Source organism: Camelus bactrianus, chromosome 14, assembly GCF_048773025.1.
Source record: "Camelus bactrianus isolate YW-2024 breed Bactrian camel chromosome 14, ASM4877302v1, whole genome shotgun sequence".
NCBI lineage: Eukaryota > Metazoa > Chordata > Mammalia > Artiodactyla > Camelidae > Camelus > Camelus bactrianus.
The window spans coordinates 71064764-71136852 of record NC_133552.1 but is presented as its reverse complement, the minus strand read 5'-3'; the positions used below and the strand labels follow the sequence as shown (position 1 = coordinate 71136852).

At 38.9% G+C, this 72089-nt stretch overlaps 2 long non-coding RNA genes and 1 pseudogene across 2 annotated transcripts; 2 read left to right on the top strand and 1 right to left on the bottom strand.

The window, feature by feature from the left end:
* The first annotated feature begins 3074 nt into the window (after nt 1–3074).
* On the top strand, nt 3075–30260 carry LOC141579827 (uncharacterized). The gene is made up of 7 exons (XR_012511839.1): nt 3075–3209; nt 4181–4305; nt 5021–5131; nt 14613–14708; nt 19578–19718; nt 22638–22811; nt 29615–30260. It is a non-coding gene; the product is annotated as an uncharacterized LOC141579827 (long non-coding RNA).
* Nucleotides 30261–35356: 5096 nt separating this feature from the next.
* LOC141579826 (uncharacterized) lies at nt 35357–40562 on the top strand. Its single transcript, XR_012511838.1, has 3 exons — nt 35357–35647; nt 38419–38519; nt 40474–40562. It is a non-coding gene; the product is annotated as an uncharacterized LOC141579826 (long non-coding RNA).
* An 8151-nt stretch (nt 40563–48713) lies between these two features.
* On the bottom strand, nt 48714–62195 carry LOC141579825 (guanylate-binding protein 6-like; annotated as a pseudogene).
* Nucleotides 62196–72089: the final 9894 nt, after the last annotated feature.

The window sequence follows — 72089 nt, the reverse complement described above, 5'->3', positions numbered from 1 at the left end:
CACTATTTTTTATCTGTAGTAGATTCAATTGTTGAGCCTGCAAATGTAGGCTTTTTTCTCTTAACAGAAATAAATATCCTCAGGGCCTTTCCTCTAGCTTCAGTGGGCTGAGTTCAAGAATAGTGAAGAACCCCTCATGTGAAATTTAAAGTGTGACAACTCTGAAGTATTCTGATGCATTATACAAAATTTTCCTAGTTGCATAGACCAAAGACAGATGTTTTGCTAAATGGCACTGAAGAAAATCCTGACCCAAGTGGCACTACTTGGTCCAAATGTTACTGACCAAAGAAAATGATACAACAATATTTATAGGCTCACCTTTAAGAAATGGTTGACATTAATACTGTACATATTTTACACATCAAATACATAGTCCAAGAGTTTATAAAAGAAATTCATGCATTATTACCTTTAAGAATATCAATGTACAACATACCCAGGCCCCCCAGTACTTGTGACATTTCAGGTGGACACAGTGTTACGTACAAAAACAATCAATTTATCTTCTGTGTTAAGTATATAATTTAAAGAAACTTCAGAGTTTACTGAGGAAAAACTTAGTCCACTGAAGATTGATAACAAGTGTCAATCTGTGGGATTTTTAAGTATTTCCTTTAAAAAAAAAAAAAACACCCAGAAAACATAACCTCTGTACAAAGAAAAATATAAAAATTCTGGAAGATCATGTCTGATCACACTACATAACTTAGAATGAAATGTCAGTGGTTTAAAGTTTTTCTGTCTTATTCCTTTGGCAGCCTTAATTTGTGAACTAATACTCGTATTTAGCTCAGCTGCTTTTATGGCACAAGAGCCCAGTTTTAAAATGGTGGCACTGATTTTCCTTATAACAGCACTATTTTCAGCAGCAATTATATTTTTAAAGGTTAACAATTTGTACAACAAATGTCTAACTATGCTTATTCCTACTTTATACTCAATAGTTATGATCTTTACAAAAAGTTAATATCTACATAGAGAACCATCTTTTACTTGCCCCTTCTCATCTCTGACTTGGTTGAGGAAGTACAGGCATTTCAGATTAGGTATTTATGTGTTTTAGATGGGATTCTTGGATTTATGTGAATATAAAAATAAGACAAAATAATTCTTTGGTACATTCCAGTGTCCCAGTAATTAGTTACATGATAAATAGTACCTACCTGCTGACCACCTATAAAAGATGAGACATTCTGAGGCACCCTAAAAACCTAGGTCTGTAACAGGTGAACAAGAAGGCCATTTTACTCAATTCTGATGCAGTCACCACTGACTGCTATTTAAGGTGTTTACTGGTAACCAGCAAGTTTAACTGAAGAGATGTCACTAAATTTAAACTGAAAATATATATTTAAAAGCAGCAATTTACATTGAGGGAAATATGGTTCTTGTGTGTTCTGTGTAAAGAGAGATTATGAATAAAGGGAATTGGCAACTGAGCACCCTAATTCAATTCCATGAATACAGGTTCCATGATAAGATATCTACTACATGCATTTTGCTTAGAGTAACTGCCTAAAACTCACCAGCTACATAGAGTTAAACTCTGTATTAAAGGACTATTGAGTTACAGGGGAATTGGCCATATCAGGTAGCTAGTGACATAGTACCAGTTGTGAAAATTGAGATAAACGAGTTGACAAATGGATTCATTGAATATGTTAATATTGTGAATGAGAAGACAATTCACCGGGATAATATACCCACAAGTATGTTGATCTGACAAAAACCACAGACTGACATCAAATGGATAAAAAAATACTGGGGAAAAAGTGAAAATGCCAACCAAAATAACAAGGTGTGTGGGCTGGGTGGGAGAGCACATTTAAGGCATCTAAAAAAAAATCCACATGGCTTTGGCTTATTAAAATATTTTACACTATCTTTTTTCTTTTTAAAGAAGATTTGAAAACACCTAAAAATCAAGCAGATTGTTAAAAAAAATCCCGCATGGCAAATTCAGTTTGTAAGCGTCCTTCAGATATTTGTCAAGGAAAATAAAGAAGCCTCTGCCCATGAGATTGCACATGGTGGAAGAGGTCCTTCCAACCCTGTCTATCTTATGCTGGATGGCAGCCCAGAGGTTCGCTGTGCAGCAGCTACAAACAAGGTGTTACTCTCTGGAAGGGAAGGGACTGTGGAATTTCCACTGGTTGGCGAGCAACCCAGCTTTAATTTTTCCAGATACTCTGCATGTACAGGCTTATGACACTGGAGAACTTGATGGCATCCTTTACTTTGAACCACTCTATCTCCCTTCCTGTATTAACAGAATCTTCCCAGTCTTCTAATATTTCAGTGACAGTAAGGACATAGACATATGTCCTGTGCTTTCTGTCTTGGTTCTCATATATGCCCAGGAGTCTGCCTGATTTTCCTTTGACTCCAGCCTCTTGGTAAGCCTCCCTCACGGCAGCACCGGCAGGCTCCTCCTGGGGCTCCAGTCCTCCTCCTGGGCCAGTCCACTGGTCCGGGACCGACACCTGCCCACCTGCAGCACCTCGTCCTCCTGCTAGCTCCGGAAGCACAGGGACGCCGCCCGCTTCTTGAAGCCCTCGCGGTCCTAGGTCCGAGGCCTAGGGGGGCTTGGACCTCATCCCAGAGGCGGGCTCTCGCTGCCGCGGCCCCTGCGGAGGCCGCCACCCCGCCGGGGCGCGGGGGGGAGGGCGAGTCGGGGCCCAGGGAGACGTGGCCGGTCAGTCCCAGAGCCCGCCGCCCGCTCGCCCCGGCTCCCGCCGCTGCCGCCGCCGCCCAGGGCGAAGCGGGGCGCGAGGCGCGGGCAGACGGCTGCAGGGGCTCCCGCCGGCCCAGCAGCAGCGCCGCGGCCGCGCGAGGCGTTTGGTGTCGGCTGCGGGCCGTCCCGCCAGGGCCCTCTGACGTGCTGCGTGTGCACAGGTGGCTGCGCGGTGCCCGTCAGTGTGCCGCCCATGGCGGGGTCTGTGTTCGGGGACGGGTGTGTTTGTGGCTGCAGTTGCGGCAGTTCGTCCCGGCCCTCCAGACCTCCCCAGCCCCACTCTCGGCCTCGTGGTCCTGGCACGCCCGCTGCTTCTGCCTCGGATGCTTCCTCTGGGCTCCGCCCCCAGCACGTCCACGTCACGCCTGCTGCCTTAGTCCTACAGAAATCCTGCGCTTTGGATTTGTGCCACCTTCTGTAAGTTGAAAGCTTCTGGACCAAGTGCGGCAGTGAGATGGAGTCAGAAGAGGAGGTGAGCAAAGTGATTTCTGTCCTGTACCTCTTTTTTTTTTTCCTACCTTTTCAAGCTATTATTTCAAGATGCCTTTCTGAGGGCAAGGGTTAAAATTCATTCCCTTAGCTTTGCTGTTATTCTTCATTTCTAATAAATTGGGAACTACAAATACTCTACTTTTAAAAATGGTTGTATATGTTTACTCATTTGTTTTGGAATAAATTTGATGAAGATGAGTTTATGGGAAAGCAAAGTGTGACCAGGGGTTAGGAATTTAAATGGAAAATTGAATCTTCATGAAGCTTTCCATATTTCATTAGATGTTAAATTCTACAGTGAAGTTTCATATGATTATTAACTATAAGTATATTCCTAAATATCGTGGTTAAACTGTTATTAAAATAATATATCATAAAGCCATTAATATTTTTACATAATACAGTTGTTTGATTATTGAATTTTTCTTGTCAGATATTAGTCAGCAACCTCAGTTTTTTCTTTTAGTGATTTTGTAACAAGAATAAAAATATATTTTAAATCTGTGTGACACAGTTTTATTAAAATGACTTGAGAGTCTATGAGCATTTTTCAGTTTATTTTCTTCTTTCACATTATATTTTTAATTTTGTGTCCTTCTACATTGTATTCTAAAATTTGGAACCGATTGATATGTGCTTTTCACTTCACTATCATGAGGGATGTTTTTTCAGATGAAACTGAAAAATTTAGTAATTCATCTTTTGTCAGTATTAAAAGCAGACCAGCTAGGCTCCTTTGTGCCGCACTAAAAATAATACCAGAACATAAGAAAGGTTTCTGTATTACTTTATGTGCTCTGTGATAGCGTCTTTTCTGTGAACACACTCAACTCCTAATAAGACCCTGGCATTGAAAATTTACTTGTACATACACAGGGGTTATATTATGCTTCCTTGATCCTTGAAATGAGTATGGATGCTGACAGAAATCTTTGTGCTGTTCTCCCGAAGGTATTGCCATCAGAGAGTCAGCAAAGGTGGTTGACCAAGCCCAAAGGAGGGTGCTGAGGGGAGTTGATGACCTGGACTTTTTCATAGGGGATGAAGCCATAGATAAACCCACGTATGCCACAAAGGTAAACTCCCCACCGGGATTTGCTTCTGTAAGTGTATCACCAAGAACAGAGCAGTAGGATGAATCATGGAAAATGGTAGATTTCATAGCAATTGTACTTGTGAGCTGTGTATTTTATTCTTGTGCTGGAAAAGAGGTTTTGTTGTTGTTGGTTTTGTATGGGGTATTTTTCAAAATTGAAGTATAGTTGATTTACAGTGTTGTGTTAGTTGAACAAGGTATTTTTCATGTGGGGAATCAAGTGAATTTACAAAACCCCGGAATGCAGGATTGACTCTGGGAATGCTGGGCTTCATGTGAGAGCAAGACCTGCTTCTGCGGAAAATTGCAGGTTGACTCACTAACCTGTCAGATGTAGAAGAGCTGTAGATTGATTAATTAAAAAGAAGCACTAAAATTGTTTAACTAGGTATTTGTTCTAAAAACCTCCAAACTCCAAATGGAATGGTATGGCAGATTAGCTGTACTTTTCCATCTGTTACTCCACTGTTAAGATGATACTTTGTACTTAGAGATGTGAAGTAGAATATAAATGATAATATAACTTAATATTTCTGGTAAAGTGTCTGTTATTTCTTTACATAAATTAACATTCACCCAGTGCAAAGGACCTGTTTTCTCTAATAACTCAGTCTCTTCTGGGCCAGTGCTTTTAAAACTGTTGCTTTTACTGACATGGACTGAAGCTTGACATAGTTTGTTTTCCCTTCCTTTAGTGGCCAATAAGACATGGAATAATTGAAGACTGAGATCTAATGGAGAGGTTCATGGAACAAGTTATTTTTAATTTTCCCTGAGCTGAACCTGAGGGCCATCACTTTTTGATGGTGAGTAACTGGGACTGAGAGAAGAGCCCTGTGGATTCTGGGTTGCTTAGATTTTAAACCCAGGATATTCTTCTCTGGGGAGTTTTTAATTCCCACTAAAGCTCTTTGTATGAGTTGGAGTGCTTTTTGGGCAAATAACAGAAGGTTCAACCAAAATGTCCAAAACCAAATAGGGCTTATTATCCCACAAAACAGGATGCCAGGGTCAATCCACTCAGGGCTGGTTACTTGAGCAGCTGAGAGATGGAGGTGAGAACCCAGCCTAATTCACCTGTTTGGCCTCTTGTGCTGGTTCCCCTCAGGCCCCAGGGTGGCTGCCCGAGTTCCTGTACTGACTCTTGGTGTATTTACTTTCAGAGTTTTAGAATTAAGACTCTCTTCCTCAGAAACCTTCCTAGCAGATTTGCCCTGTCTGTCCGCTCCCAGTGTGGGCCCTAGAGGGGAACAAAATTACTTTGGTACATTTTGATGAGTCAAGATTCTCTCCTGTTGCTGGTGAGGGGACCACATCTCATCACCTGGCCCCAAGAGGTAAGTACCTAAACCGGCCTCCAGCAGCAAGGAATGAGGAGGGAGGAATGGGTTTGGGTAGGAAACCACCTGTGTAGTTAGGTGTCCTCCTGAAATAACTGGATGGCTCTGACCTTTGCTTCTTACAGCAGAGGGAGCTGAGTCAAGGTGCTGTTTTGCCAAGGTTAAATCTCACTCTAACACTGAGCTGAGTTACGGGCCCTGATATTGTGGATGTAATTGATCTTGTTCAGATGAAATAAAACAATACAGAGAAATGAAGAGAAGTGTCTCTTGGTTGTGGAGCCTGTTTTCATTGTTTTATGTTCTTTTTAAGTTAAAATTAATTACATGTATAAAACACTTACTTTAAGGAGAGCAATTGCATGTATCATAAGCTGCACATTAAAACCTACATAATTTAGCTTTGCATTTTTCCATGCTAGTGCATTGTCAAATGGTCCCTGATCCAATTATATAATTCTTCCTAATGTTAAATATGGAATATTCTTTAGAATTATCTGGCTTAAAATATGTTAAGTACAAGGCTGTTATGGTAGTTAGTGGAATCTATATATTTTGTGTCTATTAAATCAAGTCCTTGAAAGTGCTCTAAGCTTTTTCCTGGCTGTATCTTCACAACTAGGAATTGCCACATCCAAGTACTGTGTTTTACAGGCCACTGTGTATTTTCTCTCCTGTGTATCTATGATGGTTTATGTAAAATACATGGAGCCAGGAAACTGACAGTATGTCTGAGTGGCTTTGTCTTTACAGCCAAAACAAATTACAGACTCCCACCTGCCATGCTTGGCATGTTCCCTTCTCTCATACGTCACATAACTACCTGTTGGTAGGACTCCAGGCATGGGCCTGGGGCCCAGCTTCCTCTCCCTGCCTGCCCCATCCCGCTCTGCTCAGAGGGAGTCTGAGTCTTAGGCCTGTGGAGCAAATGCAATCACCAGGACACAGCCCACTGGAAATTTTTCCTACCAGGAATTTTTCTGCTCTAGCTGGCATATACACCGCAGTACAATAAAACCAATTGCTGGGAACGAACTGGAGGTGTTTGGTATGAATATGGAAAAGCTTAAATCCTTTGCCAAAAATGAGTATCTGAAGTGAATGTTCAAAAATAATTGTTTATTACATTAAACATAAGAAAATATTGTGTTACATTTATTGTACTTTGAAGTTAGCAGGTGTGTTTGCTGCATGATGTGACAGAGGAAGTTATGAGAAGGGTGGTTTTATCTCAGGCTTATGTCCTTCCTCATCAGTTAATGGGATAATTGAAGGGGAGTGAAGCAGGTACAGGGATTTGTGGCCATGTCCAGAAATTCATTGAAGACATTTACTGAACCACTACATCAGCTAATGGCTTCTTGGTGTAAAAGAGTCTAAAAGTTTTAAATTAAAGTTCCCTCAGTAGCCTATGAAATTGTCCCTTCTGACTGCCATGACAGACATCTGCACATCCATGGTGGGAATGAGCTCAGTACGGCTCATGTTTTTCAAGAAGTTTCAGAGACTCAACTCATGTTGGTCACGTGGACCAAACAGATAGCAAATGGGAACCACACTCTTTTCTCTAATACTGAATTTCCCAGAGTTCAAGACAGAATCATATATTCTAAAGAACTGCAGTGCTCTTGAAGGGAAATTGAATTGTAACTGTAGAGGAGATTTGCAAACCTTTTTGAATATGAATCAGGAGAGAAAGAGCAAGCAGCAGTGCTGCCCAAGGATGCTGGGAACCAGGAGCTCTGCCATCCACTTGAGAGCAGGAAAGATGTGTGTCCCAGCTCAGGGATGGAGGATCACCCTTCCTTCATCCTTTTGTTCCAATCAAGTCCTCAGTAGCCTGTGTGCTGCCCACCCACATTGGCAAGGGCAGGTCTCCAAACTCAGTCTGCTGCATGCTAAGCTCTTCCAGAGACACCCTCTCAGACACAACCCAGAAAGAATGGTTTACCAGCTCTCGGGGTACCCCTTAGCCCAGTCAAGCTGAGACATAATATTCACCATGACATGTGGCTTGTCCTGGCTTACCGCAGTAACTCCCTTCCTGGTTCATGAGGGTGGCTCAGACCTGCTCTGTCCTGTACACTAGCACTGGCCGGTGTGGAGCTGGACATCCTTGGCACTGCTGAGTCTGTTACTGCTGGCCCGTGTTCTTCCCATTTTCAATATATTGTCATCTCCACTCCTACTTGCCCTTCCTTGAGGATTTATGTTTTTAAAAATATTTCTTTACTGCAGTTATGGAGAGGTTTGGGACTGGAGCAATATTAGTTGCATGTGTTCAGCTTGCTTTCTTTATCCAGAAATATGGATTGATTTTTATAGTACTGACTAATTATTCATTTTTGAATTAATATTTGATGATATTTTACCATTATTATGAATAAAATGCTTATGTAACTTGCATTCATGTGAAGTTTTAATCATATACTTCAGTATTTAAAAAATAAGAAAAACTTGATATCTCCAATTTAGATCTCGTTATGTATAAATAATGGTTTTTGGAAGGTTTTATTTAAATTAGTCCTCTAAAGGAACAATTACTGGTGGTAAACATAGGAGAAAAGGAGGATTGAGGAAAACATAGATTTATGATTATGGTTCTGAGAACCCAGAAGAATGTGTCTTTAATAATGCTGAATTTGATTCAGGAACCAGGAGAACCTAATTTTATTATAAACTTTCTCTTAATGGAAGTGTATAGATTTTAATGTTCTTCACAGATGGTGAATTGTTTGGCAGCAAGTACTAAAGTGTAAAAATCAGTGATTTAAGCAAGTTAAAGGTTTTATTTTTCTTAAAGTCATTTGTAGCAGGGAGGGCAGTGCTGGTAGGTCAGGTTTCTGGTGTCATTAGGGATCTGTGTGCTCTAGTATATTTAGCATATGGCTTCCATTCTAAGATTGCCTTAGATCACAAGTTAGCTGCTGCAGCTCCAGTCATCACCTCCATATTCCAGGAAAGAAGGGGTTAAGAGCAGAAGTGGGCCTACTACATGAGTCTACCTTCAACCTTGTAAGGAGCTTTCCCAGAAGACACATCCAATAACTTTTGCTTCTTATTGGCCAGAACTTACTTAGCCATCCCTGTACACCAGGAAGTCTGGGAAATGCTGTTTTCTGGGCCTGTGATTGATCAGTGGTCTGTCATTAAGGCAGAAGGCAGAATAGATACTGGGTAGGGAAATTGCAGTGCCTGCCATAATGATGTGACTACAGGTATGAAGACAGTGGCAGATCAAGAATTCAGCTGTCTTCACAACTGTGGTTGGATATGGAAAGTGTTTTCCACGTTACAGAGCCAACAGGCTAGGGAAAAGCCACACCAGGATGTGCTGTGGCTTCTGCCCTGGGGTGAAGTCTTTCTTCTGTTAGCTTCTCCGCCTGTGGAGAAATAAACCAGGAAGTTGTATTGGGAGTTTCTGTGGCCTTCGCACACAGGCTGTAACTCAGGGTTTCACAACTCTTGTAATGAAATTTTTTCTTATTATAGAACTATAAGTGCGATTTAGAAAATTTGGAAGATGCTTGTGGGGCTTTTCAACTCCTATCCCATTATCATAAATATTAACATTTAGTATAGATATACTTAATCTTTTCACTCATGTTTTTATATGATTTGCATTCAATATTGTGTCCTCCATCCCTCTCCCCCATTTTCTTGCACGGTTTTCATAATCCTCGCTTTAATGGTCATGCAATCATGTATCCAGTGGTTGTTTCCTGTCTGTTTAGCAGCCCCACTATTTTTAGATGTTTACTTTTGTTTCCAGTTTCTTGGTTTTGTAAGACATAACATAAAGTAATCTTTGCACATTTTTTCTATATTTAGAGAATTTTTATATTAAGAATATAAAAGTTATATATATATATAATTTGGAGGTCCAGATGTGTTAATAATTTTGAATCTCTGGTATACCATTTCACACTGAAATCTTCAATGTACAAGAAGCCACATTATTTGAACTCTTAGGATTGATTAATATCATTTTTGATTATTTGACTTTTTAATTTGCAGTTTGAATACCTTTGATCTTAAACAGTTTTTCATGTATTTGTTAGTTGTATTTTCTCCTTTGTGAATTGCCTATTCATGTCCTGGGTTTTGTACATATCAGTGTTTTATTGCTTTTATTGTTGCTATGATTTCTTTGAACTTTATTCTACTTAAATTTTTCTTTTGTGATAAAATGCACATACCATAAAATTTATCATTTTAACCATTTCTGAATGTACAGTTTGGTGAGTTGAGTACATTGACATTGTTGTGCAACCATCACCACCATCCATCTCAGGAACTTCTTCATCTTCCAAACTGAAACTCTGTCCACATTAAAGAATAACTCTCTTTCCCCCTCTCCCAGCCCTAGCCCCCACCATCCCCCCTCTGTCTCTATGACTGTAACTATTCTGGGTCCTCATATAAGTGGAAACATCCAGTATTAGTCCTTTCATGACTGGCTTATTTCACTTGGTATAAGGTCTTCAGGGTTCAGCCACATTGTAGCATGTGTCAGAATTTCCTTCCTTTTTTAGGGCTGAATAATATTCTGTTGTATGTATGGCCACAATCTGTTTATGGTGTGAACTCTTTCATATAACAGATAAGAATTTTTTGTCATAAGCAGATACTTTTTCTCACTTGATTTTTTGTAGGTTATGTTTTTGAACATCTATAATTGTAAATTTTTATGTAAGTAAACCTACTTTCCTTTGATGTTTATATATATTTTTCATTCATCTGGGATTTATTTGGAACATCACTTGACACTGAAATTAAACCCAGGAAGAATCCAGAGCCAGGGTTAATCTACTTCTTGTTGGAATGCCTTCTATAGGCTCACATTTTTTTTTAAACCAGGCAGGAAGGAAACATTGCATGACTATGCTCCCACTTTGCATACCTTTCTAGCCTTCCTCTCTTCATCCTATTCCCCCCTCTAATCAGTTTAAATGTTATGTTTATAAAATTAACTTATTAAGGTGCTTGGATTCCTCTTCAAGGTAAGAGAAGACTCTAGGTCTCTGGAATTAACACATTCAATTTCTTCTGGCCTGAGATATATTCTTGATATTACAGTTGATTGTTGATATATTCAGCACTTGCTAAAGGCCCAGCCCTCTCCCCACCAAGCATTTGCATGAATTAACTCACTTATTTAATCCCACAGACAATTGTGGGGTAGGTAGTTATTACGCCTGTTTTTCAGGTTGATAGGAGGTGCCATAAGGAGATATATTGTAACCTAAATATTGGAATCCACAGCTATTCTTCATGTGCTTTAAATGAAAGAAAACTAAAAAAAAAATCTGATATAGTAATCACTAACACAGTGCTAAATGTGTACTGGGAACATTAAGGTATTAACTAATTTGATCTCAGCCCCTTGAGGTAGGCACATTAAAATAAGTAATGTGTTGTTGAATAAAGTTTAGATCACTTACTTACAATCTGCTTTTGATGACTTTATTATTTCTTGTCTATGTCTTAAGATTGCTTTCTCTCTCCCATTCAGGGAGTGTATTGATTCTAATCAGAGTAATTAAAACTTACTTGGGGCATGATGTTTGAGCTTTGTATCAGACAGGAGTATAAACTAAAGCCCCCAGCTAGTTGATAGCCAGATTTGATTATTTGCTTGAAGAGTTAGCATACACACAGCACAGAATTCAAAAGGTGCAGTAGGATTTCCAGTGCAAGAGTGTCTCCTTCCCACTTCTGTGTTGCCTTCCAGATCCCCTTCCTGGAGGAAACCAACTTTACTGGTGCTTAACCAGCAATAATTTTGTGCAGGCACATGGATTATACATAAACTTGCTTCATAAAATGGTAACAAAATTGACATACTATGGTACATTTTGATTTTTACTTTAAAAATTTTAGAAATTATAATTTGAAATATATGAAATTTACCCACTAAACACAGTTTTAAATATATCATTTGGTAACATTACCTACATTGATATTGTGGTGTAACAGAACTCTAGAACTTTTCCATCTTGCAAGATCAAAACTTTGTGCCCATAAACAGCTCCTCATTTCTCTCCCTCATACACCTTGCTTTTTAAAAAAAATGTTGTAGATACAGAAGTATATTTAAGAATGTGTATGTATGGAGAGGCCTATTTTCATGTAGCAAATTTATAGTAGATATTGTTTTATATCTGCAGACACACTGCCCATCCTTTTTAATTGCTGCAAAGTGTTACATTTTATGGATGTGACCTAATCTGTGTAATCAGTTCCTTGTTATGTGCAGTTATGTTGTTTCTGATCTTGGAAGCTGTGACAACTGTGCACCTCTCTGAGGCACCTTGTTTTAGATGTCCCTTGGCTTGACAATGGAATTTGATTTTGTCTCATAGTCTTTGTTCAGAGACTTTCTCTTCAGTAGGTGAGTTTCTCACTGGTACATGCTGATGATTTTAGTGATAATAATGCACTTTCACTGAGTACGTTCCCCATGCCAGGTGCTGCCATGAGCACTTTGTTTAGACTCCTGTGAAGTCAGTGCTAATTATGCATGGAGAGAGGAAATCACTTTCCAAACTTGGTAAAATCGAGGGTGGGGTGTAGCTGGGCTGATTGGAGTTGGAGCTCTCCCGTTGCCCGTGCTGAAATGGCCTGGGCTGTGTGGCAGGTGTGTGTGGTCACAGCTGCTTTTCTGGTGCTGTGCTTTCTGGTTTTAGTGTGTTTTATTTATGTATGGATATTTTAAAACTCAGGCTTGGCTTTCTCTTTGGTTTCTATTGGGTGCATATTCGTTCTGATAATTGGTAAAACATATTTTAACATAACTGTACTTTTGTATAAGATATTTACCTGTATTTGTTTAGGGATGATTACTTCCAACTGTGCTTAGTGACCACGTTGGTACATGGCCACATTTCTTACCTCCTCCTCCTTTCTTCTATCACCTGCTTTTGATTGTTTATGTTAGTGTACTTACTCTGATATTTATGTTTGTGAATTTATGTTTAGTGGTGTCTCTGTTGCTCTACCAAGAAAACAATATCTTTTGATTCCATGACACAAGGGCATCAGGGTCTTTATATTTTCCTCCTTTCCATCTGTGCCTGTCAACTTGATACTACTCCTGTTGTTTTAATTTATAATATTTACATTCTGTTCTATAGCTATAGATTCTCCCAGAAAAGAAAAGCATTTATCCCTACATCTTAAATGGACTACTTGCTCACTGTAAGTCTTTGGCTGTACTTTATGCATTCTTATTATTTGGCTAAAGCTTATTGTCTGATGGTTAATTCATGAAGGGTTCATAGAAACCAAATTCTCTCAAGTTGTTGTATGTTTAAAGATATTTTGTTTTTGCAACAGACTTGATTGGCAGTGTGGCCAGATATAGAATTCTGGGGTCATATTTTCCTGCCAGAAAACTCTGTAAATGTGGCCCTGTGTGTCCCAGTGTCCTGCATGCAGCTGTGCCAATGGCCAAGACAGGCTGCCCTTTTCCTGCTTTAAGAGTATGTTGCTCTACTCAATAAGCCTAACAAAACACCATAGGCTGAGTGGCTTCAACAACAGACAGTTGTTTTCTCACAGCTCTGGGGGCTTTAGGTCTGAGATCAAGGTGCCATCATTGTTGGTTTATGGTGAGATCTCTCTTCCTGGCTTGTAGATGGCCTCCTTCTCACCAGGTCCTTGTGTGGCTCTTCCTCTGTGTGTGAGTGAGAGAGAGCTCCCTGATCCCTCTGCCTTATCCTGCAGAGATGTTAGTGCTGTCCTGTGACCTCACTGATCCTGGATTACCCCTCTAGGGGCTTCATCTCCAAACACAGTCACCTGAGTGTTGCAGCTTCAGCATAAGAGTTTTGGGACACACAGCTCAGTATATAACAAAGGGTAATGTGGATTTTTATTTATTTATTTTTTTGCCAAAAGGCCTAGATTTTTTTTCCTTTCTTTGTTTTTTATTTTCTCCTTTTCTCACTCTTTTTTTCCCTAGCTTAAATATGTGATGTAAATCCATATTTATTAACATGGAAAAATGTTCAACATATTGCTGAATGACAAAAAGGAGGTTTATTTATTTTTATCTTTATGTAATCCTGTTAATTTCCTCCTATTAGATAATAGTTATTATTTTAAATAGACATTTCAAAAAACTCGGATATCTATGTCATGATTTTCATCTGCTTTATTTTTATATTTTTCTGGGTACATGTTTTTTATCTGCCATTTGTTTTTTCCTATTTTTCTCTCTCCCCTCTCTTTTTCTATGAGTGTTTTTATTTGATGTTTGGCTAGTCTTCTTGTGTTCTTTCCTCATCTTTGAGTGAGGGGAGATCTTTCTGAACTGGCTGTGTGTTGGGTTTAGGCTGGGTGGTGGGCAGTGTCTGGCTGAAGCAGCTTCTGTCCCAGGCTTGTCTTTCTCACAGCAGATGGTGGAGGTGTAACTTCTCACCTTGCCGCCTGTGCTCTGAGGGGAGGGGCCTGGGGAGCGAGGCTCCTGCAGCTGTGCTGCTCAGACTACTCTGAATCCAAGCAAGGGCTCTCTGCTTTTGCTCTTCTCTGGAGAACTGGATATTGCCTGGTATCTGAAGTCACTGGTGTTCTCTTTCCATGTCCTCACTCATCTGGTCTCAGTGGGGCTGTTATTGCCCTTGGCAGCTCAGTGCACGTCTCTTCAGATTCACGGAGTTTGGGTGTTCTGTTATCTGAGGTGGAGTTTCTTTTTCTGTAGCTTGTTCTTGTTTTGGGGTGGATTAGTAAGAGCAGAAGTGTTTAGAGAGGCTTTGCTCTCTCAAAGATTTTAAACCTCACAGCCAAAATGTGTTTAATCAATCACTCTGGGTGTACTCTGTCTGTCAAATTAAGGAGTTGTACAGCATCTTAATGAACATGCTTTTAGATTAACTTATTGCCGTTCTGATGTAATTACATGAAATTTGGGTGAACACTAAATATAGTGAATATTTCCTTACAGACAGAACCTCCTCTGAATACACCAGAAAATAGAGAATATCTTGCAGAAATTATGTTCAAATTATTTAATGTACCAGGACTCTACTTTGCAGTTCAGGTAAGGACAAGTGACTTTCATGATTCCCAAGTGACCTTAGTTGTCTAATGTGGAAGAAATGGTGATTCTAGAGGCCTCTGTAAGATTGTGTGGTGTGGTTTCATTTCCCATGCACTCAAGTGCACATGAACTCATCCCATTCAGGTCCGAGCTCAAACACTGTACAGAGCAATTTCTGTGATTTATGTTTTTACTGCTGGTGTAGAGTTTGTCCAGCTTTTGTCTGTTTACATTCATTAAAATCTAAAGTATCTTCAGGAAGACAAGATCAAGATGTAGGTGTGGTTCTTTGGCTTATTTTTACTTCTGATCATAAAAAAGAAAATACACTATAGAATCTGTTAAAACAAAACAAAATGAAACAAAATAAATGTCTTTCAAGGGTTTCCCTTTGTGGATCTGAGCTCCTGTGGTTCCATGAGTTTGCAGAACTTCCCCTGAAGCTGCTTGTTCTTCATGGGGGGTTTTGTTGTTTTTAGGTGTAATGTATCTGCCTCTATATAAGGGAATTGACTGAAATTTGGGGGAATAAATGATAAAATTGTTTTCCAAAATGCTTCCTGCATATTCTATTCCCTTGTAGGAAAAAAGAGGAGGAGTTGCATAGATGATTAACTTGGAAGATTCCACATGCTGTGTCCTCTGTGTGGTGATTCTCAGTAGACAGTGATGTCTTAAAGACTCTGAAAATGCCTACATTAGAAAACTCTGTTTATTCCACCACTTCCAAATTTAACCAGAAATATTCCCCAACCCCTAAGCTGTTTCTGTTCCATGGACTAGGAGACACTTCAGGAAACACTGGCCCAGTGGTTCTCAAAGTGATCTATGCAGCAAGGTCTCCTCAAAAGTGTTTTTTCCAAAATACACATCCTCAGAATTTATATCAGACCACGGGTTTCCAGCCTCAAAATTTTAGATCGGGCAGTCCTCAGGGGAGTGGAGGGTACTGAGCTGTGTGTTGTGGGATGTCTAGCAGCATCTCTGGTCTTGACCCACCAGGGGAAGCACCACCACCAGCCTCCCCTCCCTCAAGTGTGACAGCGAGAAATGTCACCAGATATTGCCAGGTGCTCCTTGGGGGCAAAATTGCACCTGGTTGAGAACCACTATCCTGGTTCGGCCAGATGAGAATTTCTGGGTGCCAGGCCCAGTATTTTGTCTTTCTAAAGTCCCCACAAGTAGTCTTATTGCAATCCATCTGTGGACCCACACTGGGAACCAGTGGATTAGAAATTAAAACCTCCTGATTCCACAATAAAATTCCTTTCTCTCTGGCTTTTCTTTGCAAAGCTTTGATTTATCTTACTGAGAAGTTGACTCCTCCAGATTAAGTGCACAGAATTTACATGTTAGTTGTCCACTTTGGAATTTGGATTTGGGAGGAAGATGGAAGGTAGGGAAGGGAAAGGTCATTCAGACTCAGTAAGAAAGAAAGGGCCTATTGCTCCAACCTGAAGATATGCTTGTGGAACACTTGAGAAAGTCCCCATGCTGATGGTCTCTGTGGTATTTGTGAAGGCAGTGCTGGTCTTAGCTGTGTACTGGACATCATGACAAGTTGGTGAACACACATTAACAGGAATCATCATTGACAGCAAGGATGGGGTCACTCACGCTATCCCAATGGTCAGCAGGGCAGCGAGTTCTGCTCTGTCTGTGGGCCTAACCTGATTTGAGGTGAAGGAAGCAGTGAAAGAAAAAAAAACCTTCTGTTAATTAAAGCACCACTTTTGAAGACATACCTGTACTTAGCAAAGGTAACAAGAGCCTTTAAACACAGTTGTGTGAGAAAGTGGAAGATGCCTAGTGTCTGTGGCACTGGCAGTTGGAAATTTGCAGTAGCAGATTTGTGCAGTCTGGTGTCAGCAGTCGTCTGATGTCCCTGGCTCTGCTTGGCCCCAGTGTCACTTTGCCAGGAGGGTTTTCCTGACTTTCATTCTGAACTGTAATCTGGATATCAGTGGGTGCAGCACATGAACATTTGGAGGATGATTTTGTGTTCTGTGACAATCCTCTGGAGAGGATTTGTTTCTTGCTTTTTAAAAATTTTTTAAGAGCCAAGAAGGAGAGATTGTTCCCCTTGACTTGCAGGATGCTCTGCAATGTCACTTTTTGGTTTTAATTTTCAAAATATTACAGAAGTGATTTCTAATTCAGGCTTCAAGAGACTATATATATATATATATATATATATATATATATACATATACATATGCATATATATTTGGTACAATGGACTAGTTAAATGAATTATTTAAAGATTTTTTTTAATTAATTGAAGCTATCTGGAGGGGGTTACATTGGGAATTCAGACCTGCCTTTCCTCCTCCACGTCCCTTCTTGGAGGCAACCCCTGATACTAATGTTTGTTATTTTGTGTATTACAAGAATCTTTTGTGCAAATATAGGTTTGTGTGTGTATGTGCTATGCTCCTTTTAAAAATGCAATAAATGAATCACTATGCTATACACTGGAAACTAACAGAATTTTGTAAATCAACTAAGACAAATTTAAAAAATGCAAACTAGTTTTTTTTAAAAAAACAATTCATTTATTTCATTTAAAAAATAGTCACTGTTTTATTTCAGGACGTTGCAGAGATGATGTACTAATGCTGGTGCTTTAATACCTCAAAGTTCAGAAATCACTGCAGGGGGAGGCTGATGTGTCTACAGTCAGGAGGAAAAAGCCAAATCTTTCCCCTCTGTCATTGCACCCTGCCAGTGTCCCCTTTGCCCGGGGGTGAGGAGAGGCAGGAGGCCTGCAGAGCATGCTCTGTGCTCGCAGCCCCTTCATCCAGTCTCGGAACACTGCCCCCTCCTGGGTGTGAGGTGTTTAGGTGCCACTTGCTGTGTGGTCCTGCCTGGCTCCTCTCTGAGGTCACGTCCTCAGAGGTCAGTGCAGGCCAAGGTCAGGGTCTGTGCCTGTGGGTCTGCTTCCTGGCCTCCCCTGTGCATCTGAAACAAGTTTCACACTACGTGCAGGCCCACAGAGAAAGTTGTTGTTCAAATTTTTCTCTGTTTCTTAATGCAGTTTTTCCCCCTATTTATAAAAATTTCATTTACTGTACAAAATTTAGGTAAAATGGAGAAATGTAAAGAAGAAAATAGAATGACCCACAAACCTGCCCAGAGGACTGTGCCACACTTTTTTGGTATAGTCTACTGAGCTCTTTTTCTTAGACACACGATACACATTTTAAGCACAGTTGGGATACCCTCCATCTGATTTCATGTTCTAATTGTACAATGTGCTCCTGAGGTTGTATTTTGCATATTGACTTATCCCTGATGTATCTTTATGGTTAAATACTCTGTGGAAAGATATTTAGTAACTACCTGACAGCCCATCATGTGGGTGTAGCACAACTCACTTACTTGTTTTCCTACCATTGGCTGTGGGTTGTTTTAATATATTTAATCTGTGATGAAGCTGATACTCAACATGGGTTGAATTAATTTTAGAAAATGTTATATGTAATGTATTGAGTATAGAAATTGTGAATAGTTTCTGTTTGCGAGAGCTACTGTTCTTATGACTTTTTTATTTTAATAATGTGTACATATCTTTTATCTTGATCTTAAATATTTTACAATTGGCTTGGGCTCCTGAGAAAGGTTACACACTCTCTCACTTCTAGAAGTTGGGCACCTCAGAAGACATAAGAGGAATTCAGTCACCTGTTCTTGTAACTTCAGTGGTAACTGTGCTTGTACATAGTGGAACTGATCCATCTGTCAGATGGATGAGGATTTGCTCCAGCCTTCTGTCTCCATGAGTGTGTGACAAGCAACCAGTGCCATCAGGGAGCTCAGAGTGCCTCCTCTACCTGGTGCAGGTGGGGACATTGTCCACTCTGCACAGCTACTCCCACCAGCATGAGCTGGACCTTCCCAGCCTGTGGCCTGCATGTTGAGTGGCACCCCAGGGGGCTGGTGAGGACCTGGGACCACACAACAGCTCCTGGCCTTCTCCTGCTGGTGACGGCTGACAGCCTGGTCACTGGTCCGGGAGGGCAGCTGGGTGAGCGGATCCAAACTCCCCACATAGCATAGGGTTGAGGGGAACCTGCCAGACTGTTCCTTCCTACCAAGTGCAGCTCTTACTAGAGTGAGCAGATCGGTTATTGAGTCTTTAATGCATGCCTAAACCATGCTGTGTACTTGACCTGCTGCCTGTCACTGGGTCTCTTCTGTGCACCCACTCACCGCATATGATGGGTGAAGGTGCCAAGGTTGAAACATATGTGTTAACAGATGTGGCCATGGTTACTCTGCCCACAGATGTGGAACCAGGATCTGAGTCCAGGTTGTCACACCCTAAGTCCTGCATGCTAACCAGGTGGTTGATTTTTAAATGCAAGCCAATTTGTAGTTGGTTTAAAAATTAATAGTTAAACAGCAAAAAAAAAGTGACAATGAATATATATATGTTCATGTATAACTGAAAAATTGTGCTCTACACTGGAATTTGACAAAACATTGTAAAATGCCTATAACTCAATAAAAATGTTTATAAAATTAATAGTTAAAACTTTTTCCTTTTTGTTAGAGGAACAATAAAATGACCCATTATTCGGACAGACAGCAGCATTTTGGAAATTAACTGCCTTCTGTGGTTTTCTCTTCACATTTCTAATGGAAAGGCCACTTTGTTTGCTTACAGAGCATCTCAGGTTCTCCTAATGGAATTGCATGCATGGTCATTTTATTCCCCCTCCCCCAGTCCTGAGCTTTGCACAGAGCGGAGATTCAGTAAATGCTTGCATTGCCAGGGCAGGTGGGGGCAGGAGTCTAACTTACAGTCCAGGGAGGGCTTTCCTCCTGGAGTTACTCACATGGTGTTTTGCCTCTCTGTCTCCCCAGGTGGAAGGTTAGGTAATTGGAAGCTGCATCAAACACATCCCTATTGCAGGTAGAGATATGAATTTAATTCAACAGCTGCCAAGGGAGAGGGAGGTGGGAATCCCTCCTGAGCAACCACTGGAGACCGCAAAGGCCATTAAGGTAAAAACAGATGGGAAATGGGCCAGTTTGGTGGTGAGAGAGAAATAGTGTTTGCACACTTCCCCTTGTGGCCACCACCCCTGCTCCCACTGTGCCTTCCCTCCCTCCCCATGAATGTGGGTCTCCATCTGTTTACCACTTGAATTAAGGGGCTGAAAGCTTAGCCTCTTCTCTGAACATGGATGCTTGTGGAGTTCTCCAGCTGTAAATGAGAGCAGCTTGATAACTGGTATTGAGCATCCTGCCTAGTACGATGTCATTTAATTGGAGCCTGATTAGACAGAACCTTCAATTAGCCAATGTGTCTTGCACCTCTCCCTCCAGGCTTCATTTCCCGAGTAAGGAGCAGACAGCAGCAGCAGTGACTGTGAGGAATCCTGTGCAGTCAGCCAGAATTCAAACTCATTTCCAGCTCTTGCTGTGTGTGGTTCTGTACCCTGAGAATTACCATTCAGAGTGATGCTGTTCTAGGGTGAATCATTGAACAGAGTCCACCTGTGTTTTCTAGACTCTGTTACCATGCTGGAGGAGTTACAGGAAGCTCTAAAATTAAATCAGTAAGATTTGGAGGAAAATGGCTCATTGGTCCTTATTTAAAATGCCCACTTGACTGATCCATCGGTTTGGTCTTTGTGTCACTATGAAGGTAGCAGTTGACAGACCCCTTTCAAAGCAATTTTCTCTTCAGGTTGCAAAATCAGGACAAATTACTGTTTTGTTTTTGTTTTGTTTTAGTCAAAATGAAGAGATTCTTAGTAATACAAGGATAATTATTATATAAAGATCAAAGATTTTGTTTTTGGAGAAAAATTTAAGCATGGAAGTGACATGTGACCTTGAACACATAGTTTCTGAGCTGCAGGGGAGTTTAAGGGAGGTTAGCCTCCCCCCTTCCCTCCCACTTTTGCACCCAGTAACAAGATGGTTGAAGGAAAGCTAGTGCCTGGGGGGAGTCCCACATTTTGCATGACACTCTTGGTGGATGGAGAGGTATTTTTAGGACAGGGTGCACAGGTGCGAGTCAGGGCCCCTGTGAGTAGGGTGGCTGGGTGCCCGGGGGTGCCCAGGACTAGAGTTTCCAGGGATGGGTCACTTCACAGCTTGGGTGTGTGGTCCTGGGCAGCCCATGGGAGTCAATCCTTTCCCCCTGGGGGAAGGTTTACAGAAGTAGCATAAGACTTTCTTTTTATGTTAAAATATTTCCTAGAACTTCCCCTAGTCCTTTCCTTGTGTTTCTTCAAGGAAATAAATTTGGATAGTTGACCCAAGTTCCCTCACCTCCCCATTCCTGTTACCAATATATCTCACAGCCTCTGGCTCCTGACTGTCGGGGTGGCCATGCAGGTGAGCAGGGCCCTGAGTATGCTGACTGTGACAGAGGCTGCTCTCCTAGTCCTCATGGTGGGCTTTACCTTCCTCACTGGCTCTCTGGGGTCCATCTCTGACCCTGAACCAGGTTTGGCCCATTTGGGCAGTGACAATGTATCACTCAGCCATGAAGGTAGGCAGTGGAAGAGCTCCTTGTGTTCCCTGCAGGTCAGCCACCCCAACCCTGCTGTCAGTTAGTTCTTGCCCCACTTCCCTCTGTGGGAGTGGGTCAGAGTTACCCTGTGTCTTGTTGCCCCTGTGGGCAGGAGTGGGCCTGTGGATGCGTGGATTCTGTTGGTGGGGGCAGTGGTGGTCCAGGTCTTGGGGCTGACACACTGCACACCATCAACTCTGTGGAGGCACTTCCTGCCTTCAGTTAAGCCTCTGAGTTGCTGCGAGACATTGACCTGGTGTCTTAGGACAACTTACTGTTTCTGCCCTCAGCCTGGTAGATTTGAAGTTGTATGGACTGACCCACTCACTCAGTTATCAGTGAGCACAGGGGTGTGTAGCAAGACTGGCCCATCAGTCTTACAGTTGTGCAGAGTATACCAAGGATGGTATTAGGTTTCATTTCAGGGATTCTAAGAAATTTTGAACTTAGTATCATGAAAATGCCTTCAGAGGTCCTCCTGAGCACCAGCTTTGGGCCTGACAAAGTGCAGGCATTGAACAAAGCCCACCTGGCCCACAGGAAGCTGACTTTCAGAATCCGGTACCCAGGGGCCAACTGCTGTTCTTGTGAGGTTAGCTCTAAGGACAGATGATCAACCCAGAGACCCCCAGTCAGGCATCACCAGCTGAGGAAACACTTTGCACAGCACAGGCTGGGGCTGGCACTGAGTGGGTTCTCATGCCCCAATGTGTGGCAGATCCATCCTGTCAAAGTCGGGCTTTCCTTTGGTTCATGGTCCCAGCACCTTATAAAGTGCTGTGCCATTTACTTATTTATCACTGTCACTTGTTACTCTGACTCTCAGCTAGTGTATGGGCCAGTGGGCAGGGGTCTGTGTGTGTTTTATTCACTTGTGCATCCCACGTGCCTAGGCACTCACTAACTCTCTGTCATGTAGCCACTGAGTGTGCTGTGTCAGACCGCAGAGCAGGTTAACCACCTGCCAATCGGATGTGGTGACCACAGGGCCAGATCTGCTGCCTTCAGATCTGGGTTGGGCTGCGATGCGGGTCTGCTTGTCCCAGTGGGTGGCAGCGAGTGCCTGGGCAGGTGCCACGTGGGGGCATACAAGGAGTAAGAAGAGAGGAGATGGAGACTAGGGACTTGATAGGCACCGTCAGACATCATCTCAGATAGTAGGCAGCAACATGTGACACAGTGAGGCTGGGACTAATAGCAGAGCTGGAAAGAAAGCAGAGTACATGGCCAGAGCATAGCTGTTAGACATCACTGAGCCCAGTAAGTATCCCTTGGAGTTGTGGCCTTGGGCAGGACTGATGTCGGGGGTTTGTGGTGCTGGAGTTACTGGGTGTTTGCTGGAGGGCAGACTGGGTGGTCGCTAATGCCTGGTGACATCTCTGTGTGTGCATCTGCAGGAGAAGTACTGTCACATTTGTCCCAATATAGTCAAGAAGTTTGCCAAGTATGACGTGGATCAGCGGAAGTGGATCAAACAGCAAACAGGGAACAATGCCATAAGCCAGAAGAAAATCATTATCGATGTTGGCTAGGAAAGTTTCCCAGGCCCTGAAATTTTCTTTCACCCAGCGGTAAGACATTTGTTTTCTGAGTGTGCAGAGAATGACGTGTGTGGAGCAATGCTGTCACCTCGTGTGTGCAAGAGTGGCTACCCGTGGGGCTCCCGAGTGAGGTGGCCACCTTTCAGGGAGGACCTTGGGAGTGTAGGCTACAGCTTCAGTGGCTGCTCTGGCTCCTGCATGGTCCACGCACTTGACTGGGTGTTTCATCGTGCTTCTCTTTGGGTCTGGCTATCTGTTAAACAGTTAATGGTTGGTTAAACCAAGAGCAGTTAGGAAGAAGCTTTAAGAGCAATAGAAGAGAATGGATTTGAAATTCATCTCCTACTGATATGAAAACTAGTTTATCTCGAGGACTGATTGGAATTTGCCTCTGTATAAGAGTACGATAGCGTACATATAACCTTCCCATCACACATGACGATCCGTCCTCAGTCCAACATTTAACCCAGTACAGCTGGTCCTGCTGTGTTCCCTGCTGCAAGTTAGATAAAACTTCTGTCTGAGGACAGCCTTGGAAAGAAGAATTAAAGATATCATCAGTTTAGCAAGTAGTCACAAAGAATTATTACTGCGTTTGTAAAAGCAGTAACTAAGAGGCAATATTTTAAGGTTTAAGTAAAATGGACTTTATTTGTATTTTGGTATATTTTTCTGCCTCATTCAGTTTACATTTAATAGGTAAATACAAACCACTGCCTGTTCTTCGATGTGTATGACTGTTCAGGGAAATGGCACACAATGTATGTCTGACAGTACCTGATATCACGGCACTCATTCGCTCGTGATAGTCTTCAGTTAAAATACACATAAACCAGCAAAGTCCAGTGAACAGCTGCATGGCGCCTTCTTCTTCCCTAGAGCACATTGACACTTTTCATGATTTTTAAAGCATTTTTAAGAATTTTGTAATTGAATTACTTATACTTTAGCTTATTTCACTTATGGAATTGAATGTAAGATTTTTTAGTTAATAACATGGTTATTACCATATTGATTGTTTCACCTAGAAGCCACCACCATTCCCCATTCCCAGTCTTCTAGTTCAGATTTACAGTGTGAGTCACTGACTAGGTTTTTTCTTATAATCTGGCTAACTTTTTCATGACATTAGTGTCTATACATCACATGCTCATTATCTACAATATTTTTCATTACATGTCACATACACTGAGCACATGCTTTTTACAATCTCATATAAAGTTTGAGTCACTGTGTATTCTAAGGCAGGGCTGGTCTGTCTTTGTTACTGTTTGATTTATTTTCCCTCTCTAAACCCACACATTTCATTTCTTGAAGGGACATGTCACCATCACTCCATGCACAGAGTCACTTGGATTAATTTGACACATTCATTCCAATGTGATGGTTTAAAAGGCATAGTGAATTCTGTATTTGTTAAAGTTACATTTTAAAAAAGTTGTTGAGAGAAATGTGTATTGTTTCTTTTATATCTGTACAAAATTCTGTTCACCAACCCGGATTTTATGCAATCCATCTCAGATGTTGTTGACAAAGTAACACAGAACTGTCCCATTGATGTCCACCATCTGCTATATAAGGTATAAGCTGCTTGGGTAACATGCTTGGATTTCATTCTGAAATTAAAGGCCCAGCATTCTGAGAATAATAGACCCTTACCACCAGTCTGCAGATAGTCCTATTTGACTTCTGTTTTATAGGATTTGTTAAGGGCCAGATTCCTGTAAAATATTTTTCTTGGAGTGAGGGTGACTTAAATGCTTGGCAATATAACTCAGTTAGCCAGAAGTATTTGATTTAAATATTCTAGTATCTCTTATTCTTATCTGCCCAGCTGTATTTTTAAGTTGGACAATTTTAACCCTCCATGTTGACTGAAAGATCAAGGGGTTCCTTCCCCTCTTGCTTTCTGTGAGTTCACTGGTCTTGCTTCATGAGTATTTAGATTAGTGACAGATGTGTTGTTGTCAGAGAGAAGGAGGAATCTGAAATGAACAATCAGAAAATGCTCATGTAATGTTTCTCCAAAATTCTTTGAGTGCAGGTAATTTTGAAACTTGAAAGGAGAAAAAGGCAGTTCATGTAACTGTAGGATGAAGGAAGTGTTGCTGAAAGCCAGAGGGGAGGGGCAGAAAGTGGCAGTCAGCTGGCCCTGCTTCCCTGCCTGCTCACCTCTGTCTGCACATTCTGCTCTTCCCCCAAGACCACATCTCCCCTTCACAGATGCAGGGGCCTGCACCGTAGGGAGGAGAGGACCAGGCTCAGTAGGGAGGGCTTAATACAGCTTATTTCATCTGGACAGTAGAATACTATTCAGCCTTTAAAAAGAATGAGGTAAAGCAATGTAAATTCAAATGAAAAGATGTCTACAGTATAAATTGTCAAATGAAAAAGCAAGTTGTAAAGTTTACACATTGTATTATTTCATTTTATTTAAAATATACTTTATGTATATATATATATAAGAAAAGGTATTGTATGATATGTGTTAAACTCCTTAAAGGAAATAAAATATATCTGGGCAAGAGATGGATAACTCTTACTTTCTACTCTTTGTGTTTTAAAATTATTTGAAATTTTATGATTAATAAATGCTATTTTTATTATTGGAAAACATTTTCTATATAGACAAATTTGATGGGTAAAAGCAAATAATAATTTGGTTTTTATTGGTATATAACCTTAATTAAACACATCTCACTTCCAATAAATGTGCAAGGAAGGGAAAGCAAAGGCAGATGAGAGTATTAAGTTTAGTGCAGTATGTGGCTTGTTCTCCCTACTTCTTAAATCTCACATAACATCAGCTGTGTCTTCCTGTCCATGAAAGCAAGGAACAAGTGTGCACTATCTAGTCCTCATTTCATCATGGTGGAGATGGAACTTCTGCCAGCAGTAAGGATTGCTCATGCTGGGGTTGAGTTTTCTCATTTGATCATTTAGTTTGCTTTCAATAGATTTACAGGATTCTTGAAGTAGAGCTGGCCTTCTAGCCTGAGTACCTTATTTAACAGATGATGACACTGAGCCCTACAGATAGGAAAAGGAGGCAAAACTGGAGGGACCTGGGTCACATGGGGCAAACTGGTCTTCGACGTTTTTCTAATTGAGGTAGGGTTGATGTACAATATTATATAAGTTCCAGGTTGCAGTTTTTAAAGGTTATACTCCATTTATAGTTATTATAAGATATCAGCTATATTCCCTGTGCTGTATAACATATCCTTGTAGCTTGTTTATTGTATAAGTAGTAGTTTGTACCTCTTAATTCCCTATCCCAGTCTTGCCCTCCCCTCTTCCCTGTCTCCATGGAAACCCATTAGTTTGTTCTCCATACATGTGAGTCTGTTTGTTGTTGTTGTTGTTGTTGTTTTTGTTATGTTCACTAGTTTTCTTTTTCAGAGTTCATATATAAGTGATATTCTACAGTATTTGTTTTTTCTGTCTGACTTATTTCACTCAGCATAATACTCCCCAAGTCCTCTATATTGTTGCAGATGGCAACATTTCATTCTTTTTTATGGCTCAGTAATATTCCATTTTACATATACCACAACTTCTTTATCCAGTCATCTGTTGATGGACACTTAGTTTGCTTCCGTATCTTGGCAATTGTAAATAAGGTTACCATGAACATTGGGGTTCATATATATTTTTAGGTTAATGTTTTCATTTTCTTTGGATGTATACCCAGAAGTGGAATTGCTAGATCATATATTAGTTCTATTTTTAGTTTTTTGAGAAGCCACCGTCCTGTTTTCCATAGTGGTTGTAATAGTTTGCATTTCTATTGTTCCTTCTTTTCCTAGTTTGGGTGTATAAACTATACTGACTAAACCCAGAGTGAACTAGTTGCTCACAGTGTCTCTCAATGTGACTACACATTGAATCAAGTGGGAAGCTTTTCAAATCTGGATGCCTGGGCCAATTATATCAGAATCTCTGGGTGGGGGTGTGTGATTTTGGGGGACTCAGCTCCTGAGGAGACTGATGCGCATGGACAGCCAGGGCTGAAAACTGGCTTCAAGCAGCACATGCTGCCTGCAATGACTTGACCTCCTGGATAAATCACAGGCCTCCAGGACTCAGCTCTCACACACTAGTCTCTGTATAAACTATACACCAACAGTATATATGGGTTCAATTTTCTCCACATTGTTGCTGAATGTTTGTGGTTTTGTGGTCTTTTTGATGATAGCCATCCTGGTAGACACGAGGTAATATCTCACTGTGTTTTTAATTTGCATTTCTCTGATGATTAACAACACTGAATGTCTTTTCACTGCCTGTTTTCTTGGCTCAGTGGCAGGAACTATAGGTCGATTTTCTTTTGATGAAGCAAGTAGGAGGAGGCTTGCTTTAGGTCCTACTGACAACACCTGAGATCTTCTTGGTCACTGAGTGAACACCTTACTCAGGCTCATTGACAAGAAAAAGGTGGTGGAGAATATAAAATGTGGCTTTGAAAATTCAGACATTTTAGAAAACTAAAACTTTTTTTTTAAGAAGTAGTCATAATCTAATTTTTATTTCAGTCTGTTCTGTAGATAAGGGTGTTCACATGCTTCCTTTTTTTAATTTATTTTTTGTTCAGTTTCCAAGTTTTTTGGAGGTTGGGTCTGGGAATGGTTCTTCTTTTTCATTTTATTATAGCTCTCTATCTTTATGGGTTAAAGATTGTCAGTTATCTGTTGTAGACTTGAAGGGCTTTTTTTAAGTGGAAGATTTCCTATGTTGGCTGCGCACATTTCCATGATATTGCTGTGAGATCTGTTTTTGGTATGGTGTGGTGCCATGTCATTCTTGTGAGTGCATTGCCTGTTATTTCTATGATTGCCAATGTGGTTTTTGTTGTGGTGAACACAATCTACTTTTGTTGTTTAACAGAGCCTCATTTTGATTAGGTGTTTATCACAGATTGGAGAGTGGCTAGGTCTTCTCCTTTTATAGGAATTGAGACTTCCAAACCATTTCTGGGGTGCAGGCTGTGGTATGTGGTGTTGGAATGTTTCCAATACACACTCATAACAGTTCCTTTGTCCTTTCTATTGCCATGGGAATGTCCAAATTCTACACAGAAACACCAGTGGAAACAAATCTAAAGATGTCATGCACTAGGGCCTGCTGTAATGATCCTTCAGTCCCCCAGCTGGGTCCTCAGTGAAGTACCAGGTCAGTGCCATCCCTATTGTTACATTTGCATGTGGTAGACAAGGCTGATGGAAAGGCTTCAACTTCCACTTCTGTGCACCCAGATCTCTGCTCTTGGCTCTCTCTTCCTTGTGGCATGGGAACGCCAAGACAACCACAGAGCATATCCACACCCTCTGCCTTGGACCCAATAAAAATCACAGTTGTGCCTATGAAATATGCAGGTTCTTTGGCCATGGATTCTGATTTCAACCCGAACTTCCCCTGGGTCCCTCAGACCAAAATTATGATGGTTCTGATAGAGCCGTGCTTCTCTTCTATTGCAAAAATGCCAAATTTGGTCCTGGACCTGCAGAGATAGTGAATATGTCCATGAGATACCTAGATAATCCACACCATGTGCGTCAGCAATGTTGCTTTTTGAATTCAGGTCCCAGGCAGTTCTGTTCTGTAGACACTACCAATCACAGAAAACAACACACTCCAACCCCATGAGACTCAGTCTGTGCCATCAGCCTCAGCCCTCTCCCTCAGCTTCAGCAGACATTCCTAGCTCAGCATCAGCAGCTCAAGTCAAGGTCTGGGGATTGATTACAGGGATATTTTGTGCTGGTTTCTTTCAGTTCTGTCAGCCAGGCATCTGCTGTGCACTCCTCTCACCCTCATTGGATCTCCTTCAATCCCAACTGATCTCCCTGTGTGTGTCCCAGTAAAACAGTGTTTTCCCCTTTTTAGCTCCCTCACCAAAACTCAGGTCCTGCACTGATTTCCTTTTCTACTTTTCTTTTTCCTCCTTCCCAATTTTGTGAGGACCTTTTCTGTCTCTTGAAGTAAGAGACAGAAAAGGTGAAATTGATGTTCAACCAATGTCCAGCAGGTGTCCTGAGCCAAGAGATGGATGTACATGGATGAGAGTGAGCTAAGAATGCACTTGTAATCAAGAAAATATATCAAACACAAGAATGTTATATGGGGATTAAGTTTTATAGGAGAAGAGGAATGAAATGAGTTCTGCAAGGGAAACAACTATGTAAAATTCCTGGCTTTTCTAGAAGAGTTTGTTTATAATGTGTTTTTTTTTTTTTATATGGATGACACGGTAGATACAAAATCACTTTGGTATTTAATTTAGCTTCCATTGTGTACATTAAAAAGAGTGGTTTTTGTAAATCAATATTTATAATGTAAGAAGCACCATCTTTTATAATGATTTAAAGTCAAGATAAAATTTTTACATATTATCTTTTTAAATGGATGAGGAAAGGACACAGTGTTTCAAAATCCTTTAAGAGGGTAGTGGGTGAAAAAACATTCAGGCACTATGTTCTAAACTGCCTGGAAGCTGAGAACCTGTGCTGACCATTTAACATTTTGACCCAGTGAAATGATAAAGCCAGAGTCATTTCAGAAATGTCCAAAAGCTATTTCAAGCATCCCCTGCAATTGGCCACATCCAGAACTCTGAACACAGTAAATGTTCAGTTAACACTAGCTCATTGACAAAATATTTTGGCCATTCAACTGATATCTATTAACAGCATAAATACAATATCCCTTCTTCCTAACACTAACCTTCAAGGAGATCTTTCAATTTTTCAAATATCAGTCAAAAGTATGTTATTGAATGAAGCCCTCTACTAGATAATAAGTACACTGAATTTGGTTGTTTTGTTCTTTTCCAGATACTGATTAACATGCCAAGCATAATGCCTGGCCCAGGAAGCTCAGGAGATGAATCAAATAACTTGACCATGAAGGAGCACTGAGGAGGAGGCAGAGATGATCTCTGGCATGGGTATTATAATAGGCGTACTACAAGGCTCAGAGGCAGTGCAGAGGAAGAAATGAGGAGCTCTTGGAAGTGGTGGGGAGAGGGCAAGTGTTTGGAATGTTCTTTAAGAATAGGTACACTTGAACTGACTCTTAAAAGATGGGCAGGTGTTTGACAAGGCAATGTGAACACCACAGATAGAGGGGAGTGAAGCCACCTGGAATCCTTCCTCTCTGCACTGCAAACAGTTTGGGATGGTTGGTGCATATGGCACGTGACTGTGCACATTCTGTCCATGTTGTGTGCACTGATGATTTAGAAATGACAGAAGGGCAAGTGGTGAAGCTGGAGAGTTGCAGAAGCACACAGAGGAAGACTGCCTTACATGGTTCTTCAAGGTATTTGGACATGATCCTGTGGCAAAGCAAGTCATTACATGATTATTAAACTAAGCAGTATTGGTGTGGAATTTGCCTTCCACAACAATTATTTTCCTGCAGTGTGGATGACAAATTTGGGAGGTGGAAGAGGGGAAAGAATACAAACTGAACTGCTGGTTGGAAGAAAATTATCAGTGGTCCTGGAAAGACTCAAGGCAATCAAGAAGCTGTGAAGGAAGGGTGCTGAAGGGAGGGACCTTAAGGATATGGCCTCTGGACAAACTGATTACTATTGTTTAAGGAATAATTTAGTGGGGAGCAAAGCAAAGACAAGCACAAAATGTGTTCTAAGTCTTTTGGGGTTATGTAATTGGGTAAATGGTATTGATATTTGCAATATATCCATATATATATATGGAATCAAAAATTTAGTCACAAGTTTCTGGGAGAAAAATTATCTTCGGCACCCTAACACCAGGTCCTCAGTTTTTCTATGAGGCAGGAAGCACAGGTGATGTTATCCCTATTTTATGTCCAAAGGGGTAAACTTTTTGCCTACTATCACATGCAGCAGGTTGGGAAGTTTACTCTCTACCAGGCTTAAGAACAGGTAAACAAGGGAGACAAGAACCATGTTTTCACAGAACTTATATTCTTGTGTTTGTGTTGGGGGGAACAGAATATGAACAAGTCAGCAAGCAATGAACCCAGGTCTGAAGGACTATGATGGTAGCAGGCAGTGGTACTTTATCTAGATATTAGGGAAAGTATCCCTGAGGTCACACTGGAGCTGACCTTCCATTGAGAAGGAAGCAGTCATTCAGATTCTTAGGGGAAGAATGTTCTAGGCAGAGAACAGCAATTGAGAAGTCCCTGAGGTCGAAAGAAGTTTGCTGCACCCTGAGGGAGGAATTCCAATTACAGAGCAATTGAAGAGCTGGGGAAATTCCTAGCTCCAATGGCATTCCTGGGAAGGTGAAAGTGAAAGGCTTGTGACGCCTTAGGGTAAATACCTAGTACAAATACTCTTGGGGAGGGCTGGGAACCTGCCCACCGTGCACAACACTATGCCTCTAGAAACTGCATCATGACTCACAAATGCTTTTGGAAGACAAGCCCTTGCTCAGTTGCCTATTTTGGTACCTCATTTAACTAAAACTCATTTAGGTTTGCCTACAGAGATGAACTTAAAAATCTTTAGATGAATGGAATTCATCTTAAATTTATCAGCTCAGAACAAGAAACCACCTACAGTCCAATGGCAGGCAGCTCTTCCCCCGAGGCTCAGTCATGCCCTAACATGTTACATGGGAACAGAGCCTCCCAGCCAACTTCCAAACCCCTAAAAGAGACCAGAGAGGCAACATTTTCCCCAAAGGATGCCCCGTTAGCTCAGCTGGACAGGACAAGGAGAAATGGTCCCCCACTGCCAAGGTGCCAAGCTGGGTTCTTGTCTATGTGAACCTGGAATGCCTTGGAGAGATGGGACATTGGGGCTGCCTGCTGGCTCTGAGATGGGCCATCCCAAGCACAGTCCTGCCTGCTCTCTGGAACACATTGCTCACACCTCTCATCCTGTGGTCATCCTCCACTGCTACTTTGTGGGCTACCTATCCTTCTGCCAACAGTGTTTCTTATGCCACCCCATTCAGCCAAATGGCTTCAAATTCAAATTCTCACTACAGGTAATGCAGATCAACACTCTGACCCTCTCTGAAAAGATCCTACTTTACAGCCAATTTTCTCAGATATCTCTGCTTGGTGTATCAAAAAAAAATATGTGAATTTAATATTTATCAATATAGCATGAATAAATTATGAAATAATTAGATTATTCCTAAGTTATGTAGCCCCTTTCAGAGTATCACATTGAGAAGTTATATATCACGGGCACTTATTTTAAAGACAGCCCCAAACCATGAAATGCATTCTTTGGAGTGGTGCTGGAGACTGTGGCATGTTTTGGTCCATGCCAAGGGCAGGCTCACCTTGTGTCTGAGCTCATTTCAAACCATATGCTCTTAACATCTCTTTACTTCAACTGACTGGTCAATTTTTTGTTCCTAAAATCACCATTCAACCTTGGATCATAAGATGTTCGCACATACTTTCACAGCACCGGTATGTCTCCTTCCTAACAACTTTAATAATGGCAATTTTTCATTTATTTTCAGTGATTGATTCACCTGTCTCCCTCAGTAACTGCGACTTCCACAGCAGCAGGGACCATGTGCATTTCTGCTTACCAATATGTCCCCAGAAACTAGCATAGCTTCTGGGACACAGTAGGGGCTTAACAACTAGCCACTGGGGGAAAGATGCTATGGAATATACTCATTGGTGGAAATGTTTCTGCTTCTAAGAGTGGATCTGCCAAAAATCATTCAAATCAAGGCTAAATAAGGTTAAGGCTCAGCTATGCTTTTTTTTCTTTAAAAAAATACAAGAAAGACTTTGCTGCTATTTGGGTTTAAACTGATTTGGAGACAATTATCAAAAGGTTTGACTAACAATTTAACAACACTCATTTGGATATGTATGGCGATGACCAATTTTAAAACTTTTTTTTTTTAATGGAATAAGAGTTCATTTTCAAGAAGGTTCACCCAGATTAGGCCAAATTTAAAAAGATAAGAAAAACTACCACTTACTTTGTCAGGCGCTCTCTCTCTATTATTTTCATTTAATCCTCATATCTGAATCTTACCCCAGGTCACAGATGAAGAAATGGAGGGAGCAAGAGGCTGGGGTTAGACACTGACTAAGAGGCAGAGCCAGGATTCACATCTAGGTCTATTTGATTCCAAGAGCTATGTCTTAAATCTAAGCCAAACTTTAAGCTAAAAAATAAATGCTGACATTGAATAATAATGTATTTGTTGCTCCCTCTTATGAAAAGGTACAAGACTACAGCTTAGTACCATCAACTGGGGCAAGTATTTAAAATAGAATTTGGATGCCAATGATGGGGTATAAGGGAAATGAGAAAATTCACAAAAAAGGAATAAGGAGGGATATTAACTAACATTAACCGAAAGCTTGTTTTATGCTATATACTGTATTAGATGCTTTCATAGTAACATTTATTTTAATCCTAAGACTCCTGTGAGATGGGTAATAACAGTCAAGAAAAAAGTGGTATAGAATAACTGGTATTTGGCTACTCCGATGCTCCTTTCCCCCTTTCTTTCTAAGGATGTGAACCGCCCACATTTCAGCTGAGTATTGTCTGGAATAAGGACAACATTCCCCAGTCTCTATTCCAGGTTAGTGAGGTCACAATACTAAATTCTGGTCAATGAAATGTAACAGGAAGTGTATGACAGCCTCTGGGAAATTTCCTTAAGAGACCATAGATGCTTGCCTTCCTCTGTCTCCTTCCTTTCCTTCCTTCCTCCTTTCTACATTGCATGTGATGGATAAAGCTCCATCTAGGGCCATGAGATTGAGGGCCTCATCTGATGTTTAGCAAACCTAAAAGGTGGAACCAGCCTAAGCCTCAGGAGATTTGTGAAATCATAATACCAGTTCTGGATTGTCTCTCTAGAAATTTTTTTAATGTGAAAGAGAAACAAACATCACTTTGTTTATGACACTGTTCTTTGCAGTCTCTGTAACTGGCAGCTAATTTTAACTAATCCAGAAACTTATCCAAAGTGATCATGTAAAGTTCAAACCCAGGCCCACCAGTCTGCAAAATCCACACTCTTAGGCAGACGCCTGAAGAACTCCTGCTTATAATCTGCAAAAGATTGGTGGTGGGGTAAGAGTGTGTGTGTGTGTAAAACTGCTGACAAGAATTTGACAGAAGGAAAGAAGGAAAGTTTGAATATGCTTGCAATTCTGCATACCTAAGAGACAATCAAAGGGAATATGCTACTGGACAGTAAAGAATGTAGTCTCCATCAGAGGTGGACAGAGAAATATCTGTCACCTGCATGGATCTGGAAAGAGAAAGGAAAGAGAAGCTGTGTCTCTGAAAGATGCTGCTGTATTTTATTTCCCATCTATATTTTATAAATTTCCTATATATATTTATTATTCTGTTCATAGAAAATTCTAAAAGACTCAGTCACTATTTCCACAGCCAAATTTGTCAAAGTGTAAAATTGTGTTTAGAAGTCTCATCATAATTATTAAGCACTCATTCTGTGCCCATCAGTATGCTAGATATCAAGCACAATATCAAAAAAGCATCAATATTGGTTTCTGACCTCAAGCAGCTCAGAACTTAGGTGAACACATAGAAAACAACCAAGTACTACTTACATGAAGAGATGGATCAGTGCAGGTGATAATAATCAGAAAGAGACTCATGAAAGAGAAGTAAAATTTAGAAAGACCTAAATTCTATATGTTTGCCTTATCTGCCCCAAATATTGTCTTAAAATGACCAATCCACCCTCAGGGCTCAGTCAATCTCTTTCTGGTAACCTGAGAAAATCCAGAAGAAAAAGACATAGAAATACTCTGTTTTCTACAGCATCCCATTGGTTTGGGGCAATATCTAGTGGTAGGCTTCTCACATTCATATGATAAAGGAGATGACTGTGAGCAGCAATGTGGCTGGTTCCTCTGCCCAATGGCACAAGCAGAGTCACAAATAACAGAAATGAAAGGATCGCTACAAATTGTGTTATTGAACTGCATGACCTACATGGAGCAATCAACTCACTCCTAGGTTTGGCAGGGCCTTTCTGAGTTGATTCCCTGAAAAACAAAACAAAACAATAAAACCCAAACCAAACCAAAAATTAAAAAAAAAAATTTAAAAAAGAGAGACTCTGAGTATCATCATCTCTGCTCCATGTGGCTGCCTTGATAAGAGTTCAGATTTCTCTGTGTCATGAGAAAATTTTTATGATTAATGGAAGACAGAATATTATCCAGTATTAACAGTTATTTTCCAATTCTGTATTATAAAATTATTTCTGATAATGGAAAATTCTCTATTTCTTTAAATTAATTAAAACATTGAAAGTCTACAGTGTATAAAAGAAAGCACTGGAGTTCTGGAGAGGTGAGGCAGAATACGAAGGTAAACAGGAATCATTATTCCTTTTCTCAGAGGTATGTAATCTACAGGGGAAGCATGCAGCACCTGAAAGGGGAGGAGAGGTTGGTGGGCCACGCAGGGTTGAAGGAGGAGCATAGGAACATGGGTCTGGGAAAGTTTGGCTAGCTTTACAGTGCTCAATTGAAATGCTACTTTGCAATATTTTCTCAACACCAGGGTTCAAGTTTGTTAGTCCTACTGAGACATCAGGTCAGAAGAAAAGAACAAAAGTGAGAAGGCATTTACGGCTTTGCATTCTCAGAAAGTCATCCTGCTGGTTCAGCTGTGTATGATTGAGCATATTATCATTGATGAAGAATTTTTATTTATTTTTGATCAAAGACTTCACCATGTTTTCCTGACCTTTTCAATCTCCTGGTTGCAGAGTTTTAACGTGAGCTCTCCTCGGGCCTGGGAGAAATTCTGAGAATGACCCCTGAGAATGAGCTCAGTGGTGAGAAGTCCAAGGACAGGATGAGGTCGACATTGCAAGTGTTTTTGGAATAAGGTAGCTTGACTAGAAACTGTAATTGTGCAAGGCCAGCTGTGCACTTCTGTGTGAGCTGATCCCTTATCATGGTCCCAGTCTTAAATATTCACGACCAATTACTCTGTGTTCTCAGCCCACTGTGCTGATTGACCCTCTGCCTTAACTATATGACATCCCTTCCTTTTATGACAAGTGTTAGGAAGGTGATCTTCCAGGCTCTTCTTCAAGGGAAAAACACGATTTCCTGCAGCAGGATGCCCGCCATCTCCAGCTAATCTGTCTTCTTGGAAGATGTCCAAATATTTCTTTGAAAGTTTCCCATGCATCCCATTTAAAGAATATGTACTGTCATCTGGGTCCCATATTGGAATCTGCCACACAGGAGCCAGCCAGTTATTGACTATTGTCTCTTTCCCATCCATAAAATGAAGACTTCTAAGAAAATATTTGCAAGTGAAGCCAGGCTGAAAGCTTAGAATTAAAGCAGAGTTAGTGCTCCTTAGCTCCTGTGAAGTGATATAAAAAACGCCCTGATGGGTTCTGCTAGTGACTGAGACAGTGCTTGCTGGGATCCCTGTAAGAATTCAATCTGTGTTCCCTGGACCATGTTGAAATCTGGGCAAAAGTTTTCCTGATACTGTGAAAGCAGCTGGTTTCTGAGGTTCCTCATAGTCAACTTTTTCATTTATTTGATTTGAAGTAACCCAGGTCTAATACCAGCTAGACCTTGATTCCATGCCCCTCCCATCTTTTTTTCCTCAATGACTGTGTGAGTATGTATTTGTGCATATGTGTTTCTTGGCCTAATATTAGGCTATCTGTTAATTGTAATACACATTTAATACTGAACTTCAATTCTAACCTTAACTGATTCTCTAAGACTAGGACATAATATGTATGCACATGTATGTGTGTGTGTGTGTGTATGTATGTATATATACACACATATATATAGTTTGTTAAGAATTTTTAAGAATCAATATAAATTGTAAAAGAACAAGATTCAGAACATTTTAGAAATAGAGGAAAAGAGATATGAGTCAGAAAGTGTATGAGAATTGGTATCTTGGCTTCTGCTGGTGGCTCTTCTGTCAGTGAGATCTGGGGCAAGCCACTAACAGTCTAGGCAGGAGTTTCTGTTTTCTATGTGTTTAATGTAACTATCCTGGACTATATCAGAAAAGAAGATAGGAGTATTTCATGTTCCAGATATCTCAGACTTCGTTTCATCTTACCACTCATTTATCATCCAACAAATGTTTATTCTATGCCTACTGTGTGCAAAACACTGGACTGGTTTCTTAGGATACATTGGCCCATTTGATGGATGTGGCCTTTGCCCTCCTGGGGTCCACAAGTCTCCAAGCATTCCTCCAGGGACCGTTAGGCTGGACATGATAAATCAGTGGGGACTAACTAACCAAACCCCAGTGTGTCCCCACACCACAGTTCTCTTTGTCTTTGTCTCCTGAATCCTATGTATCCAAATGCAGGCACACCTTCCAATTATCCACTTATTCTACTAATTTATCTCTGCTAACTTCTTTATCTCCAATTCAGTCTCTCCACCAAATTGTTTTTGGAGGATATAAAAACAAATAAACATGTGCCCTCAAGAAACTTAGAGTTTTAAAAAAAATAGAGGCAAATATGTAGCTGGATATATAAGCAAATTCAGGGCTGATTAAAATCTCCTAGTACAGGATATTGACATGTTTCAGAGCCTATGACTCAAATATGCTTTATAATAGTTGAATGTAACCAGGTCACCTTATGAAAAAGAGCAGTATGATAATAACTCAGGCATCCTTTATCTCATTACAAAATTGAAGGGCAAAAGTAGTTGGATCTTACATTGGTAGATGAAAGAGTGGGCTAAAGTGGAGAGGACTTCCCAGATTTCTCAGAGAAATTGAGACCTAAAGGGCAAATTAAAAAAAAAAAAAAAAACTTAAGGCTTAAGGAAGCCTGTTGTTTTTGTGAGCAGAACAGCTTTTGGTGTCTGGTAAAGGCCTCTGTGTAACTGGGGGAGTTACAGACAGATTGATTACAAGTAAAAATGAGGGGGGAAGCATACTAAAGGATGAAACAAATATGTAAGTGGGTGTAAATTTTATAATTTTACCTTCATTTTTGAGTGAACTTGATTATCAAATAAAATGCCTGGATTTGCTTAATTTACTTAACCAATTCAATAATCAGATACAAAATTTGGTTCTTCAGGGTCCTCAAGGACACAAACACACAAAAAAAGATGTGTGCATTCTGACAAAACATAATCATAATGCAAATAATTTCTATTTATAAACTATTTTATAGTTCATGCATATCACTCAAACAGTGTATTACTGTCATTTCAAAATAACATGCTCTCTCCTCTGTAGTCCGCACACCTGAGAGTGACAGCATCTCTTAGCAGTCCCCAGTCTTGCTGAGTCATTCTGTTCATCCTCCTGTAGCTCAGGCATCATTCAGAGGCCCAACAGGTTGAGAATTGACAAGTGCTTAACTATGGATCCCTAACTTACTCTGGAGGAATGCTGTAAGACTGTGGACCTCAGGAGGGTAAAGGTCACATCCATCACATAGACTAGCTCATCCCCAGAACCCAGTGCATTGTTGTGCATATGGCAGGCACCCAATAAATATTTGTTAGTTAATAAATGAATGGGTGAAATGAAGTCTGAGGCTTCTGAAATGCACATCTTCTCTATCTTGTATAGTGCAGGGTCCTCTCAAGATTTAATCCCTAGCTCTGTCTACATTAACATGTTCTTATTTGATTGAAGAATCAACACACTTAAAGACTGGGATTTGGAAGTGAGAAGGAGTACATGGAAGTGATTCAGGAAGACAAGGAAATGAGACACAAGTGGCAACATTTGTCAAAGTAAGATAAAAGAATACTTATTACAAGATTACTTATTATATTTCTCATGTCTGTGCATGTCTTCATCTTCACCTTCTGGTAACATATACATCCATGTTGAATTGAGCCATTTTCCCCAAATCGAGGATCTTGTGACTTTGAAGTACCATAATATCTTGAGATTTCTTTGATAATTTTTGACCAATGGGTTCTAGAGATGCTGGAAACCCTGACAGTATAAAATAACAAGACAATGTAAAAACATGAGTCAGAAAATCATGACTGCCTTTAGACATAGCTACTTAAATATAGCATGGTGACTAAAAGTATGGATTCTGGAGCAAGACTACTTAGATCAAATCCTGACTTTGCCCTTGTGAGCTGTTTGATTTTTGTTGTTAATTAATTTCTCTGTGCCTTAGTTTTGTATTTCAAAAATGAGTTGTGGTGAGGATTAAATAAACAATACTGTTAGAGCAGTTCTAGGCGTATAGGAAGTGCCATATTAATCTTAGCTCTTGTCGTGATTGTGGGTAAGTCACTTATCCACTCTGGGTTTAACGTTTCCAGGTATAAAATGAGAGATTTTGACTAGATTTTCTCTAAGGCCCTCCTGAACCTACTGTTTGCAAATGCTTACAGTCCATGTGCTTTTCTACATATATGTATGTAGTTTGTGATAGGAAAGTGCATGATTAGTAAATGCTTTCCTTGATTGATGCAAGGAGATGTTATTAGGGGATTGAGACAGTCTTCTTCACTAGGCCAAATTCCTTGAGGGTAAGAGTGTATCTTTTCCTCCTCAGGATCCCAAGGCCTAATGTGGTGCCTGGGGACAGTGGGTGCTCTGTAAACTGTTAATGGATATGGAACAAATGCCTATGTCTTGTGTACCCAGATATATGGGAATGGGAAATGGTTGTAACTCCTTCCTAGGCCTTATCTCAATTAAAGCTACTTACACCGAATATTCAAAAAGCATTAGTGCTCTCTACTGGAGACATTCCTAGTACAGGAATTCAAGTTTGAGTTTTTGATGGCAAATTCTGATTTGAGTTCATAAGTCCTGGATTTGAGAAGTAGGGTATAGCAGATACACATAGTTTACTGTGTTGCAAGCACAGATTTGGTGTTATGGCACTGAGGATGGCATGATCAGCATTAAAATGCCAAGTCTCATTTCTTTGCCATGTATTTATGCGTTTTTTTTCCAGAGCAGCTTTATCTATATATTTGTACACATGTTGTGTTTGCTTTGATTCATTTTAAGTAAAAAAAAAAGAGAGAGAGAGAGAGAGACATAGCATTAATTGAAAAAGTAATGTTAAGAAAATGAAAAGACAACCCACAAAATGGTAGAAAATATTCACAAATAATATATCTGATAAGGGACTTGTATCCAGAGTTCATAAAAACAAAACTAAGCAAAACAATAGGATTTACATTTCTCATTTAAGTTATTATTTTCTCTACACCTCAAGTCTTTTTTTTTTGTCATTACTGTTTTCTTTTTCATTAATTGAATATTTTCTAATATTACTTTTTAACTTCTTTAATGATTTTCTTGCTATATATTTTTAGTTATTTACTTAGTGATTGCTTTAGGCCTTACCATATATGTCTTATCAAAAACAGTTTCACAATTACACCAGCAATTTCAGAGAATGTAGAAACAGCATTCCCATATAGCTCTACTCTCTTTTCTTTCTTACTGTGGTATTCTTGTCATAGGTATTATCTCTATGCATGTTATAAGCCCAACAATACATCATTATAATTATTATTCCTTTATGTAATTTTATGTCTTTTAAAGAAGCTGAGAGGAGAAAAGAGAACAAGTTTATACGTATAACTTTTTTCTTTTTTTTTAATTGAGTTATAGTCAGTTTCCAGTGTTGTGTCAGTTTCCAGTGTAGAACACAATTTTTATGTTATATGTATAATTTTTCTCATATTAGCCTTCTTTCCATTTCAGGTTCTATGCATTTGTTCCTTTGGATTCAAGTGAAACATCTGGAGTCAATTCTTAACCCAATGTTGGTTTGTTCTCACCAACCTCTTTGCTCTGCTATTGGAAAATATATTACATTTCTGTATGTTATATGCCCACAAATACAATTAAATGTATACTGCTTTATGATTTTTAAACAAGATAAGAAAGGATAAGAAATAGGCAATTATACTCCTTTATAATTGCATAATTACCTTTATCAGTGTTCTTTGTTTTGTGTGTGTGTGTATTCAAATTACTGTCTTGGGTCACTTGCTTTCAGCCTGAAGAACTAACTTTAGTATGTCTTGTAAGGTAGGTCTACTGGCAGCAGATTCCTTCAGATTTTGTTTTCCAAATGTCTTTTTATTTCATCTTCATTTTTAAATGATAATTTTGCTGGATATATGATTCTTGATTAAGAACTTTTAAAATTTGAGGGCTGAGAATAGATTATCCTATTGCCTTCAGCCCTCTATTGTTTCTGATGATAAGTCAACTGTTAATCTTATAGGAGTTTCCTTAAGCAAGATGTCATTTTCCTCTTGCTGCCTTCAAGATTTTCTTTGGCATTTTTACTATGTGTCTATTCATGGGTCTTTTTGAGTTTATCCTACTTGCAGTTTGTTGAACTTCCTGGATATGTAGATTTAAATTTTTTAGGAAATGGGAATTTTTTAGCCACTAATTTTTCAAATATTTTTCTGCTCCTTTCCTTCTCTTTTCTTCTGGTGCTGCCTTTAAATGTCTGTTGGTATACATTAGTGTCCCACATTTCTCTGAGACTTTGCTCATTTTTTCTTCATTCTTTTTTCACTCTGTTCTTGGATTGCATAATTTCTATTGATCTATTCTTAAGTACTTTTACTTTCTGCCCATTTAAGTGTATTATTGATTCCATCTAGTGAATTTTTAAATTTCAGTTATTGCTCCTTTCAGTTCCAAAATTCCCATTTGGTTATTTTTAATAATTTCTGTCTCTTTATTAATGTTCTCTATGTGATGTGACACTGTCATCATGCTTTACTTCTAAAATCATGGTTTTCTTTGTTTCTTTGAACATATTTATAATGTCTTCTTTTCTCACATCTGGTCTCTCCTGCAGGTGGCTTTATTGCCTGCTATTCTTCTGGTATCTAGGCCATAATTTCCTGCTTATTTTGCATGTCTCATATTTTTTGGAAAATGAACATTTTAGATATTGCAGCAACTTTGGGTACTGGCTTCATCTCTCCCCTCTTTCAGTGCTTGTCATTGTTGTTAGCTTGTTTACTTGTTTAAAGACTAACTGGATTATTTTAGTGTTGTCCATTCCCTTCTCTTCCTCCTCTATCCCCTAAACAGACACAGGGTAAAGCCTCTGATGTTTTTCCTCAGGGATTCATCCTTGGACATGCCCAGCCACTTTGGGATAACAAGGTTTTAGCAGGACTTAGGCAGTGTTTGTCTATTTACCTGACCACACTAACCTATGAAACTCCACTAACTGCTGGTTAAAAGCTCTATTGTTCATAACAATGCCCTGGAGAATAAATTATTTACACCCTAATCCAGTCAAATTCAGGCTGCTATGAAGGGACAGTTCCTGATGGTCAAAGTTTGAAATTTATTCAGACTCTAGTTCTTGCAGCTGGTTTCTTATTTTTCTCCAGCAACTAGTTGGCTTATCATTTAGCCTGTATCTTCAAGGATTTTATCAGTCTCCTCCCCATTGCCTCTCACCAACACTTCTACTGTTTTTGAAAGCACACTTAGATTTGAACTTCATATGCTGTTGCAAATAAAGTTGGCTCCTTTGGGGAGATAATTTGAACTCTCTGTTCTATGGTCTGCCTTTCCTCCCAGGGAAAATCTCTGAGCCACAACTCTGGTGCTGGAGTAAGGAACAATAGGTCAATTCTAAGTGACAGCCCAGTTTGAAGAAGTAAGTGCTCAGTGGATATATGGGCAAGAGCCCCAGGTGTCCTTGGCTTGTCTCCCTTGGCACAAGCCCCTGTCCTATGAGCTGAGTCAATAGCAATTGGGATCTCAATGTCCTACCATGCCCAAGGTAGAACCTTTGTCTCATGAGAGGAAATGTGGTGGAAGAATGGGGCCCCCACCTGTTGGCTGCAGTAGTACAGAACTTTGCCTCAGCAACAAGTATCTAGGGGCAGTATGAGAAATGCTAATGTCATGTCCTTCCCAGGAAGACAACCCTCCAACCAGGACCTGGGGGGAGTCAAAAACTTGTGTTCTTGGTTGTACAAGTCTGGGTGGAGTTCCCAGCTCAATGAGTGGAGAGGGGAAAAGTGCGGATCTTCAAATACTAAAGACTCATCATTTTATGGAGCTTTAGTAAATATTCTTGAGTAAATGTGTCCTCATTTGCTGTATATCTGTAGCGGCATTTCCATTTGTGTATGCTCATAAGGCCAACTATTTTTAAATGTGTTTTAAAAATAGTTTTCATCAGTTTTTTTGAGGAGTGATACTGAGTTGCACACCATCGTGCCAGAAGTGGAGCCAGGAAGGGGAAACTGATACAGTATAGATTAGCATTCTCTTTAACTGAAGGCTTGCTGTATCTTTGGTTGCTAGTGGAAGGCCTAAGATATATTTGTAGTATTAAAAATAAAAATTAAAAAATAATTTTCTAATGTTAGTATGTTAGAAGCAAAGCCTAAGATGGCAATTCCTGTAGATGATTTGTTGCTTGAATCCTCTGAGAAGAAATCTTTAGAGAAGTGGAGACATAGGTGGATGCAAGTTCCCAGGCATTTCTCAAGGGAGATCATGTAAGCATTTCTAGAAGCCAGCACTCAAAGCATCTTGGGATGGATACTCTGCTGTAAAGAGACTAAGAGAGTTCAATATCAGCTATCAAAATCAACCTCATAAAAATAATCATATTAAAGAGTATGTAGAGTAAAGAAACTCAGTGTAGAGTTTACTAACAGCTGCTCCAAGAACCCAAATCAACCACATAAACAAAATTGTAGCAACAGTAATAAAAACAATATAACAGCCACTCTTATTGGACACTTTCTACCTTTAAGGAAGTACACTTACTATCTCTAATCCTCATGATCACACAGTAAATTAGATATTATTCCTACATTTATGCAAGTGAAGAGATTAGACTTAACATATTTTAGGTCACTTAGCTTGGTTCTAGAGCTTAGTCTCAGATGCAAGCTCTCTGACTCCAAGGCCTGTCCTCTGTCCATTACTTACACAAAACTGTCCAAAAAGGGGTGAAGAAATGAGAAAAGAAAGAAAAACAAAGGGTAAAAATAGATAAGAGAATAAAGTGGTAAGGAAAAATGTATGAAAGTATAGTCATGCATGGGAGTGCCAGGGCAGGATCAACAGGTTCCCCTGTAGCTCTTCATTAGCACAAATACCCTCCAATTTGGTCTAAGCCTTCTGAGGCGAGCTTCATCAAGGCTCAACAATGCTGAACCCACAAATCCTTTCAATGTAGCCCTATTTCTACGTTGGGTTTTTGCTGAGAAGTCTGAGGAAAAACTCCCTTAAACTTTCCAGAAGCCCAATTGTTTGAGAGCATCTATGATACATACTGTATCTCCTCAGAGAGTCTTTTTCTGATTATGTCATACTCCAAGGATGCAACCATAATGATTCTGAGGTTTAAGGAAAAGAATCTTCAGTCATGTCCTTCATTTCATATTTGACCCCTCCATCTTTTTTCTTTTCTTTTCTGGCAACACCCTTGATTTGTTCTTTGCTTGGAAACCATTTATGAATTTAATTTTAGGATCATTTCCCTTCCTGGGAACTGCTGCTTTGTGTCTTCCTATTCCCCTTCCCAAAATTGAGTTTATGGTCTCCATAAGATTATATATCATGACAAAAGTATCTTACAAGTCTCCTTCAACTTTCACTGCATTTTGCAAATTTTGATGGGTTGTATTTTTATTTTTATTTCATTGAATACATTTTAAAATCCCTCTTGAGACTTATTTGACCTATGTATAACGTAGAAGTGTGTTGTTTACTATCCAGGTATTTTAGGACTTTCCAGCTATCTTTCCATTGTTGATTTCTAGTTTAATTTCACTCTAGTCTGAGACATACATTATAACATTTCTGTTCCTTTCAATTTTTAAGGTGTGTTTAATGATACATAATGAGGTCTATCTTGGTGAATGTTTTATGTTAGCTTGAGGAAAATATGTATTCTGATGTTTTTGGTATTCTATAAATGTTGATTACATCCTGTAGATTCCAAATAGAAAAATCAATCAATATAATATACCACATTAAGAGAGCAAAGAAAAAAAATGGTCATCCAATTGATTCACAAAAATCCTTTGATCAAATTTAATAATTTTTCTGTTAAAAAAATACTAAAAAATTAGGAATAGAAGAAAACTTCCTCAACATGATAAAAACCATGCATGAAAAATCCACAGCTACATCCTACTCAATGATGAAAGACTGAAATCTTCTCCCCTAAGATAACAAAAAAGACAGTAATGCCCATTTTTCCCTCCTCTATTTAACATAGTATTAGAGGTACTAGCCAGTGTAATAAAACAAGGGAAAGAAATAAAGAGATTTAAAATTGGAAATGAAGAAATAAATTCTCTCAACACACGACAAGATATTAAATATAGAAATATCAAAGATTTCACCAAAAAATAGAAAAAATGAACGAATTCAGCAAATTTGGAGGATACAAAATCAACAATTAAAAATCAGTTGCATTTCTATACACTAACATGACAATTCAAAAAATTAAGAAAGCAATCCCATTTAAAATAGGATCAAAGTGATTAATTAAAAATAAATTTAGCCTAGAAGAAGAAAGATTTGCATACTGAAAACATTGCCAAAAGACATTAAATAAGACATAAAGAAATAGACATCCATGTTCATAGGTGGGAAGTTTTAATATTGTTAAGCTGTCAGTACTACTCAACAGATTCTACAGATCTCATGCAATTCTTATCAACATTCCAATATTTTTTCCAGAAAATAAAAAGTTCTAAAATTCATAGGGAATTTCAAGAGATCCCAAATAAACAAATAAAAAATCTTGAAACAGAAGAACAAAGTGGGAGATATCATACTTCCTGATTTCAAAACTTAGTACAAACTATTGTAATCCAAATAGACATATAGACGAATACAGTAAATAAATCTTCTCATATGTGGTCAAATGATTTGGTAAAGGTGTCAAGACCATTCAGTGGGAAAAGCACAATATTTTCAACAAGTGATACTGAGGAAATTCGATATTCACATGCAAAAGGATTAAGTTATACCCTTACCTTCCTCCATATTCAAAAATTTACTCAAAATAGAACAAAGATCTAAATGTAAAAGCTAAACAAAATCTCTTAGAAGAAAACATAGGGGAAACTCTTCATTCTATTGGGTTTGGCAGTGATTTCTTGGATATACACCAAAGGTGTTTGTAGACAACAAATGAAAAAATAGATAAATTGGTTTTTACAAAAATTTAAAACTTTTGTGCATATCAAAGGACAATATCAAAAGAATAAAGGGTAACTCACAGGATGGGAGAAAATGTTTACAAATCATACATTTGATAAGAAATTAATATACAGAATATATAAAGAACCCTTTAACTCAGCAACAACAAAAACAAAAACAAAGAGCTCATTTCAAAAATAGTCAAGGACTTGAAGACACCTTCCCCAAATAACAAAGATAAATGGCCAATAAGTACCTGAAAATGTGCTCATCATCATTATTCATTAAGGAAATGAGATACATTTCACACACATTAATATGGTTGACATTTCTTTAGAAACAGAAAACAAATTTTGGTAAGGATGTAGAGAAATTGAGAATCCTGTACATCATTGGTAGGAACAAATTGAACAGCTAATGTAGGAAACAGTATAACTATTCCTCAGAAAATTAAACGTAAAATTACCATTTGATTCAACAGTTCAACTTCTAGTTATATATCTCAAAAGAACTGAAAGTAAGAACTCAAATATATAGTTGTACACCAATGTTTATAATAGCATTATTCAAAACAATACAAAAAAATGGAAACAATCTAGTTATCCAATAACATATGAATGGGTAAATAAATTGTAGTGTATTTGCTGGTCAGAATGGCTGTCATCAAAAGAACACAAGCAACAAATATTGGCAATGATGTGGAGAGAAGAAACCCTTGGTGGGCTCTTGGTGGGAAAGTAAATTCATGCAGCCACTGTGGAAAATAGTATGGAGATTTCTCCAAGAATCTCAAAATATAATTACTATATGACCCAGATTCCACCCCTGGGTATATAAAAGCAAAACCAAAACCAAAACCAAAAACACTAATTTGAAAAGATACATGCATGTCAATGTTCATAGCATCATTATGTACAATTGCCAAGGTATGGAAGCAACCTAAGTGTCCATGAACAGGTGAATGGATAAAGAAGATATGATATACACACACACAGAGATAGATAGATATAGATAGATATAGTATGTATAGATATTTATTGTATACTACACACACACACACACACACACACACACACACACACACAATGGAATACTACTCAGCCATAAAAAATGAAATTTTGCCATTAACAGCAACATGGATGGACTTGGATGGCATTATGCTAAGTGAAATAAGTCAGACAGAGAAAGACAAATACTATATGATATCACTTATATGTAGAATGTATAAAATACAACAAACTATTGAATATAACAAAAACAACAACAAAAAAAGAAGCAGGCTCACAGATATAGAGAACAAACCAGTGGTTACCAGTGGGAAGTGGGGCAGGCAATAAAGGTATGGAGGAGTGGGAGGAGTGGGAGTAACACACTATTGAGTATAAGACAGGCTACAAAGATGTACTGCACAACAAAGGGAACATAGCCAGTATTTTGTAATAACTGCAAATTAAGTGGAAATGTGGAAGTTCTATAATAATTAAAAATTAAAAAAATAAAATAGAGTGTAGTACATTCTTACCATGGAATGTTATTCAGCCTTAAAAAGAAGGATATTCTAACACATGTTACAGTCTAAATAAACCTGAGGACATTATGCTAACTGAAATAAGACAGTCACAAAAAGAAAAATACTATATGATGTCATTTTTATGAGGTATCCAGGGTAGTTAAATTCATAGAAACAGAAAGTTTACTCACATTTACCAGGAGCTTGGGGAGAGGGAAATGGAGACTTGTTTATTGAATACAGAGTTTCAGCTGAGCATGATGCAATGGGTTGGAGGTAGATAGTGATGATGATTGTAACATCTATGTGAATATACTTAATTCCACTATATTGTACACTTTAAATTGTTAAAATAGTAAATAGTTGTGCATATTTCATCAAAATAAAATAATTAGGTACTTTAAGTGGGAGGGAAATAGAACTTGATTGTCTGCATTTTCTATATTAATGGACAGTCAGCAGGGGCAGAGAGAGATTGGGGCCTTAGACCAAATATATCAGGGGAGGAATTCATTACTCATGTTTTATCAGGGACTGTTTCCTGGGCTAAGAGTGAGCACCATATTCAATGCAGCCTGGGACCACTGTCCACAAAATAGTGGTCAGGAAATAAGATCACATTATCTGAAGTAAAAGGAATTCCATCCAAATAACACTGTTGAGTGGCACAACCACACTTCCATGGAAAAAGAGACACAAGGAAGAATATTCCAGAGTTGTCATATCATTCCTAGTAGAGTCATAGAAACAGAATCCACTTTAGTTTGTTTAAACATAATAAATTTGTACAGGTGATAAAGGAATAGAGATCAAAGAACACAAAATTCTTCATCAAAACCTTTACTTTTTGGCCTATAGGTAATGAGTGATATTTATTACCCTTTGAAATAATAAACAAATGTCACACTTATTCATACATCCAACCATTAATCTATTTATTCATTGTTTCAATCACCATGCACTCTAGGTTTTACCTTACTTTAAAGTTACCATATTTGGTCCTTAGGGCTCTATAATACACAATTATATCTCCAGGCAAGATGCACTAAGTTGAAAACAAACTTAAAAAATGACTATTTGGTTGCTACTTAGATTCTTGATCACTACACATAAAATATTTATATATATACACACACACATACACATACATACACATACACATATCTATATACACACACACATCTATATACACACACATATATATATATACATGTATATAATTACAATATTTATTTCTGCCTAAATAACATTATGTAAGGCCCATACAGAGTGTAAGCTGCATGAGGACAAGATCTTTGCTTTTCTCTCTTTACATAATCCAGAACAATGGCAGGGAGGACATAAGAATTTAACAAACAATGTAAATAATTAGAACCAAGCATTCCTTAATGAGAATTAGAATAGATGTGTGAATAAATTGTTAACTACTTTTTAAAGCCTTTTTATTTTTCTAAGTGACCATTGTCAGTTTTATTATTTTTTATTGAAAGAAAATAGAAACAGTATTTCAAAGAGATATCTGCACTCATGTTTATTGCAGCATTAACCACAGTAGCCAAGAAATGAAAGCAACCTAAATGCCAACACATGAATGGATACAAAAGATGTGGCACATATACATATACACAAGGGAATATTATTCAGTCACAAGGAAGGAGGATATCCTGCCATTTGCAACATCAATGGACCTTGAGCACATTATGCTAAGTGAGATAGGTCAGAGAAAGACAAGTACAGTGTGATATCACTTGCATGTCGAATCTAAAAAAGACAAGGTTTCTCTTTGCTCTTCAATGCAGGGTGTGTCTAGTCCAAGGGATTAGAACATCTGCTTAAGTCAAGCTCTCAGTGGGAACAGATATACAGATATTTCTGTAGAATAGTTTACTTTTCCATTAAACCCCATGATACATTGGTCACATATTCATTACTATATGGTTTCTTCTTTAAAAGGCAAAGCCATTCATTCTTCCTTCTGAACACTTGAAGCCACGACTAGACGGAGTCATTTAAATTCTCCAGTGGAGATGAGTTAACATCCTCGCAGAGATACTGAGACTGTGGTGAATAAGGTCACATAGGGGGAAACTGTACCGAAAGATTTTCTTCTGCTCCTCTGGTCCTTAAGTCAAATTAGAGACCTTAATCTAATATCTAAAATCCAAACAATCTATTATCTCAGAGGTTTGGTGTGATCATGGAATTCTGGCAATTGAAAACAATCACACATGTGTCAGCTTTTTGTTTTTACAGAAGTTTCTTACTAAGTACCCTCTGTGCCTAAACATACACTATGAAGATGTAAAGAAAATACATATATATATATATATAAAATGGTGTCTGTCTTCAGACGAACTATACTTTTATTTGAAAACAAATACTAGACCAAGTTAGTTGCACCTGGGCCAAGACTGTGTTCATACAAGGATGTCATGTACCTCTAACAGGGAGACTGTGATGTCTTTTCAGGATCTGAGCATCACTCCTAGCTTGGATCCTGATTCTGAGAGTCCTTGAAGTGTTTGGGTATTCTCATTTCCCAGCATATGGATCCAAGTACATTTCCAGAGGTCCCCTAGGAGAGGCACTGTGAAAATCATTATCATTTATCCTCATCCCAGAGTTGCAAGGTCCTCTCTCCTGGGATCCTGCCCTCCCCTCCAGGTGATAGTTCCATCATCTGAAATTGGTTTAGACCAAGGGTACGGATTATAACCTTTTATCAATGTAACCTCTCAGCTTCCTATAAATATCCTTGATTCCAATGGTTTCCTCCCCATTCTTTTTTTCTCTACAGACACCTTGTTTTATTTGCCATCTTCAGAATTTTCTCTGGTCAGGTCTGCTGGCTGCCACTCCAACCAAATTATAGACTGAATGTTTGAATGTGTTCTCCAAAATCTATTTGAGGAATCCCCAACTACCAATGTCCCAATGTGCTTGGAAATGGGGTTTGGGAGGGATTAGATAATGAGTGTGGGGCCTTCATGAATCTAATTAGTGCCTGTATAACAAAGAATCATGAGATTCATTCTCTCTGTCTCTCTCTCTCTCTGTCTCTCTCTCTTCACCATGCTAGGACACAGTAAGAACCTTGTCATCTGTAAAGCTGTAAGAGGACCCTTACCAAGAAAATAACAATGCTGGCACAGTGCTTTTGGACTTACAGCCTCCAGGACTGGGAGAAATAAATGTTTGTTTTGTAAGCCACACAGTCTATGGTAATTTGTTATAGCAGCCTGAGCTAAGACAAACCACAATGCTCATTACTCTTATTGTATGTACTTGAATTCTGATGTTTAAATGCCAACACCTGGCCTCTGTGTGTCTGGGTTTTTCATTCCCCATTACTATCAAGGCATCCACTTCTGCAGTGGTGCATCACCCCTTCTGTACTTGTCTACAGCAGAGACGCCACCACTGAACTTAAGGATGTTGGGAATTCCTCTCACCAGTGAATATTCTTAGTGTTTAGTAATTTGTTTCTAAACACTGTAAAAGTGTAATTGAAACCTATGAAGCAAAGGTTACTGTTGTTGAGATTTCAAGGGGTAACAGGAAAGTTCATACCTTATTTTTGAAGCAAATATAAGGGATTAAAAACCAAGGCCAAAGCAAAAACAAGATTAGGATGCAAACGTTATTTTCTAGTATTCTGATCTTAGTCTTAGACCCCTCATTAAGCAGGCTAATGTCATTTCTGGAAGCAAAGAGCAATTCCATTTATTCACATTCCATTTACTATTTTAATTATTAGTATTTTAGTTTGTTTTCTTTGTTATTTGAGAAATAACACAAGCTAACTTTGCAAAATTGAAAATATAGTGTATATAATGAAAAGCATGTGTCCTTTCCATCCCTGATGCCAAGCTGCCCTCTCCAGGAAGAACCAATGATACCAATTTCTAATGAATCTTCCAGAAATGTACTATACATACATGTGTATGAGTGCCCAAAATAATTGCCTTTTTTTTTTATGGTGAACACATTATACAAACTGTTTTGTGCCTCATTTTTTCACTCTACATTCTATCTTCCAGATTGTTCTATATTTATACGAATAGAGCTCCACTATCTATTTACTAGCAACCTAGTATTCTAGTATAAATGCATGCAAAATATATATTACCAAATTACATAAATGAGCATTAAGTTGTTTCCAATCTTTTGCCATTAGAAGTGAAGCCTCAGTGAAACTCTTGTATATATGTACATACACATATATATGATTTTGCACACATATATATTTCCTAAAACTGAACACACTATATCAAAGTGTCCATGCATTTATTCTATCTAATGTGGGCCAGGCATCAGTATTCTCTAGAAATCACTTTTTATATTTAAAGCATTGCTGGATGAAAGTGAAATGCATGCACATCAGAAATAGGCCAGAGAACATACATGTATATTATATTATATATCTGATTTCTTTACAAGGAGAGCTACTTCTTTTTAAATAGTGAGCTCACTACTTTCATAACATTACCAAGAATGTTAGCTGGGGCAGGCAATAACGAAGCGATCCTTTTGCCAAGGTTGTCCAAGGCTTGTACAAGCAAGGAACTATCATCATTTTTAGTATCAACAATTCTCTCTCCCAAATCATTTATCTCTGTACTCATCTCCTCACATTTCTTTCTAAATCCTTCAGTACACAGATCTTCTTGGACCTAAAAAAAAAAAAATAAAAATGAGGAAGGAAGTAAAACTTTTTAAATCCCCCATTTTTTCAAGGATTACATTTTGTCAAACTTTAAAACTTTGTCAGACTATCTTTGTTTTATTCCTAAAATTGTTCTCTCTTAATCATGAAAGGAGACTCTTGTAACAAGGAATATTTCCTGGTTTGGACCTAAATATTAAGAGGAAGTGTAGTTTACAGCCTTAATAATATTCATATACCTTAGGGTTTTGCCAGGAGGCTAAGCCTGGCATGAGGACAGATGTAATATTTTCCAGTCAAAAAATGCAAATGAGAGGTAGCCTTGGTCTGACTGCACTAATTCTCAGTCCCACTCAGGATGACACTGTCACCCATATTATAAAAATCTGTTATAAACACATGGCCCCTAAATTATAGAAATCTCTTATAAATCATGTTCAGATGAACAATGAGAGAAATCCCTCCAAGCCACATGATAGCTTGGGGATCTGTCCACACCTGGAGGCAATGCAGCAAGTGTGAAATCTATTATTTCTATGTGTTTTTAAGTCTGGACATTTCTGGTAGTTTTATGTCAGCACAGATCTACCTCAGGGCCTTGGGCTGAGCAGGTCTCCTGGTAAAAGGTAGTGATCTTGGTAGAGCGTACTAGTTGTTGTTCATATTAAACACACATAGTTGGAATATCTGTTCAATCAAGCCCTGTGAGATCATTTTAAAATTCTCTAAATGGCTATTCAACCCTATTTATATTCTCTGAGGGCTTGGAGTAGAGGGGGGAATACTCATCCTGAACTCTCCAAAGTCTACTTACAGAGCCGAATTTAAAGGTTTTGGAAGGATTCAAAGGCTTCAGGGTTTTAATAAATCACAAGCAGTAGATGCACTTGTGATCTTTGCATGACCATGCTGTAACCTTCACCCATCCCTTCCTTGGGTACCAGGGCAAAGCTATCAAGCTCTACTACTGCCACAGCCTGATTCACCTTCAGCTGATGCTCCAATATCTTGTTTGGCTCTCTCAGCAGGTTTTCTCTTTCTCTCACCAGCTTCTCCATCATCTGGACTATGTGTTTCTGGAGACTTCTCTTCTGAGCCTCCACCTGCTGCTGCTGCTCCTGCAGTTTCTGATTCAGCAGCTCCTGTTCCTTCTCAGCTGTCTCCTTCCAAGTCCACTCTTCTGCCCCAGGAAGGTATTAGAGAGGGAAAAAAATAGGCAAGAATTGACCTCCACCCTCCTGAGCTCAGAGGCCAAACCAAATTGAAGAGAGAGGTAGGAAATCTCTGAAGTCCTCCCCCCACACCCCATGTCCACACCATCGAGAGCACACTTCAGAATGTGAGAGAAAATGCTCTGCCTGTCTGGCATCCAATCACAGTTTCCTTTGCTGTTTCCAAATGCAGCAGGGTTGTTCCACAGAAAGGAAGGTAGCTCCGGTATTGGGAAGGTTTTGCTCTCACACCTGTCAGAGGGCACTGCAAGAACATACGCATCCCACTGTGAGCCCAGCCCTACCCCGTACCTGCTATGGCCTTCTACCCATCAGTGAGGGCTTTATCTGCCTGCAGGATTTCTCTAGTGCCACCTGGGACTGCAGAAACCTCTGGAGGAACTCATTTGCCTGAGGAACCAAGGAGGAGCACAGAAATTAGATTTCCAATAGGGAAATTAGTGCTGCAAAGACAACTAAGTCCATGTAAATTTTGCTTCAAGTTTAAAGTTCCACAGTGGTTCCTTACAATGAGTCCAAGCTCCTTAGAGTGACCTGTCTCTCTCCAGTCTCTTGCCCAGTGCTACTTCCTTCGCCCCACTCTAGAATCCTGCCAGTCAGAATCATGTTCAGTTCTACAAACCCCAAATCTCTGGTGCTTTTACATATCTGCTTTACCAGTGTGAAATAGCGCCTCTAAATTGTGCTGCTGTTCTCCTCTGCCACTAGCTGGTTATAACTTTAGACAACTTATTTTAACCTGCCTATGCTTCTCAGTTCAGATCTTTAAAATGTTGATAATGTAGATGCTTCTTAATGCTATTTGAAAGATTAAGTTAAAGAGTCTAGGGAAAGAGCTTAACATTTTGGCTATAGGAAACAACAGTTCAATATATATTAGTTGCATTTTTATTGTTGTTTTTTATTATTTTATTATTATTAATTATTATTATTATTATTATTATTATTATTATTATTATTATTAATTATTATTATATTTGTTTCTAACACCTAAGTAGCTCTTTCCTGAGTGTTATAACTTGTCTATGTAGTTGACTTCCTGTCTCACTTGTGATCATCCTTGTGTACAAAGGCTGACTTGTAAATTATCAGTGCTCAACACTTCAAATATGTTATTGAGTAAAAAAAAATGAATAATTTCTGTTCTGTCTCTTGTGGATTTAAGAAATCTGTACTCATGGTTGGGAGTTGACATTTGTACTCTCTTCAGGAATAAATAGCATGCAGTGAACCTTAAAAGCCACAGCTGTTTGAATGGCCCCATACTCTCTCTTTAAGCATGCATGGAGCTGCACTCTCAGATTTTCAGGAGACCCCTTTGACTATTCTGTAGGTTCCTCATGTTTCCCTTATTCCTCACCTTCACTCCTTTCATGGGCACTTGGTGATATTCCTTTTCAATAATTTCCTTTGCTTTCCTGTAGAGTTCATGACCTCCAGGAACAGAGAAAGTTCCTGCTGAGATACTTTTTATTAGTGTCTTTGAAAGCTGATCAAGTTTAGTCTGGCAGTATTTGATTGATGTCTCTTCATTCTGCATCAAGAAATCCTCTTTCTTATTCTTTATGATTTCCTAGAGGGAAGAAAGTTAGAGGGCTGTCACCAGAAGCAAGGAACAGAGGAAGTAAATTTCCAAAGGATCTGGTAAAAGAATTGGTCTAACTGTGTTCCTCATGAGAAAAGTATTCTGTTGGAGGACATGTAATAAAACAGCAGTCACAAGATTTGATTTATTCACAGCTCTGAAAACTCTGGAAGACCATGGGGAAGTTCCCTAACCTCCTTTGGGTATTTCATCTGAGCTGTTGGAGTTGCATTACCTAATCTCTGTGGTTCCTTGAAGCTGCCACATTCAGTGATTCTCTCTGTCTTCAATGATAGATACAACAAGGAGCAACCTAAGCTGAAAGTGGCCAGAGATGTGGATCTGAAAAGAGAAATTTTGGTTCCCAGCCATAGGAGTGTGTTCACAGAAAAAGAAGCCAGCTAAAGAATGTCTTGGGTGTTCTGGACAGGCTTGGAATCCACAGAAGTATTTATTTCAAGAGGATATCCATTCTGATTTTTCATTGAAGGTCAAAGAGAGTTCCAGATAAACTGCCTGAGTTCTGGCAGTCAAAAAAGAAGGAAATGTAGTCCTTTGAAACTCTGTCCCTCATGAGAACATGGACTACTTTATCCTTGAGTGAGAGATGAGCCATGGGACCGGTAACAACATTTCTAGGTTTCGTTCTTCAAGGGGAGGCGACATACGGTAAATACTAAAACAGATTACAACAAGATTCCTCTGTAACTCCTGCTTGTCTTCCTTGAAGGAGTGCTCCATGAAGACTGCAGGGGCTTCCCTCTCACAGGCAGCGTGCGCCTCCAGCAGCTCCTGCAGCATGTCTGTGGGGAAGCTCACTCGCTGGGCCATCTGCTCGCTGTAGTGGTTGTCTGCCTTCTGAATGGCAGCTGAGTTCTCCAGCTGGGCCAGAGTTGTCACTGCATTCTCCAAGCGAGGTACTGCTCCGCTATTGATATTATCCACGTAGGTCACAACCAGAGTCCTCAGCCCTGAAGAAGCCAGGAAATTTAGGGGCTAAATATCAAGTTATCAGTCAATGGCTCCAGGATTCTGAGACTATGCTTCTAGGGTCATATACACATGCACACACACAAACACACACACGCACCCCTACCTCCTTCTACTATTATCACCTTCATTTTTTTACTGACTCTTCATTTTTATGGTTTTCCAGGCCACAGGACTAAAAAAGTTAATATCTACTTCTATCTAACATACTAGGGGCTACCTGGAAAATACAGTTCCCCATTTTAAAAATTGAAAGCAATATAGATTACATAGATAGACAGATGAGGCAAAGTGTACCATGTTTAATTTATTCCTAATTCTGAGGCTTTGAATGGATTTTCAGTGATTTATGGGCTAATATTTATTTTTGGACCACTCTAAATTCTCAAAATATCTTTTGAATTCTCCTTGTGAAGAACACTTGTATAGGACTTCCTTTGAAAACATGCAGTATTCTGTCTTTACACCAAGAGAGTGATTATATTCTAAGTGGAGGATGTTTTCAGATAAGTGGGAGCCACAGATATCATTCACAAAAGTTGCAATTTGGGGAAGGAATTTGTAAAGCCCCCAAAGTGAGATAATTATAAAGTATACAGATTTCTTCATGGAGTATAAATGTCTGTAAAATCAGAATTCTTTATAGAATCAAACAAAAATACTAGAAAGCACATTATATAAAATATTCAACACATAGCAGTCCCCATGGAAATGGGAAAAAGAGACTCACCTTTCCCAGTGACCATGATTCCTTCTGTGAGGGTCTTGGTCCTTGCATCAGTGAAGATGTAAGAACAGAAATTTTTTGTTTGCTCCTGGAATTTAGGATCCAGTTGGTCTTGAGATACCATCCCAATATTGGCTAGAATTTTTTTTTCCTATGTTGGCCAGTCAAAGACAAAACACTTCCATCTTAGAAATAAATGCCTGATGCAGTCTCTGGGTAGATTGGATGTTTGGGCTTTGGGATTCTTCCCTGAGGGACAGAAAAACAGGGATTAGAGTGTGTAGAGTCTTGAGGCGAGGGGGTTACAGGTGTTCATGGCAGGGATTTGTGTGTCTTTGCCATTTCTACACACAGAACTCTTTTAACATAGACATTCAATACTTCTTTGCACATCAGACTTATACCAATGATATAACTGCAGAGAAATTTAGGGAGACATCTGATCCAGTAAAGGAAACCTATGGCTGGTCTCTCCAGACATGCACATAGTAGAGTGGTTGTCTATGATGTGTTTGATTAACTAGCAGCTAAAAAGATGAAAGGTCACATGAAACTTTCTGCTCAACTCAACCTCATGTAGGAATTGAGCTTTGGAACCAAAAAGGAGAGCTACAAACAAGGGATCATGGACAGTAATTGGAATATTAGGAATGACATCCTCATTATTTAAGGAAAACTGTTTTGATGCTAAAAATAATTGATGCAGTGTTATCTATTTTTTAGTAAAAACCTCTGAAGTATAAATGTACCTGAAATGTAATTTTAAGGTATCACCACTAATCTATAAACTCTTTGAGGTAAATGATTATATCTGGTCCTCTCCTGCCAGCCAATTTCTTAATAGCTGTTTTGAGAAATCATAAATAGAAACATGAATGTAAGAATGAATAAATTGGGATTGATATTTCTCTCAAGGATTCAATAGACACACATCCTTGGAAATGTAACCCATGAAAATAATTTTTTACCTTGTAATTAATTCATGGTTAAACATGTGGGAATTCGGAGAAAGCTATGATGTGGAAGGTAAAATGAATGTTCTAATAATTGTCAGTATTATTGAAAAGGCATAGATTGTAAAGACAGTCACTTCTTCAGGTTCATTTAGAACATATAATCATTTTGTAGATGATATAATTATACAGGATTAGAAAGTTTTATATCCCTCTTTGAAAAGAATAATATGTGAAATCTATATTTTGTTCATTAGATAAGCTTTTCACTGCAGTTTCATGTCTAACAATTAGCTGATTAGTTGTTTTCTTCAACAGAGACAAATTGAAGGAATAGGAAACACAGTGTCCAGTCTTTAGAATGTTTCAGCACCCATTTAAATCTGGATGCTAAATTTAAAGATGTATAAAAAACATATTGGTTTTGAGTAATTTCACTTTACACTTTACTTTTCTTGAGTAAACTTCAACTGTAGCCCCTAGATCTTTGCAACCCACTTTCCAGCCACCATTTCCACAGGCTTTGATTTAGTCTCAAATACAAATGCAATCACAGAGATGAGGGATATTGTTTAGTAGATCCCACACTCTATTGGACTGTACACTGCCCAGGCCATACTCTGATACCTGGAATCAGCTTCAGGGCATTCTCCAAGTACTCATCTTCTGTGATAGGCTGACCACATAACTGCAGCTCCAGGGTGAAATCCCATACAGTCCAGATAAAGTCTGGAAAGAAATTCACAAATTCTGTGGAATCTTCTACTCTATCAGGTGTTTGAGAGGACTTTGCCCTGATGTTTTGCAAGCTCTGTCACATAACTAAGATTTGATTAGGGAAAAGAAACTCACTACCAACAATTCCCACATTTCTCTAGTATAAAAATATTATAAACACACTCTTTTGCCATGGGTCCCCTCTGCTCCACCCAAGAAAACTAAATGACAGGAAAGGAGAGACCGACTCTATCCTCATTCCCATGAATTCAGTGAAACATGGTGGTTCAGGACCTGGAAGGATACTGCAGATGCTCCAGGGCCTGGTGGTTGATGGTGCTCATGCTGTTCTAGACAAAGCTACTGCACAGAATCACGGCCAGGGCAAAGATCCATGAATCCTTCTTAGACTCATCCTAGAAAGCATATTAGAACAAGAGAGTTAGAAGTTTACCCCTACATTAGAAATTCATCTGTACACTTCTTCAATCATGGTTTCATTTATTATTTCAGCTAACATACTCACCATGCAAAGAAATTGCTTGAAGACAGATGTAAATGCAGATATCAACTTTGACAATTACAGAGACACTTCTTGTGTTTGCAAATTTTTCATATATAAAAGGATTCTAATGTTCACAGTGCTTTCTTTTTCCTCAATTGGATAAAGTAAAATAACATATACAGAAAAACTAATACAGTACCTGTTGTGTAATTAGGAATTCAGTGATGAGTGTGGGCACTTATTCATTCTGCATATATTTATTAATCAGAGTCCATATAAAATATACCATAGTTGGCATAACTGGGTATTTAAATTATATCCAATCAATAAATACTTGCAGGAAGCTACTAAATATCCCCCACTGTTCTTAGATTTTAAAAAAGCAATGCTAAAATTGAAAATTTTCTTTCAACATGATTATTTCAAAGCAGTGGACAAACATCCATAACAGTAAGTGCAAAAATGATAGAAGTATCTGTAAAAGGCTTACTCTCAGTAATGTATATAAGCAGTGAAACCTATAGCTATAACACTGAACTAAAATTTAGAAGTCTATCAAGGAAGAACAGAGCTATGAAATTTGGAGAAAGAATATGTGATCTGAAAGCTTCCTCAAAGTCTTGAGCTGAATATTAAAGAACTGGTAAATGTGGAACTGAAGAAATGAAGGTGAACCCTTTAGACAGGAAAACCCAGAGAAACAAAATTAGAGATGGGAGAAGACAGGGATCTTGTAGTTAGAACAGAGTCATTTGAGGGCAGAGGGCAAGTGGAGAAGTTAAGGTGAGATTTCATGCAGCCTAATCAAGGGCCTTAAAGCCCAGGCTAAGTTGTATAAATCATAGCATTGTCTAAATGATGGCATAAACTGGAAATAGTTTTTTTATTATTATTATAAATGGCATGTAAAGTTGCTCCCAGTGTAAATGCAAAAACTGTGGTTTATGTTGAGAAGATTCTAAATGGGAGTTTGGGGGGATAAGAGTCTATTCATTACTTTCTTCCCCCAAAACCCAGCTTTTAAAAATAATCAATTAGGATAAGAAGAATTAGCAGTTATGACAAACAATTATTTCAACAGCAAGATTATATCATTGTTTGATATATGGCTTTAAAAATAAGCACAGACTTTCTAACTCCTGTTGAGAAAAAAGAGAGAGCTATAAAAATGTAGGTACTATTTCCAAATAAGTCTCAAAAGGGGGAAAGGAGGGATAGTTCATTTCACCCATTAGCAGAAAGCTAAAACACCAAAATCCATTTTAAATGTTTCTTGTAGGACAAAAACTTACTTTTATAGAACTTGCACATTCAGAGGTGTCTCACAGATTTCCAGAACACTCTGTGAGTAGTTGATGAACTTCATCATAGGAAATGTAAACCCGTCTCTTAAATCCAACCCTCAAATACACTCTTCACCTTGTAGCTGAGATGGTGAATCAGAAATATTTCCTCACTCACAGATTGATACTTCTCCTCTTTCTTAATTATGCTTAACTGTAAGTTCTCAAAACCAGTCAGGTGCTGCCTGGATTGCCTTTCAAAACTGAAGGACTTATTCCCCCAGCTGTTGGGAGTGCTGGTGGAAGACAGTATTCAGGTGTCAGCCCTCTTAATTAGAAAGGCTGCTGGAGCAGCTCTTCAAAAATGTATCAGCGCCCCAGTCCCAAAATCAGGATAACTCAAAAAAGCCATTCCAGCCATGGAGCTCCCATGAAATTCCCAGAAATTGGGGATTGCAATGCAATGTAATTTCTTCTTCTCTCCAGCCTGCTTCTTTCCCAATTACATGGTATTAAATCTGACTGCAGATAATGTCTTGTCAATTGAACTAAAGACTCTTTTAGGGCAGGACATTTATTTGGTCACTGATATCTACAATGCTAAGTCCAAAGGCCTGGAACTCAGCCGTTCAATAATGACTTACTAAATGTAATCAAGTCTTCCACACAGTGCCAAGAAATAAAAGAATTTATCTAAGACACCATGATAACTTACCTAGAAGTGAGATTCAAACAAATCATAGTTTGCCTTATTTACTATAATTGATTTCTAGATTTTACAGATTAAAGAAGTAAAATTTCTAGGACCATGGAGAGATAAGGGGAAAATCCAGAATAAAAAGTATTTAACTGTGAATTTCTGCTTTACCATTCGCACATCCCCCAGGCTCTAATTGTGCAGAAGGACCACCAGAGTATGATTGGGCTTGCGTCGGTGAGGCACACACCACATCCAGATGCCCTTGGTTTCAGACTGCACTGTAGAGCCTAGAGGAAAGCCTGTGAGGAGAGGGGAGAAAGCAGCATTCAGTTAGAGCAGATAATCTAAACCACCAAGGGGCTACAGAGTCAGATCTATTGGAATGTCAGTATCCCAGCATACGAGTTGGTGCTTTCTCCATTTCCTCAAGAATGTCCTACTTTGTGTGTCATCTGTTTCAAGGAGGAAGGAATATTAATTGTGATAAAGATACCAAGCAAGGGCTCAACATAGAGGCAAAGGGGAATCCATGAATCAGACAAAATGGAAGTCACTGATAATCATAACAAGAGTATCTTGAAAGAATGGTGAGGTTCAAAGCCAGAGAGAAATGGACTGAAGACAGACATGGGAAGAGAAAAAGGTGGGAAAAAAATCAAGATTATATTTTTTGTCAGACAAATTTTTCAAAAGTGGGGAGAGGTGTTAGCCACAGTAGTATATGACATACAGGAAATATTTTTAAGATTATAGACATTTGAACACATTTATATGTTGATGAGAATAGTCCATAAAAAAGCAAAATGTGTTTCAAGAGTGAGTAGACACAATTGTAAGAGTCCAGTGCTTAAGCATGTAAAATAAGGTAGGATTGTGAGAATTGGTAGGAGAAATTTTGCTTTACAGGAATAAAACATACAATATGATAATGAATTACAGTAAGACAGTGGTTTAGCAGTGAGAAATAGGAGTGGAAATTTGATTTGTTAAGAGAAGTTTGGTTCTCCCTACACATGATCAGGACAAAAATTAAGAAGCTGAGGTATTAGCTAGAATCAAGCAATTGGTCCTTGACCCAGTACAACACTCACCATGATTCTGACCTGCAAGATGGTTCATCAAGTAGGATTTGCCTGTATGATACGGTCCTACAATGGCCACCACCAGCACTGGTAAAGAAATCTCACCAAGAATCTGCAGAGATTTTTGGTTCACTGAAAGCTCCTTGACACTTTCCAGCAGACAAATGGGGTCCATCATTTTGGGTCTGGATGCCATGGCAACCTGCCAACCTAGAAGAGCTTCTTAGTGGAAATCAGATTATAAAGTCATTCTCTAAATCAGACTTATACAAAGCATGTATCAACTTAGGGTAAGGTAAGTAAGAGTTCTGTGCTTTCCATGAGACAAAATGTAACCTAGAATTAGCATACTGCAGAGGTTTTCCCCCATCATTCCCTCAAGTCTCTCATGATATTGGTAGTGAAATAATATAATATCACTCTCCAAAGTGTTATTTCAAAATAATAATATAATTAAAGTTATTGTTATGATGCACTGAAGGCCTACAATATACCAAGACCTTTGATAATAACTTACATATCCAGCTAAACTGATATTCACAAGAGACTGAAAGTTAGAAATTAATATAACTACTTTGGAAATGAGGTAAATGGTTCTCACAAAGGCTGAGTGAATGTCATTGAGAAAGGATTGAAAATCTACATACTTGAGCAAAATGACAGACTAGCAAACTCTAAGCTCTTGTTTCCCCAAGGAGATATAAACAACAACCAAAATACTGGCTAGAATAACCTTACAGTAGTTCCATAAAACAGTCAAAGGTCCAAAGCAACCAACCAAATACCAAATCAAGAAACAGCCTCATTCAAAATGGTAGGAAATTCTGTGTTTTTTCTGTTGCCCTCGGTCCCCATTGTGGTAAGGTCTTTAAGGAAGTGGCAAATCATTTCCCAATTCCCTCCCCTGATTCAGAGAGAGGGAATTTTATAATGTTCTAACCTGTCAGGGCTGCCTCTTCAGGTCTCTGTTTCACCTCACATGAAACTCGGGGAAGGGTGGCAGAGGGGTAGGTGGTGGTAAAACTTGGATATCAGGTGGAAAGAAGCAGCAGGTATTTCTCAAGGAAAAATGTGGAGAGACAGCTCCACAGATGCCTAGAGCAAGAGGTAACCAGTGAATATATAAAATAGACTATCTAAGGCATCAATTGAGTTTCCAATTCCCTTTTTCAAAATAAACAGAGCAGAGCAGACTGCATTTACAATGTTCTGACATCTCATGGGCTGCCTGAAGGACTGTTATGTTTTCCCTTATTTGGATCTTAGGCAGGGAGAAGCAGTGGGCATTGCTTGGGAAAGCTGCAGGGAGAATGACCTGCAGACACCTATGACAAGATATTATGGGTGTGTAATATTGAGATGTATAATAAGAAATACAAATTTGATCATTGTCCTTATTCCTGGTATATAGCTCTTAAAACCCTATGTGATGAGAGAGATGAAATTATTTTTCTTGTAACTTTTGGTCTTTTGTCCTCAATTCCTAAAGTAGCTCCAGACTGATAAAGATGAAAGGAGAGTCTTTTGTTATTTGTAACAAGCACCTTTCAACCACAACTGAGTTTATGTTAATGAGGTGATTTTGTAAAGCCCCTAGATCACTACAGAATGGAGTTGGTTGCTAGAGGAATCAATGTTATTAGAAAGTTGCAACATTTATCCTGAAGCTCCAACCACTGGGGAGCAGAGAAGAGTTGAAAGTTGAGTTAATCACCAATGACCAATAGTTTACTCAACCATATCTATCTAAGAAGTCCTCCATTAAAAAAATAAATAAAACCTAACTGAAGGGGTTCAGAGAGTATCTGGCTTGATGAATATGTGGAGGTTGTTAGAAGGTGGCACATCCAAAGGGGTCATGGAAGCTCCACACGCTTTTCTTGATATCTTTCCCTTTGCATCTCCTATTTTGCTGTTTATAGGCTGTATCCTTTTTTAAAATAAACCAGTAATCTAGTAAGCAAACTATCCTTCCTGAGTTCTTAAGCCATCCTAGCAAATCATTGAGCCTGGGGAAGAGATGGGAAACTCCAATGTACAGCCAGTTAGTCAGAAGCACAGGTGACAACCTGGATTTGTAATTGCATCTGAACTGAGAAGTCTTGTGGGACTGAGACCTTAATATGTAGGGTATAAACTAACTCTTGGAAGTTAGTGTCAGAATTGCTTATTGTGAAAAAATGCTCATGTATGTGGTGACCAGAAATAAGTATAGAGAATAGAAAGTTGAGAAGAGAAACTGAATTTTTCTTTTTCTTTTCAGGGTGGAGACACACAATAGACAATCAAAAGTTCAAAGGAGACATCCTTTGGGAAATTAATATACTTAAAAGGAGCACATATATGGGAAAACTGAAAAAGCAACACACAGGCCCAGGGAAGATGCATGCTCAAAAAAGCCTAAAAAGACTTTACAACTTCTCCTAAGCTTAATCCCAAGTTTCAAAATCAAGAGCCAGCTTAGGAAAAGACTTCCTTGTCAAAAGGCCAGTATGCAAAGAATGGGAAAGGTGACTGCTTTCATAAATGCTCAATTTTCAGGGGGTGGGAGGGTAATAACTCAGTAGTAGGGCATGTACTTAACATGTCCAAGATCCTGGGTTAAATCCTGAGTACCTCCATTTAAAATAAATAAATAGATAAATAAATATCCAATTTTTCAACAACAACAACAAAAATCACAAGACATACAAAATAAATGAAAATATGGCCCTTCCAAAGGAAGAATATAAAGTGGTAAAAAAAAAAAAAAAACAACCCTGAGGAAACAAGTGCATTAGATGTTTTAGGCAAAGACTTTAAAATAACTTTTTTAAAATATGCTTAAAAAGCTAAAGGAAAACTCAGAAAAATAACTAAAGAAAATCAGAAAAACAATATGTGAACAAAATTAGAAAATGAACAAGGAGATAAAAATAATAAAAAAGGAACCAAACTGAAATTCTGAGGCTGGAAAATACAATGAATGAATTTACACATTTTCTACAGGGAATTAGACTTGGGGGTAAAGCTCAGGGGAAGAGCATTTGAATACATATAAAGGGGATTAGACTTGCACAGGGAAAAAGACTCAGCAAACTTGAAGACAGGACATTTGAAATTATCAAGTCTCAGGAGCAGAAGGAAGAAATAATTTTTTTAAAGTGAATACAGCCTAAGAAACTTATGGAATACTGTTACATAGACAGGTATATACATTATGAAAGTCCCTAAAGCAGAAGGGAGAGGCAGGGCAGAGAGATTATTTGAGGAAATAATGGCTAAAAAATTCCCAATGCAATGAAATATATAAATCTACAAATGCAAGTTATTCAACAAACTCCAGTAGGATAAATCATCAGAGACCAATGCTGAGGCATATTATAATCAAACTGTCAAAAGACAAAGAGAGAATCTTGAAAGCAACAAAAAGCAGTAACTCATCACATCCAATAAGATTGTCAGTCAATTTATCAACAAAATATTTGGAGGCCAGAAGGCAGTGGAATGATATGTTTAAATTGCTAAAAACTGAGTGATGGGGTAGGGGGGAACCTACCAATCAAGAATACTGTTTCCAGAGGAGGGGGGTCAAGATGAGGGATAATAACTTCTCACAGAAAAATGACTGAAAACTGGCAGAACTCCTATACAAACAAGATTTCAAGAGATATTTCCACATAATTAGGGAGGAGTAAAAACTTCAGGTTGGGACCTGTGCAACTAGGGAAGGACTAAGAGGAAAAGGAAGACTGTGCAAACAGACCCTAACCCTGAGGAGTGAGTAGGTCAAGCCACAGACTTGGCATCCCAGTCCTGGGGTCCTACACAGAGGAGACAAGTCCCATTGGCTACTTGGAGAAAGACTGAAACAGATAGAAAGGCTGGAGAAGCCTAGACTAGAAGGAGTGAATGGGCGCTGGTTTGCCACCAGACAGGTTGGAGACAGGTCAGCCTGAGCAACTACCACCTTACTGTACACCCCAGAAAGATTTTCTATTCAAATAACAACAAAAAGAGTACTGTTGTGGTTATATCTATATGAGATAAAAAAATGTATTTCAAGCACTGTTAAAAGAGACAAAGAAGGATATTATGTTAAAAGAGTCAAGTTTATCTAGAAGATAAACAATTCTAAATATGTATACCTGAACATCAGAGTTCCAAAATATATGAAATAAACACTGACAGAATTGAGCAACAGATCACTTAACAATAATACAATAGTTTAATACCTTACTTGCAATAATAGGTAGAAAAAACAGAGTACTTGAATAACACTATAGATTAATTGAACCTAATAGACATGTACAGAACACGCTCATCCAACAAGAGAAAACACATTTTCCCAGATGGGCATGGAATATTTCCAAGGATAGACCATATTTTAGGCCACAAAACAAGTCAACAAATTTTAAAGGTTAAACTCATAAAAAGTATCTTTTCTGAACCCAATGAAATGAAACTGGAAATTAATAGATGGAATAAAACTGCAAAGTCTACAAATATGTGAAAACGAAACAAAATACAATTAAGAATAAAAATAAACTACCTGAACATAATGAAGTCTATATATGGAAAAACGCACAGGTAACATCATCCTCATAGGTAAACTACTGAAGAGTTTTCCCACCCTCCTGCCTCCCCTTTTTGAGAAGGAGACTGCACACTTTAGGTCAATGTTCCCACACAGTTGCTCCTTCTCCCACTTGCCACTCTTCTTCTGTTTCAGGAGGATGTCCTGAATCTTGAGAGATTTAGGCCAAGGTACTTAGCTGAGAAGGGTCAGGATTTTTGCAACTTAATCCCATAAATGAAAATAAGAATGAAAATGCAAATATTGTTTTATATTATATTGAGAGACATATACATATATTTAGAGAGAGGAAGCAAATCTAGGAAAATGCCACCAGTGGGTAAATCTAGGTGAAAAGGATATGAGATTCCCTTGTAATTGTTTTCCAAGTCAAATTTGATTTTAAAAATTAAGTATTAAAAACAGTTGTACCATGGTTCTTCTGGCATATTTCTGATTGGCATTATATTAAAATTTCCCTATAATATCTATGCATATTTCATAATCAGACTATATAAACATGATATTATATTCAAATGTCTCAACTATTCAGTTCCATATTTATAGGTCAAGTATTCAAGATGCCTCAAATACTATCAAAAATATTTTTAAAAAATACCAGCTTTATCAGTTACTACTTGTGTGGCCTTAAACAAGAAGCCTCACCTAGCTAAACCTAAGTTTTTAAGAATAATTATAGGGGTAATATGAAAAAAATGGTAAGTCCAGTCTGGAGGATGTTTTGATAATAAAATCAGATAAGTCAAAGCTTATATATGAGCATAGAATGCAGCACAAAATGGGATTTCAATGCATGCTTACTGAATTAGATGGAGATTTATCCACAAAAACTGCACTAAACAAATTGGGTTACATATTTGAACACAACCTGCAAACTTCAGGTTACTAAGAAACAAGGTCTATAATTTTTTTTTCAGAGCAAAGCAGCAAGAAAATTCAAACACTGCTCCTGTACCATCTCCTTTTGTCTGATTCTTCATTGTGGGAGAAAAGAATACAAAGGTAAAACAGGATCCTCTAACAGCTACATTATAATGACCAGAGTTGTCCAGTCCCCCTCTTTAAATGGAAAAGTTAAAGGAAGCTGCAGGAAAATGTGAGAGAAACAACTTTATAAAAACCAGGTCTGTGGAATAGAATAGAAAGCCCAGAAATGAACCCACAGGCTCTTGGTCAACTAATCTTCGACAAAGGAGGCAAGAATATACAATGGAATAAAGATAGTCTATTCAGCAAATGATTTTGGGAAAACTGGACAGCAGCATGTAAATCAATGAAGCTAGAACATTCCCTTACACCATACACAAAAATAAACTCAAAATGGATCAAATGTTTAAACATAACACAAGATACAATAAATCTCCTAGAAGAAAACATAGGTAAAACATTATCTGACATACAGCTCAAAAATGTTCTCCTAGGGCAGTCTACCCAAGTAGTATAATTAAAAGCAAGAATAAACAAATGGGGCCTAACTAAGCTTACAAGCTTCTGCACAGCAAAGGAAACCATAAGTAAAACAAAACAAAAATATAAGGAATGGGAAAAAATTTTTGCAAATGCTGAAACCAACAAAGGCTTGATCTCCAGAATATGTAAGTAGATCATACGACATAATAAGAAAAAACCAACAGCCCAATTCAAAAATGGGCAGAAGATCTAAACAAGCAATTCTCCAAGGAAGACATACAAATGATCAATAGGAACAAGAAAAAAATGCTCAATATCACTAATTATCAGAGAAATGCAAATCAAAACTACAGTGAGGTATCACCTCACAATAGCCAGAATGGCCATCATTCAAATGTCCACAAATGACAAATGCTGGAGAGGCTGTGGAGAAAAGGGAACCCTCTTACACTGCTGGTGGGAATGCAGTTTGGTGCAGCCACTGTGGAAAACAGTATGGAGATTCCTCAAAAGACTAGGAATAGACATAACATATGACCCAGTGATCCCACTCCTGGGCCTCTATCAAGAAGGAACCCTACTTCAAAAAGACACCTGCACCCCAATGTTCATAGCAGCACTATTTACAATAGCCAAGAGATGTCAACAGCCTAAATGTCCATCAACAGATGACTTGATGAAGAAGAAGTGCTATATTTGTACAATGGAATACTATTCAGCCATAAAAACCGACAACATAACGCCATTTGCAGCAATATGGATGCTCCTGGAGAATGTCATTCTAAGTGAAGTAAGCCAGAAAGAGAAAGAAAATTACCATATGAGATCTCTCATATGTGGAATCTCAAAAAATTTTAAAATGAATATAAATACAAAACAGAAACTGACTCATAGACATAGAATACAAACTTGTGGTTGCCAAGAGGGCAGGGCGGGGGGAGGGACAGACTGGGAGTTCAAAACTTGTAGATACTGACAGGCATATGTAGAATAGATAAACAAGATTATACTGTATAGCACAGGGAAATATATACAAGATCTTGTGGTACCTCACAGTGAAATGTGTGACAATGAATGTATGTATGTCCATATATAATTGAAAAATTGTGCTTTACAGTGGAATTGGCACAACATTGTAAAATGACTATAACTCAATAAAAAATGTTTTAAAGAAACAGACCTGTGATTTCTTAGCTGTGAATAAGCCACATAATTTTTAACATCAAATTAACAAACTGCAGCTATTCAATCCTGTTACAGGTTGGTTTTCAAAATGTGATCTACAGAAAAAATAATCACCCAAAGGGATTGTTAAACCTAGGTTGTGTATGTATAAAACATGCTACAAATGATTCCAATGTTCTTATGAAAAACAAACCCACAAATGTGGGGGCGGGGGTTGGGGGACAGGGGAAGAGAGAGAATGAGAGGGAGGAAGAGGAAGCCAGAGAGACAGAAAGAGAAAGATAGTTTTGATGTGATCGTAAAGTTTAACTAATAAAGATCAGGGGTGAGGGGACTAAATTTATCGCTACATAGAGATTTACAGAGCTCTCACTGTGAGCTTTCTTAAATTGACTAATAGAAACATTAAAAAGAAACAATCTCTATAGATGACAGTTCCCTATAACCTCCTTGCCAGGGATTGTCTTATTCTCTGAATTCTAACGCCAGCCCAGAGACCTTGACAGAGCAAGACAGGCAGGCTCCCAGGAGGACTCTCTCAAGGAGCAGCACATCGAGGGGGACACAGTGTGTCTGGCTGTCACTTTGCAGCTGCTACTGGTCCATACAGAGAAGCTGAGCTTCCTTTGAACTAAAGCCAGCCACAGACCCCTGCATGCCAGACAGCAGGCTACTTGCCCTTCCTCAGGTGTCACTTTGAATCTGAAATCAATCTTGCTAACTACTACATACAGAATAGATAAGCAACAAAGTCCTATTGAACTATATTCAGCATCTTGTAATAACCTATAATGAGAAAGAATATATATATATATATCAATCACTGTGTTGTACACAAGAAACTAAGACAGCATTGTAAATCGACTCTATTTCAATAAAATCAGAAAAGAAATCAATTTTGTACTGCATGTAAAAGACAAGGACATACCTGCTCCACACACTGGGGATACAAGAACAGTTCTCAGTGCCTCTCACACCTTGCTCACTAACTCCTCCTACCAGTCTGACTCTCCTTCATGAAAGCTAAAAAAGAGTGAGGAGGTTCATCTTTTCTTGGTCCATCTAGTATGATGGTAATAAAACTAAAGCTGAAAGCAAAAGTAATTCATGCTGTTTTTCATTTAGCAGAGTCATGCTAGATCCACTGATTACAGTACGAATATGGGTGTGTAGTTCATGGTGAGAGGAGATTAGAAAAAGCTATTTAATAGTCACATCTTAACACATGCCACCGCTTTCTGTGGGCTGCCCTGCACTGGAAGGCCTTCATAGCCCCCCTTCTTGATACATATCTCCCCCCCTGTAAAGTTGCCAAAGGCGGCTTAAGTTTCCTTGGCAAACAAGAAAAATAGAAAATCCATGGCACAAATGTAAGCAAGGCTGTATACAACAAGTATAATTCAAGCATTTTCCTCTTGGCGGGGATTCCTGGGTATTTTTGTTAGTAAAGGGCTTTTAACATTTTACATCTGTTCCATAATTATATATGTTTAGTTAAATGAATATCTTTTATCATAATTAGAAAATAAAGATTAAAGATGGAAATGAACAACCCTTCATTGTATTATCTGGAGATGCTCACTATTGGCATTTTGCTCAGCATGCCTGTACTTCCCTAACACATGGACCCTCTCCTAACATAGATACCCTCTTTCCACAGGAATTTAGCCAATTGGACCAGTTCCAAAGGGATGTATTTGGTCAGATAAGAAAGTGACTGGGTGCACACATTTGTGAGAAAGAAAATGGAGCAGTGTATAAGGGAAAGATGAGAAGTGCAGCAGGGAGATGTCCAAGGAAGCCAGACTGTGAGGGTATAGGGAGTACTTCTCCTTCCTCCTCTTCTCCACCTTCCTCAGCATTCTCCGTGTCTATGGGAACTTCTTCATAAAAGGCCAGGTAGTAAATATTTTAGGCTTTTTGAGATATAGGTTCTCTGTCACAACTATTCAGTGAAAGCACCCATGCAATAGGTAAACAAATGGGCATAACTATGTTCCAGTAAGACATTGTTTACAAAGGTGGACAATGGGAAGTCATCCTGGTTTAAGTAAATGTGGTGCTACGATATACCAGAGGTTGTCATCAGCTCATATATGTATCATTGTCTTACAAGCCAAGTAAAATGGTCCAAGTCCAGAATCTCAGGCTGAGTGTCTGCTTCTAGTGCCATTTGGGTTAAAGTGTCTAACTATCCTCATTGTCTTGGAGCAGAGATGCAGAAAAGGAATCTGTGTACTGTCCATGTGTCTATGCATCATCCACATGGGTTCCTGCCTGGTCCCCAAGCCATGCATCCACACGTCTATGCCAGTAACTGTCTCACTCCCAACAACATAGCACTGCCAGTAGCTCCTAGATCAGCCAAAGAGAAACAAAACGTGATGAAATACACTCAGTGGTAGTGAGGAAGAGGCTGGTTTGGTGTGTGACATCTGCCCAGGTCTGCAGGCCTCTGTGAGTGTGGGAGGAAGCCTGACATCTGGATACATGTCAAGGTGACTGTAAACTCAATTTTGGAATGGGGAATAGGAAGACACCAAGCAGCTATCTGGGTATTTTTCAAATTCATTTGAGTTGTTAAAATATCCACTCTGTTTCCAATTAGTCTTTTCCATATGTGGTAGTTGCTTTTAGGGTCCCTACATTTCCAAAAATCCCCAGAAGGGCAAAAGAAGCCTAAAGCTGAGTGATTATAGAGAGTTTAAGGGCTAGAGTGGGAAGGGGAAAGTCTGATAAGGGTGGATTGAGGGTTGAAGTATATAGTTATGGGAACATTTAAATAGACCTCAGGATAGAGTTCTATTAGATTTGAAGGGGAACATGTTAGAATCTCCAGTCTTGGAATAGCCACTATCCTTTCCATTTGGCTTTTAAACAGCCAGAATGAAAGTGTTGCATGGGATACAAATAGGAACCAGGAGTACCTTATCTAATAATTCTTGAACTATTAGCACCCATCAAGTTTCTCTTGTGTTATGTTATATTGGGGGATCTTGGGGGGGTGGGCATGGACAGAACTACTTCTACTTACC